Source organism: Engystomops pustulosus, chromosome 3, assembly GCF_040894005.1.
Source record: "Engystomops pustulosus chromosome 3, aEngPut4.maternal, whole genome shotgun sequence".
NCBI classification, from domain to species: Eukaryota; Metazoa; Chordata; class Amphibia; order Anura; family Leptodactylidae; genus Engystomops; species Engystomops pustulosus.
The window spans coordinates 29,619,551-29,691,639 of NC_092413.1; the positions used below are offsets into that span (position 1 = coordinate 29,619,551).

The following is a 72,089-nucleotide window of genomic DNA, read 5'->3' on the forward strand; positions in this document are numbered from 1 at the left end:
TTCCTGATCCGTGTGCCAGCTCCTGTGTTCCTGAAGTGAGTCCTAGTGTGCCTTCTTGTGCTGTTCTCCTGCTGTCACCCTGGGTACCGACTGTCTCCTGTATTGCTACCTTGGATGCCGCTGCGGGCTAGTCGCACCTGTGGAACGACCTGGTGGTACCCCACCGCAGCAAGACCATCCCGCTTTGCGGCGGGCTCTGGTGAAGACCAGGTGCCACTTAGACTCCGGTCCCAGGTGTCGGCTAGTACCATCTCCAGTGGTGGTCCAGAGGGTCCACAGACTCACAGCCCTGACAGTAAGATCCGGCCATGGACCCCGCCAAGGACCCACTTCAGATACTGGCTGAACTTTCCAGTGTTGTCGCCCGGCAGTCTCAGCAGATCGCTGCCCAAGGAGAACTTCTAGGCCAAGTTGCTTCCGCCCTTCAACGGCTGCTTAGCTCTCAGCATCAGGCTCCTGTGACTACTCCTGCGGCAGTCCCAGCGTCTACCCTTGCGACTTCTCCTGTCATTCCGGCTTGTCCACCGGCAACAGAGCCTAGGCTAAGACTATCTATGCCTGATAAATACGATAGAGATCCCATAGAAATCATTGGGATAAACTAGTCCTGTGGTTCAATGAATTGCATAGAACTTCCAGAATGGCTTAAAAGATGAACCAAGCATAAAAACTCCTTAATAGTAATAATAAATACCGTATATACTTGTGTATAAGCCGAGATTTTTAGCACAAAAAATAAACTTACATACTCACCTTCCGGCACTCCTGATGCTCGGCACAGCTCCACGATGTTCGGTGTGGCTCCTCTTCTGTCTTCTCCGCAATGCTATGGTCCCCGTGTGTCACGGGCACCCCAGCGATCCATGTCATGGATCCGTGTGCCCGCCTCCGCTCGCACAGTCTGCAGTTGAACCTATGCAGGTTGACAGAGTGCAGTTGAACCTATGCAGGTTGACATAGCCCGACTCACGCCTGGGGAATGTTCCAGACGTTTTCAAGAAAACCTCTGCCTGTACTGTGCCAGTCCTAAGCACCTCATCGCGACTTCTCCAGTCAGTCCCAATGTCCGGGAAATGCCAGTACCTAGGGCTTCTGGGAGAAGCGTCCTTAGGTGTGAATTCAGCTTCTCCACACCTGACTGTTCCAGTGCTCCTCAGTGTCGGTACCGGCGCTCCTGTGCAAGTCTCAGCATTCCTGGACTCTGGTTCCGCAGGGAACTTTGTGGATGGTGCTCTCGTCTCCTGGCATCACATTCCGGTAGTTCCCCTCAAGTGACCCCTCGTTATTTCCTCAGTAAGCGGACAGGTTCTTTCCAATCCGGTACGGTACTGCAAGGAACCTATCCGTCTTCAAGTTGGAGTCCTACACCAAGAAAACCTGCCCTTCTATTTCCTGTCTCGCTCCACATCAGCTCTTCTTCTGGGTCTTCCTTGGCTTCAAGTCCATGCTCCGGTCCTCAATTGGAAGACTGGTGAGATACTGCGTTCGAGCCATGAATGCCAATCTTGATGTATGGTGGCCCCACTTCCGGTCCTGACCTCTTCTGTGTCTTCCGAGACTCTGGAGGGTCTGCCAGCTTGTTACCGTGACTTTGCAGATGTTTTTTCTAAGAAACAAGTGGAGACTTTGCCACCACATCGTCCCTATGATTGCCCTATGACCTCTTCCCAGAGGTCGTGTCTATCCTCTTTCTGTACCCGAAATGTCCGACTACATCAAGGAGAATCTGCAGAGGGGTTTCATATGCAAGTCCTCCTCTCCGGCTGGCGCAGGTTGCTATTTTGTCGCCAAGAAGGACGGCTCCTTACGTCCCTGCATAGACTATCACGGGCTGAACAAGATCACAGTTAAAAACCGCTACCCCCTGCTGTTGATTACAGAACTTTTTGATTGCCTGCGCAGTTCCAGGGTGTTCTCCAAGCTGGATCTCCGTGTGGAAGACGGCGTTTAATATCCGTGACGGGCACTTTGAATATTTAGTAATACCCTTTGGACTGTGTAATGCCCCTGCTGTCTTTCAGGAAATTGTGAACGACATTTTTCGGAACCTTCTTTATATGTGTGTCGTGGACTACCTGGATGACATCTTAGTGTACTCTCCAGACCTTGATTCTCCCAAGGCACACGCACGACATGTTCTTGGTCGACTTCGTGCCAATGACCTCTACACCAAGTTGGAAAAATGCCAGTTTCACCTGCACAGCCTTCCATTCCTCGGCTACATAATTTCCGACAGATGGACTACGCGAAACTGTCTGCAGTTCTGCAGTGGCCCCCATCCAGAGGGTCTACGAGCCATTCTGATGTTCCTGGGTTTTGCAAACTATTACCGGCAGTTTATTCCGCATTTCTCCACTCTGGTGTCTCCCATCGTGGCACTCACCAAGAAGGGCGCCAATCCACGTGCCTGGTCTCCTGCTGCTGAAGTGTCCTTCTCCAAGTTAAAGTGCGCTTTTGCCTTGGCTCCCATGCTCACTAGGCCCGACACGAACAAAACTTTTCATTTTGAGGTTGATGCGACCTCCGTATTTCATACATTGGGGGTCATTTACTAAGGGCCCGATTCGCGTTTTCCCGACGTGTTACCTGAATATTTCCGATTTGCGCCGATTTTCCCTGAATTGCCCCGGTATTTTGGCGCACGCGATCGGATTTTGGCACATCGGCGCCTGCATGCATGCGACAGAAATCGGAGGCGTGGCCGAACAAAACCTGACGGATGCGGGAAACCCGCCGCATTTAAAAAAAAAATGTGTTGCGAAAATTGCACTTACCTTCACTAGGAATAGGATGGTGAATTTCAGGGCATTCCATCTGATTTCAGCGCAGCAGCGCCACCTGGTGGACGGCGGAGAAACTACCTTAGTGAATCCCGGCCGGACGCGAATCCACCGCACAGAACGCGCCGCTGCATCGCGAATGGGCCGGGTAAGTAAATCTGCCCCATTACTATTACCTCCACTGCTGCTCTTTGTATAGACCTCTGGTATGTATATGCCTGTATATGTATTTAGTATGTGTCCCCTGTCCTCTGTTATTCCTCTGGGTAATGTGCAACACTTGTTTGTCAGCAAATACCTTGACTGAGGACTTCTATACCTCTATACAGGTTACAGTGACTATTATGTATATTTAGTTATTTGACTATTGGTTGATTTTCTTTCTGTGTATGTTGAATTTTCAATGTATTTGTTTCATTTTATTTTTAATATATTTTAGTTATTGTTTCGCTGTATTTAAGTTCGGGAAAAATCTAATTTATTTAGTGGGAGTGTTCCCCCTGTTACTTGTTGGAGTGGGGAGTGGACAGACAGGGAAGCAATCAGAGCTCTGTGTACCTGCAGTGCCCAATGGCCATGTGTTTGTACAGGTAACGTTGTGTCTTACATATACCCATAAGTCGTATAGCAGTTGGGAGCTACAAGTGGGCAGCACCCTGGTATTGGCACTGGTTGGCCATGCACAAAAGATGGAAAACTCCTCTGATATTTTACTTGATGGGACACATTTACTTACCCGTCCTGCGCGCTATCCCCGATCCGGGCTGTCCGACGATCCTGCGTTGTGGCACCATTCACGTAGCTCGTGCGCCCAATTTCCTGCATGTGTCACTTCCCCGCTGAGGTCAGCCAGAGTTCACCTTCTTCTTCCCGGTGCATGTAAGTGCATGTCTTGCGACACAATTTGACTAGTTAAATCCTGCACGTAGTCCGACTCAGTTGGATCGTCCGGCGGCCCGCCCCCCGATTTGTGTTGCATGAAAGTCGGAGCGATTGCGAAACATTCTGATCATGTGCGCCAAAAACCCTTCTTAATGCATCGCCAATCTGAAATCGTCGTATATTCCGACGATAGTGCGGACCGCGGACCCTTAGTAAATGATCCCCCATGTATCACTCTGTCTCTGTTAGTTTGCAGTCGTACAACTGGACATAAAGGACATCTAGCATCAGGTCCTGGAACCGTCCTTATTATGTTCAAGAACTGCGCAAAAAGAGGTTTTCAAAAATATACAAACTACCCGGCGCTCAGTCTTACGTCACCTTATGTCAGTCAAACGGATGTTTTATCCGAGAAATATCAAAATGCATTTTTAAACAGACTGAAAATGTATGCCTTAAATCGGACCAAAAAAGCCATGTGTGGCATCACCCTTAGAGTATCATGACATCATGTAACCAGAGGGTTGGATTTATGGTGCCCCCTCAGGCACAGAGCTTATGCAGACTGCATGCGCATGCGCTATCTGACAATTGGGAGAACTGTGCTGTGAGACACTGAGTGAATTATTATATGATGCCCTGCTTTGACTTTTGCAGAGCCATTGCCCTTGGCTTGCATGGTGGGGAAGATGTACAGCTGATGGGGGCTCACGTGGTCCTCAAAACTCATGCGCTGTGCATCTTATACACAGTGCTGTGGGGCAATAGGCCTCTAATGCTTTTTTGAGATTTGCCCTGTCTCTGCGCATGGTTTTAGTCTCACAATAACTGATGTAATAAGTGAGACCTGAGAACTGTCCCTTCGAGTTCATGCGGACTGTCATTACATGGCCTGACGCCTCTCGCTGCCACAAACGCTTCCATTTAGGAAGGAACTAGCAGAAATATATTCGCTTCCTGAAAGGAAATGACACAGGACTGAGAAGACGAAAAAAAAGAGGATGGTTTCATTTCAACAGACTTCAGGAAAATAATGGTCAGCTAATTCCAAGCTTTGAGACAAGACAACTATCTTTCTTATCCCTAATTTACCATCAAAATCTAGCATGGATAAACCAGGGACACTTATTCATAGATCCCAGCAATGTGACAGGTAATCCTCTTATATTTGTTACTCATGGTCTCCTTACATCCACTATTAACTTTTAAAATTATGCTAAGGAGCCAGAAGGGCTCTAGAGGGCATTACCAGAGCCCCTCTATGTGACAGCTTCATAGGCTGTTACACTGTGCAGGAACACTTCCCTCCTCCCACTGTGTGCTAAACATCCATCTGTTGCTGTGAGATTAACAGAGGGGGATTGGTGAGGGAAAAGGGTGAGACAGTGTCACAGCCTGTGAAGCTAGAGCATGAAGGGTGAATTATACAGCCAGCCCCCATGTAGTATACAGCCAGCCCTCAAGTAGTATACAGCCAGCCCCCAAGTAGTATACAGCCATCTATAGTATACAGCCAGCCTGCCCCCATGTAGTATACAGCCAGCCCCCTGTAGTATACAGCCTGCCCCATGTAGTATACAGCCTGCCCCTAGTAGTATACAGCCTGCCCCCATGTAGTATACAGCCAGCCCCCAGTAGTATACAGCCCGCCTCCATGTAGTATACAGCCAGCCCCCAGTAGTATTCAGCCTGCCAGCCCCCATGTAGTATACAGCCAGCCCCCAGTAGTATACAGCCCGCCTCCATGTAGTATATAGCCAGCCCCCAGTAGTATTCAGCATGCCCCCCACATTTTGCCAAACAGCCCCCATGTAGCATACATCCAGCCACCTGTAGTATAGAGGCTGCCTCCATGTAGTATACAGACAGCCCCCTGTAGTATACAGCCTGCCCCCATGTAGTATACAGCCTGCCCCTAGTAGTATACAGCCTTCCCCCATGTAGTATACAGCCAGCCCCCAGTAGTATACAGCCCGCCTCCATGTAGTATACAGCCAGCCCCCAGTAGTATTCAGCCTGCCAGCCCCCATGTAGTATACAGCCAGCCCCCATGTAGTATACAGCCAGCCCCCAGTAGTATACAGCCTGCCCCCATGTAGTATACAGCAGCCCCCAGTAGTATACAGCCCGCCTCCATGTAGTATATAGCCAGCCCCCAGTAGTATTCAGCATGCCCCCCACATTTTGCCAAACAGAAAAAAAATAAACTTAATACTCACCCTCCGGTGTCCCCGATGTTCGTTGCGGCTCCCGATCCCCGTCACAGCTCCCGGCGGCTTCTTCTCTCTTCTCTAACTGGCAGAGTCGCGTCCATGCTATCTGCCGGCCGTTGCACGCTACGATGCGGCGCTGTCACTGCTGAAGACGTCATCAGCGGCAACACCGTCGCTTCATAGTGTGCGACGGCCGGCAGATCGCAAGGACGCGACTCTTCCATGTAATTGCCTCGTGTATAAACCAATGTGAGGTTTTTCAGACATTTTTTGTGCTGAAAAACTTGGCTTATACACAAGTATATACGGTAACTTTTTATCATAAAAACAATAACATTAATTTAGTGTAATGGGATCACCCCTTTACATTTATATCATTATATTGTAGTAATATACACTCACCGGCCACTTTATTAGGTACACCATGCTAGTAACGGGTTGGACCCCCTTTTGCCTTCAGAACTGTCTCAATTCTTCGTGGCATAGATACAACAAGGTGCTGGAAGCTCCTCAGAGATTTTGGTCCATATTGACCTGATGGCATCACACAGTTGCCGCAGATTTGTCGGCTGCACATCCATGATGCGAATCTCCCGTTCCACCACATCCCAAAGATGCTCTATTGGATTGAGATCTGGTGACTGTGGAGGCCATTTGAGTAGAGTGAACTCATTGTCATGTTCAAGAAACCAATCTGAGATTATTCCAGCTTTATGACATGGCGCATTATACTGCTGAAAGTAGCCATCAGATGTTACAGGGTACATTGTGCTCATAAAGGGATGGACATGGTCAGCAACAATACTCAGGTAGGCTGTGGCGTTGCAACGATGCTCAATTGGTACCAAGGGGCCCAAAGAGTGCCAAGAAAATATTCCCCACACCATGACACCACCACCTGCCTGAACCATTGATACAAGGCAGGATGGATCCGTGCTTTCAGGTTGTTGACGCCAAATTCTGACCCTACCATCCGAATGTCGCAGCAGAAATCGAGACTTATCAGACCAGGCAACGTTTTTCCAATCTTCTACTGTCCAATTTCGATGAGCTTGTGCAAATTGTAGCCTCAGTTTCCTGTTCTTAGCTGAAAGGAGTGGCACCCGGTGTGGTCTTCTGCTGCTGTAGCCCATCTGCCTCAAAGTTCGACGTACTGTGCGTTCAGAGATGCTCTTCTGCCTACCTTGGTTGTAACGGGTGGCGATTTGAGTCACTGTTGCCTTTCTATCAGCTCGAACCAGTCTGCCCATTCTCCTCTGACCTCTGGCATCAACAAGGCATTTCCGCCCACAGAACTGCCGCTCACTGGATGTTTTTTCTTTTTCGGACCATTCTCTGTAAACCCTAGAGATGGTTGTGCGTGAAAATCCCAGTAGATCAGCAGTTTCTCAAATACTCAGACCAGCCCTTCTGGCACCAACAACCATGCCACGTTCAAAGGCCTCAAATCACCTTTCTTCCCCATACTGATGCTCAGTTTGAACTGCAGGAGATTGTCTTAACCATGTCTACATGCCTAAATGCACTGAGTTGCCACCATGTGATTGGCTGATTAGAAATTAAGTGTTAACGAGCAGTTGGACAGGTGTACCTAATAAAGTGGCCGGTGAGTGTAGGTGACCCATGATAACTATTGGTGGGTGTATAAATTGCATGCCCTAAACCTTAGAATTTTTTTATTTCAGAAATAAATATTGCAGATGGTACAATAATAGTGATGGAACATTTTCCAAAATACTTTATTAAAGGGATGTCATAAGCATTTACACCACTAAACTAACAACCCAATCAAGAAGGGTATGTGTTAGGGATTGCCGGCAATGGTGCAGAAACAGGGCCAGATCCGGGGTCACAACAGGAAGTCAGAGCAGGAACAAGAAACGCAATGGGAAGCTTTCTCATAGGCAGAACAGCAGGCCCGCGGCTGCTCCTTGTAGCTGCGCGCCGAAGATTTCTGGAAGGAGGATCAGAGAGGCTTCTGGGTCGTGGAGGAGCCGCACCGTGTAGCCTTAGCTCCGGCTACTCCACGCCCCAGTAGCCTCTTTAGAAAATCTGCATATTAGGGAATTAAAGTTTTTTTTAAAAATTGGGTGGACTTGAGGATTAGACCTTAAAAGGGCTATCCTTGCGTCCAATAGATGCACCTACCACCCGATCTACCTTTATAGGTAGATCCGTGGTGGTAAGTTCCCTTTAATTTCAGACGTCCATATCTTGGACTATATAGTACCTACAACTTTGCTTTGGTATCATATTAAAGGTGAGAATGTGATATTTCAAATTGCAACAGAGATACAAGTAGTAGGTAGTAAAAGGATATTCGGGAATTAGGTCTTTAAAGAAACACTTCAGTCAAAGCTAATTCAATGAATAAAACATAGTGCAGGGCCTAAAGGGTGAGCAAGACTCATTTTTATTGTATTCCTAAAACCTCGAGTCATGCTCCTCCTTTCAGGCCCTGTACGAAGTATAATTCAATTAATCTGCTGTGATAGGAGTGTTCCTTTAAGGAAATATACCATTAAAATCCATCATGATTAACCAAGGACTTCGACATCCACGGCCTCCTGTCTTCTAAAATATATTTTTTTAAATTATGCTAATGATCCATTAGCATCATTTTATAAGTTTCTTTTATAAGTTTCTTTTTCCTCCGTGCTGTAGCTTCACAGACTGTTACACTGTACGTGAGCACTTCACCCTCTTACTGTGTGGGATTACATCAGGCAAAGGGAGGGGGGATGTGCTGAGTAGCAGGGAAGGAAAAACAAATTAACAGCCTGAGAAGTTAAAGCATCGAGGGGTCTGGTAACTCCTTCTGACTCATAAGCGTAATTTAAAAAGTTGATTTTAGAAGAAAGGAGGCCATGGATAACAAATATAAGAAGATTACCACAGTTATGGTGCCTGTATTTATAAGTAAGTGTCCCTGATTTATCATGATGGATTTTGATGGTTGACTTCCTTTAAAAGCATTGGGCCACATTTACTTATCTGGTCCCTGCGCGATCCCCGAGGTGCGTTGTCCGACAAGGATGAAGTCTGCTCGATTCACTAAGATCGTGCGCCCGATATCCTGCATGTGTCGCTTACCCGCTCAGGTCCACCGGAGTTCACCTCAATTTGAATTTTAAATCCTGCGCTTAGTCCGAATCAGTCGGGTTGTCCGATGCACCAAAATCCGATTGTGTGCGCCAAAAAGCCCTTCTAAATGCGGCGCACATCGGAAATCGTCGAATATTCCGACGATAGTGTGGTCCGTGGACCCTTAGTAAATGAGCCCCATTGTGTTCATTCAGGCATGAGGTTGTGCTTTTGCTGTTATATTTATTTTTTTCCAAAAAAATAGTCTTTAACCCCCTAATGACCGCCGTATCGGGATTCTACGGCGGTCATAAAGGGTACTTCTTCTGACGCGACGCCTTTCTACGGGAGCGCGTCAGAAGAAGATTTTGGGACACCAGGTAATGAAAGTGCCGATGTCGGGCTGTGATGTCACAGCCCAGACCCGGCACTAACACCCGGGATCGGAAAAGCATGACCGCGGCGTGTAAGCGTGTCCCCACCGTGGATCGGACCACCCCCCCTCCCCCCGGTGTGCTTACTGGGGGATCCGATCCCTCCAGCCGCTGCCCCCAGGTCAGGTGAGTGACCCAAGACTTCCGGCTCCTCTTCTCGACTGGTTCTGCCTTCGTGGCAGGACTCGGCTGTAAGTAACTGAGCATGCGCAGCATGCTCAGTTACTTACACTATACACTGCAATACAAGTGTATTGCAGTGTAAAGGCTTGAACAAGCGATCGGATGATTGCTTGTTCAAGCCAAAGGATGGAAAATGTAAAAAAAAAAAAAAAAAATTAAATCATTTTATAATAATAATTAAATAAATAAATAAAATAAAAGTCCCATAATCTCCCCAGTTACACATATAATGCAAATAAAGTATATAAAACACAAAATCAATATTGAACCTGCTCGGTGAAGGACGTAAAAAAAATATACAATATACAATTTTTCATCAAACACCATCACAAAAAATGTTCTAAAAAGTGGTCAAAAAAAGTTACGTTCCCTAATATGATACGACTGAAAAGAACAACTCTTTAAAAAAAAAAAAGCCCTCAACCAGATCTGACAACAGAAAAATACAGAAGTTATCGCCCTAAAAAGTTTTCAATAGTAAAAACAATGCGTTTTTCTCCAATATTGGTTTTGCTCAGGAAAATTGAGAAAAAGTTGAGAAAAACTATATAAATGAAGTATCACCACAATCGTAGTGAACCAGAGAATAAAGATAAAATATTATTTTTATGTTACGGTGAGCGGGGGGGGGGGGGGGGGGGATTCTAACAATCCAAAATAAAAATTGATGGTTTTGTTTGTGTCCCCCTTGAAATAGTTAATAAAATCTCATGAATAAGCTATAGACCCCCAAAATGAATTATCTATACATTGTATCTCATCCCCTAAATAATAAGCCTCATATGTTCTCATTAACAAAAAAAATTTAAATTTATAGCCTGTACATTGTGACAATCCAAATCTGCTGTGAATAGCACTGCTTCTACTCTATGCCCGGCCGTGCGCCCATACAGCAGTTACCACCACATATGGGGTATCAGTACACTCGGGAGGAATTGGGCATCAAACGTTGCAGAGCGTTTCATCATTTAATTTATTATGAAACTGTCAGTTTTGGCCTAAATTAATGTATTTTCCAAAAAAATTTAAAAGTTTCTAAATCGCAGGTCCATATTGTTTTATGGTGAAACACTTAAAGGGTTAATAGACTCTATAGAAGTTGCTTTACATACGTTGAGGGGTGAAGTTTCTGTAGTGGGGTAATTTATGGGGTTTTACTATTATTTAGGCCTTACAAAGTCACTTGGAAGCTGAAAATGTGAGTTTTGTCAATTCTCATGAAAATGAGAAAAATCGCACCTAAAGTTCTGCACCTCATAACATCCTAGAAAAAGGAGAGGACGCATAAAATATCATCTCAACATAAAGAGGACATTCCGTAAATGTTAATTATCAAGCTTTTTGGGTAGTTTTACTTCCTGTCTGGAAAGCAGAACATTTCAAACCTGGAAAATGAAGAATTTTTACAAACTTTTGCCAAATTTTCACTTTTTTTCAGAATTTTACAACTAACATGAAGTACAATGTGTCACGAGAAAACATTCTCAAAATCAACCGGATATGTTAAAGCGTTCCGAAGTTATAACCAATTATCGTGAGACATGTCAGATTTGAAAAATCGAGTCTGGTCATTGAGCTGAAAACTAGTGTCGGTGATAAGGGGTTAATATAGTTTTGGGTCCTGATTCATTGTCTGATGATGATTACCTCTGTTAAAATATTCCTATAAGTTACCTGTAATAAATGACTAAAATAAAAATACACTGTAAAGTCATGTTATATCTCCACTATAGCCACTAGAGGGCTCCAGTGAGCAGCTGACCTCCTACCATTATGCATGATCCAGATATTGTACTTTTGTATCTTTTGAACTGTTACATCTTAATATTAGATATTGCACACATTACACCAAAATGTTCACCAAGAAAAAGTCTCTCAAGCCAATTTCGTGGTGGCCTTTAAATAAATGTTCTTTAACTTTGTTTTCTTTTCGTTTTTTTCTGTTTCCATTTTATACCACCCTCATTCAAAAAAACTATACCTTTATTTTTCCGTGTACAGAGGTGTAGGAGGGCGTTTTTTCAGCAGGACATATTGTACTTACTGGTGGCAGAATTTATATTTTGTGCCATGTACTGGGAAGCTGGAAAAAGATTCCAAATTCTGTGATATCGCCCCAAAAAATGTTTGTCTTTACAACTTTCACTGTGTGCTCGACCCCTCCCCTGTATACCTGAGGCCAGAGCAATCACGTGGATGCAGAATTCATGTCATTTTGTTACATTTTAACACCTTTAAAAATGTAATAACATTGCAAAACAAAGTCTTTGCTTACATGTTTTATTTGTTTATAATACATTCACACTGCCGTATGGGGGACATATATACGGGCCGATATACGCCCCCCATAGACGACAATGGGCGCCCGGCACCCAACGGCCTATCTTTCTCCGTCCTATCTTTCTCCGTAGTACGGCGCCATGCGCCATATGTTCCTATGGAGAGGGGCGGGGGTGAGCGGCGCTCACCTCCTCCTCCTCTCCCCACGCGCCACCATTGCCCGCCGTGTTATATCCCTGGTCATGTGATGTCACACAGGTGCACGGCTCGTTGTATCCCTGGTCATGTGATGTCACACAGGTGTATGCTTATTATATGCCTGGTCATGTGATGTCACACAGGTGCACGGCTCGTTATATCCCTGGTTATGTGATGTTACACAGGTGCATGGCTCATTATATCCCTGGTCATGTGATGTCACACAGGTGCATGGCTTGTTATATCCCTGGTCATGTTTTGTCACACAAGTGCATGGCTCATTATATCCCTGGTTATGTGATGTCACACAGGTGCACGGCTCGTTATATCCCTGGTCAAGCGATGTTACACAGGTGCACGGCTCATTATATCCCTGGTTATGTGATGTCACACAGGTGCACGGTTCATTATATCCCTGGTCATGTGATGTCACACAGGTGCATGGCTCGTTATATCCCTGATTATGTGATGTCACACAGGTGCATGGCTTGTTATATCCCTGGTAATGTGATGTCACACAGGTGCATGGCTCATTATATCCCTGGTAGTGTGATGTCACACAGGAGCACGGCTCGTTATATAGCTCTAGTTATGTGATGTCACACAGGTGCACGGCTCGTTATATCCCTAGTCATGTGATGTCACACAGGTGCACGGCTCATTATGTCCCTGGTTATGTGATGTCACACAGGTGCACCGCTCATTATGTCCCTGGTCATGTGATGTCACACAGGTGCATGGCTCGTAATATAGCTCTTGTTATGTGATGTCACACAGGTGCACGGCTCGTTATATCCCTAGTCATGTGATGTCACACAGGTGCACGGCTCGTTATATTCCTAGTTGTGTGATGTCAAACAGGTGCACGGCTTATTATGTCCCTGGTTATGTGCTGTCACACAGGTGCACGGCTCTTTATATTCCTATGTGTCAGGGGTGTATGACCCTAATAAGTATCAGTTCCATGCTATAACGATGAGCCCAAAAATGGTTGGACAAAGTAAGATCACTTTCCTGGTAAACTTCTACAAAAGGCACGTGACTTCAGCGTTGCCCCCATGACTATATACAGCACTTATATACACAGGTCCCAGGTCCACAGCAATGGCCTCTGGTTACCCTAAACTCAATTTATCTTTCTTCCTCAAACATTTCTGCAAAATTCACTTTTTCATTCTCCAAGTTTCTGCTAGAAATTTGTTGCAACTCTTTTTTCATTCAAGCGTTCCGGTCTCAATGCGACCAGGATCCTTCTATGCCAGGCTAGACGCCATGGTGCTACCGTGCTGTGCAGCCTTGCTGGGATCCAACCTTGTTCTTAAGGGGTTGTCATACATTAATAAAAACTTTACTGGTGGGCTGGGGGCTGTGAAAAAATACTAGTAACCACTAGTAACTTCAGGCTGGGCTGGTAAGAGGAGTCCAAATGGTGGACCTCTGCTCTGGGGCTTAGTCTCCGGACTTTCCCAGGGTGTCTGGCATTTGCCTGAGGCACCTCTGCTTCCTGGTAATGTGTCTGATGGCAGAGCTGCAGGAGTTGCACACTGGACCTGCTTCTCAAATGCTTATCCTGCAGGACTGACCATGTGCTCCTGCCCACCAGGGTTTTTTTATACTCCCCTGGTCAGGTGGCAGCGCCCTCCAACCAGCTTCCAACTGGTTTTACAATAGTACAAAGGATACCATTGGTTAATAACATTTCACATGTTAACTCTTGCTCTACCAGATCAATCTCACCAGGTAGCCACTGCATAGTAGAAGGGCATTTTCGCAACACTGACCCATCCCATGCATTGGGCAGGGGTGTTGCACATACACACCTCATTTTGAGTGATAATCTGGGTCTTCGTTCCTCCACCCAAGTCATGTACCAGTGTTTTCTTTGTTATTTTTAAATAATACTCTAATAATGGAGCAAAAGCATTTTCTACTGTCTGGAGATTACCCCTGCACCCATACTGGCACTCATGGACTCATGATTTCATGCTGCTACCTACAAGGGAATCTGTCAGTGGTTATGACCATACAAAGCTGCAGACTTTTTTAGGCATTGGTCCTGTAGTTCTGTGTAACTATAACTTTATGTGTGTTGTTAGTAGCAGCAGCAAATCTGTGAAAATGCATTAATATTCCAGGATTGTAGCTGGATTCGGAGCACTGGTGAGTAATATCTCTTCGCTGTAATGTTACTTAGACGCTCCTCCGACTATAGCAGCAGCAGTTACTTGGGGGGGGGGGGAGCTGTGCTGTGTTCAGAGAAGAAATCCCACACTCCAGTGCACCACAGTGCTCTGAATATAAATGCTTTTTCACAGCCCTGCAGCTACTAACATGCACAAAGCTTACACAGATCTTCACGAAAAATACCTGACATTGTCTGCAGCTTTTGTATGATCAAAATTGCTAACAGCTTCCTTTTAGGTTACCAACCTGCAATGCACCAATTTATGTTGTGGCTTCTTCCCCTATTCCAATGGAGACCGAGTGTCTAAACTCGCAAAGAAAGTGGCAATATGTAGGATGTGGGAAGTAACTTATTTCTAACGTATGGCTCCCTGTTCCGCCACAGAAACAGTAAGGAAGATGCCACACATGGCGGTTTTATTACGTTTTTAAACATGCGCATTCAGTCCGTTTAAAAATGCATGCGTTTTTGAAAACGTATCAGTTTTTGACCATTTTTCCCAATTATCTTAACAGATAAACAGGTTGTAAGCAGCCAAATGCATGGTAAACAGTCAAAAACGGATGCGTTTTTAAACAAACTGAAAAAGTATGCTTAAAAACGGACCAAAAACGCCATGTGTGGCATCACCCTAAGGTCGGCTCCACACGTGGCGCTGTGAACACGTTTTTGGGTCGTTTTTAAGCAGTCCGTTAAAAAACACATGCGTTTTTTGAAAATGCATCAGTTTTTGACCGGTTTTAACGGGTCAAAAACTGGTTCAAAACGCCACGTGGGCGGCCGGCCTAATCCTGCTTAAAGAAGGAGGGGAAATTCAGATTATTTTAGGTTTAAGGAGTTCCAATGATTATCCAGCTCTGCCAACACCTGGTGAACTCTATGCAGGGGCGATGGCTCTGTCTGCCCCGCCCCCCCCCCCCCCCCGTGCCATAGGTTTGCCACCACTGCCTTGTATATTACCAGAGACACGATGATAAATCTCCATGCAGTGATTAACCAGGGTACACAGGGGTCAGGGGTCTTGTACACCCCATGAGTAACACCTATGCACACGACCAACAAGAGATTTTACACTCAGCCTTTTTAAAGTCACATCTGTGGCCGCATGTGAAAGGGAAGGATAAAGCTGGTGGAAGTGGCTGCTCATCGGATCCTAAACCCTTTGATATACAATCTCTTTAGCTCCAAGGCAAAGGTGTAAACCTGGTGGGAATCTACATGAACTATGATTATCCAAGAAAAAAAAATCGAAATAATAAAATCTTTTTCTACAATGTGTTCTGCCTGGTGTCCGTGACGCATGTGCAGTGTCGGACTGTGTGTCGGACTAAAGTAAGCAGCTCCTAGTGCTTGAACAAACGCCGCAGTGTTAGAGTGATAGCGTTACCAGAAACCTCCGGTAACGCTATCAAACACTGCGGCGGGATAGAATGTAACCGTCGGACCGCTCGCAAAGTGATGTATTCATGAGGGGGTGTGGTCCGAGACGCTGCCCTTTTCCCCCGGACCACCCTGCTCGCTCCATAGGCCTAGCCACGACCCAACCCCGCCCCCTCATGAATACGGTGGACAGCTTTGCGAGCTGTCTGACAATTACACTGTACCCCGCCGAGGTTTCCGGTAGCGCTATCATTCTAACACTGCGGCGTTTGTTTAACTCCTTAACGCTCTGCGCCGTAGCTCTACGGCGCAGAGGTATAAGGGAAGTATGAAGAGGGCTCACGGGCTGAGTCCTCTTCATACAGAGGTGGGGGTTTTTGCATTTTGCACAAAACCCCCACCGCTAATAACCGCGGTCGGTGCTTGCACCGATCGCGGCTATTAACCCTCTAAACGCCGCCCGCAAAGTCGCGGGCGGCGTTTAAAAGACGGCGGCGCGCGGGCGCCGCCATCTTTTTTTCGATCGCCACGCCCCCGAACGTCATCGGGGGGCGGCGATCGGTTACCATGGTAGCCTCGGGTCTTCTCTTGACACGAGGCTACATGGTTTATGCAGGTTCGTTACAATGAGCCAGTGGCTCATTGTAATGTAAGACCTGCAAAAACGCCATATATTGCAATACTGTAGTATTGCAGTATATGGTAGGAGCGATCTGATCATCTAGGGTTATTGTACCCTAGATGGTCTAAAAAATAGTGAAAAAAAAAAGAAAAAAAAAAGTTTAAAAAATAAAAAAAATTAATAAAATATTAAAAGTTCAAATCACCCCCCTTTCCCTAGAACGGATATAAAACATAACAAACAGTAAAAATCACAGACATATTAGGTATCGCCGCGTCCCAAAATGCCCGATCTATCAAAATATAAAAACGGTTACGGCCGGCGGTGACCTCCGAGGCGGGAAATGGCGCCCAAATGTCCGAAATGCGACTTTTACACCTTTTTACATAACATAAAAAATGAAATAAAAAATGATCAAAATGTCGCACAGACCTCAAAATGGTAGCAATGAAAACGTCGCCTCATTTCGCAAAAAAATGACCCCTCACACATTTCCGTGCGCCAAAGTATGAAAAAGTTATTAGCGTCAGAAGATGGCAAAAATTTTTTTTTCTTTTTTGTACACATTCGTTTAATTTTTGAAAATGTATTAAAACACAATAAAACCTATATAAATTTGGTATCACCGCGATCGCACCGAACCAAAGAATAAAGTAGGCATGTTATTTGGAGCGAAGAGTGAAAGTCGTAAAAACTGAGCCCACAAGAACGTGACGCACGTGCGGTTTTTTTTCAATTTTTCCACATTTGGAATTTTTTTTCAGCTTCGCAGTACACGGCATGTTAAAATAAATAACATTACGGGAAAGTAAAATTTGTTACGCACAAAATAAGCCCTCACACAGGTCTGTACACGGAAAAATGAAAAAGTTATGGATTTTTGAAGTTGGAGAGCGAGAAATGAGCCGGAAAACCCTCCGTCCTTAAGGGGTTAAGCACTAGGAGCTGCTTACTTACATTGCATATCACAGCAAAGACTTACTGGTAACACCCGTGATCGGTGCTAGCACATGGGCACCGCCATTTTACCGGGGATCGCCGCTCCTTGTGATGTCATCGGTTGCTTCATGTTAACCCTCTCATTACAATGTGCGATCAGGAGGAATGAGGAGGAAAATCCCCATATACTGCCATACTATGGTATATGAAGATCCTGTTCCCGATTTCCTGCAGGTGTGGCTTCCCCGCTCAGGTCCGTCGGAGTTCATCTTCTTCTTCCCGGTGCATGTAAGTGCTTGGCTTGCGACACAAATCTAAATGTTAAATCCTGCATGTAGTCCGACGAATCGTCCGCCCGCCCTTCGGTTTGTGTTGCTTGAAAGCCAACGCAATTACCACCCAAAACGATCATGTGCGACACGATCCCCGAAAAGTCGGGAAACCCGACGAAAATGCGTCCGCAGGACCCTGAGTAAATAAGCTCCATTAGGTATCGACACGTCAGAAAATGCTCGATCTATCAAAATATAATAAAGTTTTTTCGCTATGTTTAACCCCGTAATGGAAAATAGCGCCCAAAGTTGAAAATGGCACTTTTTTGCCATTTTAAAAAATATCAAAAATTCGATAAAAAGTGATCAAAAGGTTGTACAGTCCTAAAAATTATAGCATAAAAAACATCATCAAAAGTCGCAAAAAAAAGTTACTAGCGCCAGAATATGGCAAAATAAAAGAATTTTTTTGTACAGGAGGTTTTAATTTTTTTAAATGTATGAAAACGTAAAACCTAAACAAATTTGTGATCCCCGTGATCGCTCCGACCCAAAGAATAAAATAGACATGTTATTTGGGGTGTAGAGTTGAATCCGTAAAATCTAAGCCCACAAGTAAACGGCGCAAATGCGTTTTTTCACCAATTATACCATAATTTTACCCAAATATTAATGGATGGAAAAAGTGGCAATTCGGACATTTGTGCGCTATTTTCCGTTAGTCCGGCACTGAGCATGTGTATGTGTGTGTATATATATATATAAAATTAACAATGTGTGATGTATCTATACGTCACACGACAGCTGCAATTGTTCGGAGAGGGATCACGGTCTGGGCCCTCCCCATATAAGAGTGTTTGCTGCATATTGCATCAAGAACACCGACTGGTAACATCTGTGATCGGCGCAGGCGCTGCCATATTGGCTTCGACAGTTGCTCCCCGTGATGTCATCAGGGAGTGACGAGCTGTTGCTATAACTTTGTAAGACCCGAGGCTGTACAACATATGATCATTCGTTACAATGTGCCAGTGTAATGCATGATCAGTAAAATCCCCATATACTGACATACTGTAATATGGCAGTATATGGTAGGATCAAACGGACAACCTATGGTTAATATACCCTAGGGGGGTCTGAAAAATTGTTAATATTTTTTTTTAAGTTAAAAAAATAAATGATAAAAAAAATTCTAATCACCCCCTAGAACTGATATAAATATAATAAATAATCATAACATCATAAACATGTTAGGTATCGCTGCCTCCCAAAAATATCCAATCTATCAAAATATAATAATGGTTATTCCCGCCGTTTAAAGAAAAATCTACCATTTGCTTTTATGCATTGTGAACCAAACATACCTTAATGCTGTAGCTACACTGATACAGAAACATATTGTTTAACCCCTGAACTGAGTGGTTTTGTTTAAAAAACAATTATTAAATTATGATAATGAGGCTCTGTCGTTCCTGTGGCTGCTCTGGCGCTCCCCTCTTACCCTAATTATGCACTACTCCAGAGAACGCTGTATTCACTGGGGCTTATTTATTAAGGGTCCGCGGCCTCACTTTCATTGGTTTATCCGATGTTTTCTGGATTTGTGCCGCTGGGACAGGTATTTAACTGGGGATTGTGTCGATCGTTTTCATGCGGCAGAAATGGGGGGGTAGGATATCGGGCGCACGATCTTAGTGAATGCACTTTCGGGGGAACTCCGCAGACTCGTATAAGTAAATGTGCCCCACTGTGTTGTCTCTGACAGGCAGAAGTAATCAATCACTGCAGCATCCCACAGCTGCTGTATATGAGCACAAGTTGATTAGTCCTGTCTGGACAGTTCAGGAATCTTTGCGTTATTTGTTTATGAACGTCAACCAACATGCAAACCTTTTTTTCCAAGGTCCTGAATCTTATAACTGGTTTTTGAGTACCGTATTTTTCAGACTATAAGGCGCACAAAAAATCCTATGATCTTCTTAGAAATCAAAAGTGCGCCTTATAGTCCGATGCACCTTATTTATGAAACAGACGCTTTCACAAGAGCTCCGGGTCACGCCAGCAATATCCTGCCAACATCCTGCATACACTGTAGAGGGGCATAATACCCCACACCGGCTCTTGAAGTGCCCTGGCTCCGCGATGCCAACATCGTGCCCCTCCTTGCATCGGAGCAGGGCAGTAGCTTTGAGAGACCGGAGCCGCGGCCGCGACCCTGCATGGCCGGTATTACCATTGGGGGACTCGGCAGTGGCTGGAGGAGGCAAGTCGGAGGAGCGGACTCTACTTACGTGGGTCCCCACTACTGCTCACAGCAAATCTCCAACAGGAGCGGACTCTACTTACGTGGGTCCCCACTACTGCTCACAGCAAATCTCCAACGGGAACTGAAGACCACGCGGGGCGTGAACCACGTGGCTTCCTCATCTGGCGCCCGCACTGACCGCCTTCTAACCCAAGCAGCCACCAGGAAACTGCCTGCGCCTTATATTCCGGTGCGCCTTATATATGCACCTAGACGTCTTAGCAGGCCTTTATTCATAATGCGCCTTATAATCCGGTGCGCCTTATCGTCAGGTTAGTCAGTTATACGGTAAAACCACGTGATCGCACTGACCCAAAGAATATAAGAGACATGTCATTTGGGGCACACAGTGATATATATATAGTACATGTCACTATGAAGTACAATTTGTTATGCAGATAACAAGCCCATACACAGCTCTTTACATAGAAAAAGAAAAAAGTTATAGATTTTTGAAGGATTGGAGTGAAAAATAAAAACTCAAAAACAAAAAAGGGCCTGGTTGTTAAGGGGTTACATTTGGAATGTTGGAAAATCTGTGACCCAAAAAGTTAACCCATTGGGGGGGGGGGGAGTTAAAAAAGGGAAAGAGAAAAAAGTTGACGTAGTGGCATTTAAATACAGAGTTGTCGTATATCATGTGCAGCAGTATCTGGGGGGGGGGGGGGCCACAATATGAGGGGGGTTACAATGTGAGGGGGAAGGGGGCTATAATATGAGGGGGGCTACAATGTGAGGCAGGAGGGGGCCACAATATGAGGGGGACTACAATGTTAGGCGGAAGGGGGCACAATATGACGGGAGCTACAATGTGAGGGGGAAGGGGGATACAATATGAAGAGGGCCTACAATATAAGGGGGGCTACAATGTGAGTCAGGAGAGGGCCACAATATGAGGGGGGGCTACAGTGTTAAGCGGAAGGGGGGCCACAATATGAGGGGGATGGCGGCCACAATATGAGGGGCGCTACAATATGAGGGGGGCTACGGTGTGAAAAGGAGGGGGCTTTACAGAAAGATAGGGCATTATAAGAAGGGGGTGGGGAAAAATAAAAGGGCAAAGAGAAAAGGTGGTAGTAATAAGGGGACACAGAAAATGGGAAATTAATGGTTATGGAAAGGGGTGGATTATTAGTGGGGGCTAAAATAAAAGGGGGGCATTATATCTGAGAGGGAAAAGGAAAGAGGGATATTATTTTGGGTCAAATAAGGAGGCAAACTGGGGAGGGGGGCTTTTACAGTTCGGGTGAATGGCCACACGACAGGAGGCATCGTACATGATAGGGTGTCATAGGGCAGGAGGAATTTTACATGGGGGGGGGGGCTATTTAGGTGGGAATTATACTATGTGGTGGGATAAGGGCATTACAATGTGGACTGCTTTACACGGAAAAATACCTTTCATTGTTTTTTTCTCTACTACAGTGTCATTCCATATTTTCCATACAGAGGCAAATGGTAAAACTGAAGGATCAAAATATGCGTCAGAATTACCAGCTTATGAACTGTAACATAGGGAAAGTATATTGCAAACATCATTTAGTAGGAAATTCTCTCGACTGTTTAAGCCAGGTTTTCCATATTTAAAAAAAAACGCATCAGAAACTTGCACAAAACCTGCTTGTATGAATAAGGGCTTATGGAAACGCTATCCAGGAAATACAGGGCGTGGTCGCGGCATATTAGGGCGGGGCTTATCTATGAATTATGCCTGTCTGTGACTCTTCTTCCTTGCTCAGACAAGCGGCGGCTATTGCCGTAATTTGAGGGCAGTGTCATACTTCACACGCCCATAACAAAGATGGCGGCTGACGCTTCATCCTGCTCCAGGGCAGCGCCGTCCAATCACAGTCAGCGCTCCGCCAACTCTCTGCCCGCTGATTGGACAAATGGGCGGAGGCTGCGGTTTTGGACGCGTCAGGGGGTCACGTGCCCGCCACTAGTACCGGAGGGGAGAAGGAGAAGTAGTAGCAGGCTGTCGGGCGCGTAAGGGGGGGGACGCACTTCCGGTTTTGCCAGTCATTCAGAGGCTTGGCGGCTCCGGGCGCTAGGGAGGCTCCGACCATGGACAGCCAAGGCAGGAAGGTGGTGGTGTGCGACAACGGCACCGGGGTGAGTGCTCGAGGGACACCGGGGCGGGGGGTGTCACCAGGGCGTTGGTTGTCTCGCATTATAATCAGTAGCGCCCACATAGCAGGAGCGTAGATCAATGTATCCCTGCTGCATAGCGCTGACATATACCGCGGCGCTGCACCCAGGACTTCCTGTCCTGCTGGGATTCGAACCCATGGCCCATGTCATGTCTATAGGTGTCTATAGATCCAGAGCTCAAGGCATGTGTATAGCATCACACAGAGGCCTATATACTGTATACTCTGCCCCTCGTCTGCTGCCTTTCATTCATTTTTATTAGTGTTCATTTCAGCTATTTTTTTTTCCTCCAGCCCCCTGGCAGTGCGGGGGTTAATATCTTCCTGCCTGTCCCCGCCTGCTGGAGAGGGAGGGGATGTGCAGGCCCCAGCCTGATCAAAGGCAGCGAGCTGCATACCTTGACATGTGTCGAGCTGGCAGCCAGGAGATTTTATGACTGTTTTTTAAATTTTTTTTAATGTTTTTTTTTTTCATACCCTAAAACTTTGACTGGAGCGATCGCTACACCAAAACATCCGGGATCTGTGATGATTGACCCTCTTTCTTCTCGCAGGGATGTATTCTAACATGAATGCAATGCAAATGGGAAGAAAATCCCTTTAAGGGGTTTTCCGGGCACACCCCTTTAAGGTTGGGTTATATGTAAGGTTGTATCGATGCGCAACGCTGTATCAAAACGTAACGTGACGGATGCAGCAATATCTGTTCCTAGAATCGCTCCAAAGAGGATCGTTTACTGTTTTCTAATTTTCTCATCAAATTTAGTCAAAGTGATTGGATGGATCCGCTCCCGTTTTTTTTTATTTTTTTGTGTGGATATTGCCAAAAATAGAAATCTGATGCCTGATGGAGCCCTTTGCCAAATCCATATTCTTTATCTGATCCTAAAAGGTGGTGTTTACAGTTACAACTTAGTTTTACCCCAGCTTTCCTGGATTCATGAGAGGCGCATGCCTAGTTCTGTCTCTAGGTAACGATGGTTGAGTAACTGGATTTTAAGAATCTAAAATAAAAACCCTTTGCTCACTAGTAAATGTTACCTGAGAAATAATAATAGTGTTATTTATATAGCGCCATCATATTCCGCAGCGCTGTACAGATCATGGGGGACATATACAAATATACTACTACCGTATATTGGAGTTATAACATATTAGTTGAAACAATTGAAGTGAGGCCCTCGCTAAACCCACTTTGTGGACTTGTGGCATTTATTGGACCGGTTCTGGAATCCCTGAACAGAACGTGCATGTTGTGTTCAGTCCAGTGATACAGGGGCCGTTCCCGGGAAATCCCTTGAATGCGCACAGTGTGTTTCTCTGACGGTAATCGGTTTTAGACCTCTTCTGACCGACTTGCAATACCAGACCTCGCCTGTGCAGAAGAGTGGCGCTCTTTCTCAGTATCGATTCTATTGACCTCCAAACTTTGCCTAGAAGAGTAGCAAGGAGCTGATTTGAATTTTTTTTTCTTTTTGGGTGGCTCTCGGGCCGAGCAGGAGTGCGCTGAGGACTGGTGCGGGGCTTGGCTCTCGCTCTGTTGGGTACAATGACAGGAAGAGACGTGATGAATTTGTAGATAAGAAAACGCTCCGGGCTGTTGCTGAGAACTGAATAAGATTTTTAAAGTTTTCTAAAAGGTGGACTGCACTCCTTCCTAAATGTCCTCCCTGCAGAGTTCCCGTTTATCTCCTGTTAGGGCTTGTCTGTCGATAAGATTGTTGACTGTTTCCAATAACAATGGTCAGGATTGTGACTACTGCAAAACGGGATCCGTGGTATTTACCAAGTTACTCAACTTTTTACGATCCTGTAAACTGCTGGTGCAAAGGTGAATATTGTCAGAAAGGCTCCAGACCTTCCTCCCGGAGTGTGTATATAACCCGTATACATACACATCACTGCATAGTATATACAAGGGATCCAAAATTCTAAACTAGGGACAAGCGGATCCTAAGAAAAGAAAACTACACCACGCCCCCTAATGTGCTTTGTGTTATATACACGAGGCCTGCGCTTAACAGAGCGTAATGCGTCTACGAGAAATCTACATGGCGAGATCTTCATGTCTGCTTCAGTTTCCGGTTTACTTATTGAACCCAACTTCCTTTTTGGACACGGGGGCTCTTGATAGTAAGAGGAAGGACGGTGACAAGGAGGAACAAGTATTCAGCATGAAGGACGATGGTCCTGGTGTGGTGTACTAGTATGCCTCCAGCATGTAGCTATTGTATATGTTGCTTTATATTCTCATGTTAATGGGATGGTGTGACGTAATTGAAGCTTTTATGATGGAATGACTAGAATCGCTCCGGATGTTGTAGAGCTGATGGCCGGGTGCAGTCTCCCCACCGCTTGTCACCAGCCTCATGAGTGACGTCTACATATAACACAACAGAGATGTGATTGTTGGTTTACTGCAACTTTGACCTACCCCCCCCATCTTATATTTTCCTAGCCCCATAGCAGCCACAATCGTTACCCATCACATGTACACCTGCAGACGTTTCTACATACAGAACTCATAAACCCCCCTACTCTATTCTGTGTTCGCACACTTATCCGCTTTCTCAGGTGATATGGTATGACAATCCCTTTAAGCATCATCGGGCTGTTTCATAACCTGTTGCAGAGATTTCTGGGTAGGTAATTACCAGCTGCGGTGCCAGGTGTTATGACAGGGTGCGCCTCAGAGATGCACTTGTCATGAACAGTGGAGTACGCAGCATCTAAGGATCATAGTTATGAAGCAAGGAGCCACCGGTTCATATCTATGATGCTTGGAGTCGTACATGTAATCCGGCTTGTGTACTTTCCGTAAATATCAATCAGTTGTGGGCTCTGGGGGGGCCATTATCTGGACCACTCCTCTGTCGGCGGTCCAGCACAATGTAAACTGATGCAGGAGTTAGGTGGGGACCCTCTACCGTTACCCTTTACAAATTATATGAGTCTTTATTGCCAGGCATGTGCGTAGTATAGTAGTAGCACAAGATCCTTTCTTCAAAATAAAATCATGTTTACTCTGTGCCCTAACATAAAGTCGAGACGGGAGCTTGAACATGCGTCAAGCTTCCTTTACAGACCAGACCCTGCCACTTTTCAGCTACATCACTCCCCTCCATGTCTAAATTGGGGCATGTGAGTTTGGCGGCAGCCCTATGCCTTCCTGCTTAATAGGTGCATGCGCCGCTACGTGGCTGGCTAACCAATAATGGCTCCCGCGCTGCACACTGTAGTGGTGCATATGGGTTGCACATGTGAAGATTCCCTGGAATTAACAGGGCGCGCTCAGAACTCGTATGTGTGCTGCGCATGCACCACTACTAGCCCATTATACCAATTTGTCATGCTTTGTGCAGTACTGTGTAATCTGTGTGCGCTATATAAATAAAGAATAAAAGCTCATGTGCTGCTCATAGCTGTAGTGGCGCGTATGCATTGCACATGTGAAGCTGGCTGGGGACAGACAGGGCTGGCATGTAACCCACAGGTGTACTGCGCATGCGCCAGAATTGAGACGTGCAGGGCACAGGAAGAGGAGGTGAAGTCAACTAAAAGGACATCTACCACCAGGATGAAAGACTGTATGCAAATAAGCCTGAGGGGCTCCAGGCTCCGTTTAACACTTATGGAGCCTGGAGCCCCTCAGGCTTATTTGCATACAGTCCTTCATCCTGGTGGTAAATTCCAATTAAAAAGACTGACAGAGCCTGGCTGATGCGTCTGCTGACATCCACAGTTGATGTTGGTGTGACTACCCCTTTAAGGTTCACCGCCGTCTGCATAGTAAGCGATGTTTGCAGCCACTGATACTAGGCCCCTTTGTCTGTAAGTTTCATGAAAGTAGTTTTCAGTTTTTTTTTTCTCTTTTTAGCTGATGGAAACAGTTGACTCATCTTTCCTGTCCAGAACTTCAGCAGATTTGCAATTTCCCTCAGGATCCTGTGTACTTCTTGGTTTTAGTAGTTGATGGTCCCCTGCCAGCCCGGAGTAACCCATTCCATTTTAGTTTGGCAAAAGTCCATGTCCTAAATAAAGTCAGAAAACCACAAGTATGTGATGTGCACATCTGGCTGCTCGGCTTTGGGGCTGTTTTTCTGATAAAATATACAGAGCTCCGTTACTTCCGTGACTTTGTGAAGGTGCAGGGTTTGGGGTTTGCTTGCAGATCAGTTCATGGTTCCTGTCATTGGGGGTGGGGGTGGGGGGGAGTCAACTTCAGAGTCTCCAAAATTCACACATATACTCTTCTGCACTCAAGCAAAATAGGTGCAGTAGGAGAGAAGACTTTACCTTTCCTGATAATCTGTTCATAGAACTCCAAAATGTTCTGCTCCTCCTAGAAATACATGAATGATGTGACCACTGGGTGTTGTAGGGATGTGCCCTTATACAGGCTGAAGCCGCCTTCACACGTGACGTTTAAATTGCGTTTCGAAATGCAATTCAAACACAACGTAAAGGGGCTAGGTCCGACCACGGATGTCACCGCATGCTCCTTACTCATTCCTGATCGCTGATTCCTTCACCATTGCTCTTGAATGGTGTTTCAAAATGCAATTCAAACACCACGTGTGAAAAGAGCCAGACCCCAGCAGATATTTGGACCAGGCTATAAATATTGATACCCCAGAATACCTCCCTTTTCAGTCTTATTCAGTCTATACAGCACACAACTTGTGACGGCCGTATTTCCTGAATCCAGGACTCTAATATGATGCTAGGAGCCCCCGAATCCCTGTAATGAAAACATTATACATACTAATACATAATTTATGATTATGATACCAGGAGTCCTGGTATTGTTGCATGGTTCAATCCCAGAAATTACAGATTGTATTTTACAGAATTTACGCTGAGCCTCGTCCACACCTGCACCTTAAAGATGGATCCTTGACATTCACAGCTAAATAGCGTCTCGTAACTTGCGCCATCTTAAAGTAAATCGGCCAACAAAATCCATCATGATAAACCAGGGACACTTACTCATAGATCCAGGCACCGTGACTGTGGGAATCTTTTTATATCTGTTATCCATGGTCTCCTTCCTTCTAAAATTATCTTAATGAGCAAAAGGAACCCCTTGGGCGAGTTACCAGCGACCCTCTGCGCTCTGGCTTCCGAGGCTGTTAGATGGCTCCCCCAGCAATTCCCTCATCCATCTGCCTGATGTCATTTCACACGGTGGGAGTGCGCCTGCACAGTGTAACAGCCTAAAAAGCTACAGCACAAAGGATCTCTGGTAATGCCCACAGGAACCAATCAGACCAATTACCATAGTTTTAAAAGTTGATTTTTAGAAGGAAGGCCATGATCATTTTAATTTTCATATTAAGTTTATAATAAAGCTGGGTTAAGAAATGCAAAAAAGCTGATTCTTCCTGGTGCTGTACTGTGTAGTGCTGGGTCTGGACATTATCCTAGGCACAGAAACAACCACTTTGGGGTAAGCTGAAAATAATAATTCTTTATTTATGAAGCGCACACGTATCTTGTACGTAACCCGGGGACTGCCCGTATTTGGTATTGCCGCGTCCGGAACAATCTCTATGATAAAACTAAATCACTATCGGACCCGCACGGTGAATACCGTAAAAATATAAACCTGAAAAACTTTCCGAATTTTTTTTTTTTTTTAATGCCCTTGAATGCTCTATAATATTATTTTTAAAAAGTTGTGCACTCCAAGATAAGACCGCTACAAATAACTCCAGTTTTGGCAGCTGAAAAATAAAAACGTTACGCCTCTGAAAAGTTGGTGATGCTAAAATTTACAAGATTTTCTCCAAATTAGTAAAATTAGGAAAAAATTAAAACGCCATAAGGTATTTCCATAATCGTGCCGAGAATTTAAAATTATTTTTATATGGTGAATGGGCAAAAAAAATCTTATTAAAAATTGATTTTCATTTCCTCCACCAACATGGGTATAAGCAGAGTTTTTCAGCAACAAAAAATTTGTTGTATGAAGTCAAGGATGCGGAGAGTTTAAAACTGAAGTCAAGCTCTCCCTGTCTCAGAAAGCCCCCTTCACTGTAATTGATGGTCCTGCACCCAGAGACATCGCCGACCAGATCTCCTGAAATGCATCGCATGATGCAAGTCACGGGAGGTGTTCAGAGCCTAGGAAATCTTGACTTCACTGTTACTCTCCGCCTCCTTGACTTGATACAACCAATTTTCATTTCACTTCAAAGTTGATTTTCTGGCTGATAGAACTATGCTGGGTTATGAAAGAAATGGGATCTGTAAGGCAAAGCTGCCAGACAACATACTGATTGTAGTTGATTAGGCCAGGTTCTGATGACCGGTTCCCTTTAAACATGCAATCAGATATAGAAAGTTGTTCTGTGAAACATCCATACACAATCCTTATATTCTATTAAAGGGGAGATATTGGTGTTTGTGTTGTGCCCCCCCCCTTCAGGGTGTCAGCTAAAGGCAGAAGGAGCTGCAGGAAAGACTTGGCTTACAGTTTGCAGAGTTGCAGAAGTACATGCACCCTCTGCATTTGTAGTTGAACTTGTGGAAAGGGTGATGGGAGAATGCCGTACATATTTATGACATAGTTGGTAAAAGTTTATTCAGCTTTACTACTTTAAAAACTTTACTTGGAAAAATGACAGCTTATTATTATTTTTTTCACTTTTGTAGTAATTTATCGTCTAACTTTATTAATACAAATATAGTTAATAAAACTACTCTATAGCATCGCATGTCGGGGGGAAAATATAAAGTAAAAATAGTAAAAAAAAGTGCATGAGAGAACTGCAAAAACTAACCTGGACATTCAGGCACCAATGACCCTCAGTCACAAAGTCGTTCATAGGCTAAAATCTGATAACAGCTTCTCCAGTTGATGGTAGTTATGGCTTATCCTGAAAAACTTAGTCACCTAACCCTTGCCCCCCCCCCCCCTTTACACAATAATAACTGGAGATGTCCTGTTATTAAGAATGGAGGTGTATGATACAGGCTTGTAGTAGCTCAGTCTGTGTGCGTTCACCTGCGCCGCCTCCTCCTCCCCCGCCTCGGCCGCACACAGGCAGCTATGCATGGAATGAGCCAATATGCTCTTTGTACCTTTATCGGATTTCTCAGGAACAGGTAACCCTTCTCCAGAGATCGCTGTGCACTCACCACTATAAGGACGTGTTCACACTTGACCGATATGCTGCAGATTCTGATTTCACTTCTGCTGTGAAAATGTAAAGATTGACGGACTGCAGACGTGGATTTACTAATATGTTGTGTGCAGGGATTTTTTTTTTTTTTTTTTTTGTGCCTATGCTTAGGGCCTCATGCGCACAACGGACGTGTAGCATACGGTCCCATTCATTTAAATGGGCAGCACAGACATACGGTTCAGTGGCCGTATTGTATACCATGCCGTTTTTGAGACTTAAAAACATACATGGCATGTCCTATTTTCTCACCTGTTCCCGGACACCCCCCAACCTCCCCCTCCGGGCCTCCCCCAATAAGTCTATGGGAACGTATAAAATACAGGTTGTGCACCGTATGCTGCCGTATGTGATATCCAGGAAGCCCGGAACTAGTGGGAGGAGCACACTGCCAGTCAGCCAATAGTAAGCCCTCAATCATTTGCCGGTCCACTGGTTCCGGTACATATATGATGGCAATCAGGTGAAAAAGGGGCAAAATACAGAACAGGTGAAAACCTACGGTATGTGCATGAGGCCTTATTGCTGCAGTGAAATTCAGCAATTTTTGTTTTAAAGGGAACACATCGTTCTAGTCAGGCCTGACGCTATGACATCACATTGAGGAGCAGTCCGTGATCTGTAGACCTCCAGACGTTGCGTATATCTTCTACAGGATCTCTGCCTTTAAGAAGGGTTCAGTGTTTGGTCTTCCTGGTGACCACGAGCTGCACCTCCCCCACCGTCCTGTCTGATATCACTCTTAGTAATTTCCTTCTCTTACAAACCCTTTGTTCCTCTTTCTCAATTTTCTTTTCTTTTATGTGTGGGGGCGCTATGCACTTGATTTTTTTGGCAGTTTTGTAAAGCGCTTATCTACTATGCTAATGTATGTGAACCCCTTATTGATTGTGCGGTGCCGTGGGATTAATGGTTCTCTATAATAGTAATAGTCAAAATGCCATGGATGTAAATGGAATTAATGGAATACTCTTCAGCACACAGAGCACAGGACTAGGAGCGTGTCCTAATCAGAACTTTTTTTTGTTTTGTTTTGTTTTCATGGATCACTCGGACTATAGTTTTGATGATCATTGTACAATGGATGGAAATTGACCATGAAACATGGCAGAAAATGTCAGTGGGTATTTGCCACGTTTGAAAATATAAAAAGTTTTAAAAGAAATCCTGTTTCTTAACACACTTGTAATAGAAATAAACAGTTTTATAGAGGAAATGTACCATCAAAATCCATCATGATAAACCAGGGACACTTACTCCAGGCACTGTGACTGTGGTAATCTTATTGTATTTCTTATCAATGGCCTTCTTTCTTCTAAAATCAACTTTTATAATTATTCTAATGAGCATGAAGTGCTCGGCGGGGGGCATTACCAGAGCCCCTCCACACTGCAGTTGCACAGGCTGTTACACTGTGCATGAACACTTTGCACCCTGGCCCCACAATCACCACTGCGTGCGATTGCAGTCCACCCTCCCTCTGCTTGCTGTAAAGGGAGTGTTAACAGAGCCCCTCTGTGCCTGAGCTTCACAGGCTGTTACACAGTCTCCCCCTCTGCTCCCTCAGCATTTCCCTCCAACTTCTGCCTGATGTAATCTCACTGCAGCATGCAAAGTTTCAGCATACAGTGGGGGGGAAATGTTCCATGCACTCGAACAGCCCATTGAGCTACAGCATGAAGGAGCTCATTAGCATCATTTTAAGAGTTGATTTTTAAAAGGAAGGAGCCCATTGATAACAAATATATATAAAGATTAACACAATCAGCTTGCCCAGATCTGTGAGTAAGTTTCATGGTGGTTTATCATGATGGATTTTGATGGTAGATTTCCTTTAAATTTTTTTCTAAAAATGTAAAATTAAATGGTGAAAATTGGGTAATTTGCACTCATATTGTACATTTGAAACTGTTATATTTTTCTTTTGTGTGTGCGTGTATGTGTATATGTATGTATGTATGTATGTGTATATATATTATTTTGTAATGTTACCTATAGCCATGTAAGCAGGTTGGGCTTCTTATCTGTGACTATTAGTGTGACGTCCCAGCCCTGCTGATCAAACCCTGGAGAAAACTTTGAACCCTTGTGAGTTTTGATAAGACACCAGATTTCTCTCCATTCCCTTACGGAAAGTAAAAGAAATTTGCATTAGAGACCAAGTTGTTTGCTGCCTTTCCCTAAATGTAAGGGGGTAGGTCCATGAATCTGTTTCATGGGCAGAGTACAGCGCTGGGGCTCCATGTATCATAGCATGGAAAGATTCCCATCCTTTGCACTGTGGTCCCTCTGTAGACATCACCCTTCTATCCCCCTAAAATCAACTTTGTTATCCTACCTCGCATACAGCCAGATCCGGCAGCAAGATGGAGGGGGCGTGTCCTCCCATCCTCGCTCACTTGTACTCCTCCCCATGCCATCTCCTCACCATTCAGATCAATTGAAATCACAGCAAGCCTCCATGGGGAGGAGTAGTCCATGGAGACATTCTGTTATTTCACGTGATCGGATAGATACATGTAGATTTTTCAAATGTTAGTGGATAAGGGATCTTAGATGACATCATGCTGGTCATATAACATGAATTGTTGACTAGTGAGAAGGGGCATGGGGGCTGCTGGAATTGGCGAGCAGTACACACACCCTCTGACTTGCTGTAGAATCTGGCTGTAGGCCAGGTAAGATAACAAAGTTGATTTTATGGGTGTGTGAGGGAAACCATTTTTAGCTAAAAGAAGAATTCGCTTTGAGTTGATAGGGCTCTATGGGTTATTTAGGCTTGGGTCACACAACGATTTTGGTATACGTAAGGAGAGTCCTCGATGTGTACACTCAGCGTTTACATTTGTACTGGCATATGGAGACATTAGTTTTATCTCCTACCCAGTGTACATCGTATAATGTGCAGAAAGGAGGATTGAAAGATGTAGCAAGTTGTGTCCTCCCATCCTGCTGCTTCCGGCTAAGCAATGTGTATGATCAGTGGAGGCCATTGAGGTCTACAAGTGGCGGATGCAGCAGTACTGCTTCATTGTGGCCTCCACTGAGACTATACTCCATAAAAGGATAGTGACATCCCTGGTGAAACTCCCTGAATACTGAATAGAAGTTGAGCTGCACTTCTCCAGTGCTCCAGCCTCTAGATAGAAACCCCCAATCTCACATTAATAGGTCATTGATCTACCCTACCATTCATTGTACAAATCAACTTTTACAATTATGATAATGAGCCAGGAGCGCTCTCTGTGTGGGTTATTACAAGAGCACCTCAGATTTGCTATTACAGCCAGCAAAGGCGGAGGGTGAGACCGTGTAACAGCCTGTGAAGCCACTTCACAGAGGGGCTCTGGTAACCCCACCCAGAGTTCTTATGGCTTATTTGCATAACTGTAAAAGGTAGGAGGCCATGAATAACAAATATAAGATTACTACAGTCACACTGTGCCTTGGATTTTGGTGGCAGATTCCCTTTAACTCACTTACTCCGGTGTGATTGGTCTTAATCTGTGCAGTAAGCCCCAAACAACCCTCAAAGCATATTATTGTAGGATTGTTTTTATCTCCCCAACCCCCCAAACACTTCTATTTATTTTTTTTTTCTTTTTAATACATTATATGTAACCTAAAATGGAGGCTGAAAGAAATTCAGCTCCTCCTGCGAAAACCTAAAAAGTATAAACCAGAAGCAATGACTCGGGAGTCAAGGATGAAAAATGGAAAGGAACGGCTGCAAAGTGCAGACTAATGTAGGGCTGGTCTTCAAGGGGTTACTAGAAATGACGAAGCTGTGTGTCGCCCGGTTATTGTGTGGGGTGACTGGCAGAGCTGGGTATAGTGGGCGGCTGCGGTGCTATAGCTGTGCATGACTCAGTAGGAAGTGTAACCACACATCTCTATATATGGCCGCTATACTGCAGCCGGCTGATCCTGCTCTCTGTACACCCTGCAAGGGGAAGCTGTGTAGCTGCAAGGAATCCTCATCGTCCTACGTGCAATGCAGCCGGAAATATCTGATGGTGGTTGTACTCTCACCACACACCATGTTCTTAATGTCGATTTAAACTCTTAATTACAAAATTCCTATAATGTGGCCTATATTAAGGGAAGAATGCAAATGTTAAATGGAAAACAATGCCTCCTTTTGCTACCTTGAAAGGCAGCCCCCTTAACATCAAGTATGACCTACAAGAAGCCTAAAAACATGATGTGGGATTAAGCCAAACCAGTATAACTATTCCATAAGGAACAGACTCCCAACTGTAGACAGCGCTGTTTCGACCTGGTTGGGTCTCCTCAGTACAGTGTTCGAAACAGTGCTGTCTACAGTTGAGTCTGTTCCTTATGGAATAGATATACTGGTTTGGCTTAATCCCACATCATGTTTTTAGGCTTCTTGTAGGTCATACTTGATGTTAAGGGGGCTGCCTTTCAAGGTAGCAAAAGGAGGTATTGTTTTCCATTTAACACGTTGGAAAACTTATTTGCATTCTTCCCAGAATTCCCTAGTGGAGAATCTATGGCTTTAAGTCTCCACATCCCTTTAAGGTGGCCTTAATTGGCATTGTCTAAGCCTATATTAAGAGAAGATGCAGACTGTCGTGGCCATCATATTATGGCTATGCAATCAGCCTGTAAGTGGCTTAGTGGTTAGCATTACAGCCTTGCAGCGCTGGGGTCCTGGACCCAGGGTCAGCGTCTGCAAAGAGTTTGTATGTTCTCTCGCCGTGTTTGCGTGGGGTTCCTCGGAGTCCTCCGGTTTCCTCCCACACTCCAAAACATACTGGTAGGTTGATTAGATTGTGAGCCCCATGGGGACAGGGACCGATCTGGCAAGCAGAGTGCAACGCTAGGTAACCTGTGAGAGCTATATAAATAAAGGAATTAATAATAATAATATTTATTATTGGTAGGATTAAAGGGGCTGTGTACCTGTGTCTTTGCCTCCTTAGGCAAAGACACAGCCTTTCGCTGGTCTCACCGTGTTGCCCTCTGCATATATACCATACACAGCTTCCTCGATCACTACTTCAGCCCATCCTAATGGGATCTCCCACTGTATCTCTCATGCCACTCTTACTAACAGACATGGTTGGGGGGGGGGGGCAACATGAGCATGCTCTGCTGCTGCTGCAGCTCCTCCTATTCATCAGTGCTCACACATATAAACAAAAAATCATGGAGAGTCTGCACACAACCCAAAAGTGTCAGGACTGCTGCATCACTTGATGAACATTCATGGATAATTAAGGCAGTAAAGGCACATGGGGCAACTAATGTAAAAGAGTGATCAACCCCTTTTAATATGCCCATAGAAGTCTTGCTCTAATCTTACCTAGTATACGCTGTGCTGCAGATGGGGATCATTCATTGATTTCTTGCATTTGTGCTTGCACGGGAAACTGAAAGCTAAAATAATCTTCAGCATTTTTGTTTGTTCAAATTTTTTTTTTTTTTTTGCTGTTTTACTAATGTTAACCTTTTTTCCGTATTTTTATATTGCAGTTTGTGAAATGCGGCTACGCCGGCTCCAACTTCCCAGAGCACATTTTCCCGGCTCTGGTCGGACGACCTGTCATCCGTTCTACTGCCAAAGTGGGAAACATTGAGATCAAGGTAACTCTTCCGTAGTTATGAGGAGATCATGACACTGTGCTCTGAGCGTCACGTCATTGTACCCCTGGGATTAGTATATACAGAGCATAGTCTTTTTATAGGCTTTGTACTCGGTCTATAGGAGACCCTTCATCCTACCAGGATCTACCTGCTTCATTATGGATTGCTGCTCTCCATATAAAGTGTATAGGGGCGCACCGGTCTTACAGGTAGGTTACATGGCAGTCCTTAAAGAGAACCCATCAGCAGTTTTGACCATACACATTGGGCCTGAAGATCACCAAAAGAACAAATTGGCTTCCACTATGCAAGCAAGGAGCCTTCAGCTTCCAGCTCCTTTACCCAGAGGCTACAGGAACCATCCTAAAGATAGATCATCAGTACCTAAAAAGCCTTGGGGGTGACCAAGGAAACCCAGAAGCCCACCCCTCTGTCCCTTTTCCACCCTGCTCTGTGCTCGCCCAGGATCCAAATCTGCAGATATGAGTTTTTGATGCAGATTCAGTGATTTCAGTTTTCAACCTTCACTTCATCATTGTAATTCACTAATTCACAATGCAGCCTTCACTACATAAATAGTGTAATATACAACCAAATGCATGAAGAAAAACTACATAATACACTTGTCTAGGTAAACTCTTTGTTTTGTACAAGTAACTAAGCCGGCCTCTCCCTCTGTAGCTGAGGTCTTGGCATTGTGTTTGATATGAGACCTTGGGGTCGCGTGCTACACCACAGGCTAAAAATAGTGACCGTGTGTTCATTTCAAGATTGACAGCCAAAATCTCATGGGATCGGTTAGGTTGCTGTAGTGTCTCTATCTGTATTTGGCAGGAATGATATATGTAGATCCACGCTGAAAAAAAATCTGATGCCAGGTCATGGTGTGCCAATATCACCACTACTTTTAGTGTCCACTTATTCTAGACTTGATAGTTTAATGGGTGGTCCTACTTGGGCCTTTCTTCCTTCCCTGTTCTGACTATGCTTGCTGGAACAACTTTTCAATCAGATGGGGCTTCAGATGTGTCCTACTTCTGTGTGAAGATCTCCTCTCTGGAGCTGGGCATGGAGATCGGCAGGGAATTGAAAAGCAACAAAATCAGGGCAGCCCTGGGGGGGACAATAAATGGAACTGTAGTTATCTCTCACTTTTAACAAAAATGATTTAGTATGACTCCTAAACCCATAGCTATGGTGAGCCGTTTTCTTCCCACCTTCACCTCTGACTTCCTCTTCTCCTCGACTTTTCTTTTCTCCTCCCCCTTTTACTGAAAACCCCAAGTAGAATAAGAAGAAGATGGTAAGTGTGGCCCAGAGGGTGCAGGTTGATGTTTCTGCATACGCTGACCATAATCCTGCAGACGCTGTGATGGATCTGCATGTCCTTACAGCATGTCCCTTATACTATAGCATCACTGTCAGTCCTGGTTGGATTCATATCTAGGAATGCCCGATACTGGATGTACGAGTGGAGTGGAAAGACTTTGTTTGCACTAATCTGTTTTTAGCATGTGGAGTAATGACAATTTCTTTACTAATAGTTTCCCAGCAATGAAAAGCTGTGTGGTCCATACACTCTGAAGCCCTGCAGGACTCTTCAAGTCCAGTTGACATCCATTGAGAGTAGAGTATATCATTTGCCGGCTGCACAGATAAGGCTAGGTTCACACTGCGATTTATGCCAACATATGGCACAGAAATGTCATCTGGGGACCCCTCCTCTTCTCTGAATGCGATGGGCGAGGCCAGGAATTGGCTACTGACAATGTTTTGGGTGTTTTCCCAGTGATGTCACTGTCCTAATATGAACAGTGACATAACCGGGTCCCCCCCTCCTGTTGAGCGACGTATCTGCTCAGCAGCTTGGTCTCCCGGATGCAATCCGTTGCATCCGCTCCCCATAGGCTTCTATTGCCTCCGTCACTCAGCAGGAGGGAGCAGGATGGAAAAAAAAGTAGCTTGCTATGTCCTTCCATCCTGACTTTTTAAGCGGATGCATTGGTTACTAGTCAAAAGATAACTTGGCACTCCGTATAGGTCAAAAATTGAGGATAATTTATTTAATCCAGAATAAACAGTATAGCAATCCAACAAAAATTATTATTTTGCAACGTTACGGTCTTATAAAATCAGACCTTCGTCAGGCACGGATTGCAAGGTATAAGTAGAAATAGAGATGAGATGCGGTGCTATGACCGCTGGAGCGCAGGTGGAGAGGAGGAAAAGCGGGTGAGCGCTCATTTCTCCATGGGAAACTTTCCAGCAGTCCCTTTGACTACTTGGAACCCCAATGATTGCAAAATGGGGGAACCTTTAGTGCTCTTATTACCGGGCTGCTATACATGTAGTCCTGATGTTTGCTCCTTACATTTAGAGTTACAGGAAGAATCTCTAAACAATTGTAAGTAGCAAACATCAAGACTACATGTATAGCAACGCTACAGCAGAAATTCTTTCTACATTCCAGTCGTGAATCCTCATGTCGCTGCAGCGCCAGGTTAGACTAGTTCTGGAATGTTACTATTGTATATTGGAGGAAAACCTGGAGCCTAAATCCTGCCCTCGCCCCACCCCACTAAGCCACCTGACCTAGGTGGACCTGTTTCACAATGTAATGGTGGCACGCCTGTAAAGGCAACTCACCACGTGCTCTGCTGAGTACTATCCGTGCGCCGAGCGCTTGTAATATTCAAGGAAAACTTTGACTAATTGATGGGTGGAGAAGAACAGTTGATATGTACTGTAAATAAAAAACGAAAATTCTTGCTTGCAAATTGAATGCAATTGTGTGATTGCAAAAAACTTTTCTCTAGCAGTCTGCATGGTCAAATTTGGAAAAAGCCTGTACAGAATGGAAAATTGTCACAGAAGCAGTTTATATTTAAGCATTTTACAGAATTAAATGGAATATGCACCAGAAATTCATGTCTAAAGAAAGCACAAGGGCTCTTGAGTTATGTCCACACGTCGCTCCTAAATCTGTGTAGAAACCTAGCAAGAAGAAGTCGTAGAAACCATGTGGTCTGCTCAATTTACTAGTGATTAAGAACCACATTGTGGAAACAAAAAGGTGATAAGTAAATTATTGGTGAGGATTCTGTGGACTTCAAGCGGATTCCACACCACGTTCAGTCCCGATAAGAAAGCTAAAAAACCTGGTATAAATAAACAAAAATAAAAGCTCAACCAAAAACTGTGTAAAGCGGCATGAATTCAGGGACCCCCTCCGATAAAGAGAACACTGGTCCTGTTAACTGAGTGCCTGAGATACCTGAGCGCTGTGCTCCACAATTTTTAACACTCCCATAGTATTGAATGTTGCCGTAGGCCTGCCTCGCCATCAGTTAATGGATAAAAAGGAATTTGACGCCCCAATTAGGTTGATATTTCCTATACTGTGGATAGGGGATAACTATCAAAGTTGGTACAACTCTTTTAAAGGGAACCTGTGATTAAGAACAGGCACAATAAACCGCACACATACTGTCCCTTTATTGAAAAGTGCAGTGCAGGCGTCTCAACTTTAATCTGCCGCCTCATCAGTAAAATCTTTCGTCAAACTTTCTAGCTTTTTCAATGTTGGCCCCACCCACTCATGTGTGGCTCCACCCACCACTGACTGGCTCTGCTTGTTGCAGGGTGCGTGAAATGGTGATGAGGTCTGCATATTCCATACAGTGCTCACCGCTAAAGACAGTGAGAGGGACCGGATTCTGGTTAGAACAGGGAGAGGGCTTCCTGTCTTTTTAGTTTGAGCTTTAGAGACCTAGCTGTCAAAAGGAGGCGGGGTTCACTGGACGTCTGGAGAAAACCTGACTCTTCTCTTCAGATGTTGACTCCTGTCTACTCATTTACATATCAGAAAAAAAGCTGTAATTAAGGTACCGTGCCTCAGTGGCAGTTAATTGTAGGTGATATGGGGAGGACCAGGTGTCACTGGTGTTGGGGGCGTAAAATTCTGGTGATGGGGCCATTTTCTTTGATAAAAGATAAGCACGTGTGTGTGTGGTTGTTTTTTTTTTTTAAACTATCTGCGCCTTGTTTGTTGTATTGGTGGTTTTGACCACATCCTCTTTGTGTTTCTTTTTAGGACCTTATGGTTGGCGATGAAGCCAGCGAGTTGCGTTCAATGCTGGAAGTGAACTATCCCATGGAAAACGGCATCGTGCGGAACTGGGATGACATGAAGCACTTGTGGGACTACACATTTGGACCCGAGAAACTGAACATCGACACCAGAGACTGTAAAATCCTGTTAACCGAGCCCCCCATGAACCCAACCAAAAACAGAGAGAAGATTGTTGAGGTAAGTCGCTCTCCTCCTTTTGTATCTATTCACGTGAAATGTAAAAGTATATGCTTGACGTGTGTCTACCCATCCATTTACCTTTAAACATGGCTGACATCTTTCCAGTCAATTCTGCTATATCATTGGTTACTTCACGGGAACCTGTCAGGATGATTTGGGACACTAAATCACCTGCGGGTCCTTGTACTTGGATTAACGTTGGAGCATCACAACCAATTTGTATCCAAGAGATGCAATGCTGACGCCGTCCAAAACCTGTCTGCTATATTTTAGTGTATAATTACGTATATTTTAAGTGTATTTTGGGAACTTTTTCTTTTTGTTGTTTCCACTTTCATGTTGGGGTGTTTTTGTATGGTTTTTTTTGTTTTGAATATTCTTTCTATGTATTTCCTGCAGGTGATGTTTGAGACGTACCAGTTCTCGGGTGTTTACGTGGCTATCCAGGCTGTTCTTACACTGTATGCACAAGGTGGGTAGGCTGTCTGCTAACCTTGAGATAAAACCAATAACGTAACACACTGGCACACAACCTCCGGTTATTATGTGTTAGAAGATGTGGGATGGATACAACCAGCCCACATCCGGTGTGATGACATAAAGCTGAGGTTATACCGGATTATTGGATGGTTCTGCCTGTCATCTCGCTCCTGACAAGCCACAGATTATTGATACCATGACACAATGCTCGGGGTCTGTTCACACTGATAACAGAGGACACTAAATCCTCTTGAGGACCTGCTTTCTCAGTCGGTGACTCCTGTAGCGCGCACAGATTTAGCAGAACTCGCGGTGATCATGGCCGCCTTGTTAGCTCTGCACGGAGGATGAATGAATGGTTGGCATTTTCCCTTGTCACCAGTGTACCCGGGAGCGTGACAATGTATAATTAAGCTTCGTCCTACGCAGTTAACTAGTCCCTCTTCACGAGCGGAGAGCACAGATGAAACCTATCCAGTTACCATGACAACAGCTATTTTACTCCGTTACCCCCTCCGTGCTGGGAATTTTTTTTTTTAGTCACAAAGTGTACAGCACATCTCGCCCTCTGCGGAGCGGCGTCCCTGCTCATAGCCCTATCCATTGCTCACATCGCAACGCCACGATGTGAACCGCCTGCAGCAAACATGGCCGCCCTCATCCATATCCATTGATATTGCACTCTATTAACTCTTTGTGGATGCGGCTTCATTCATCTGCTTTGTCCACTCCCATATAAGTGAATTGAGAGATGACGGACAAGGGAGATGTGTGAATTCTCCTCACCCAGCTTTCTGCAGACTCTGAATGGCGTTTGTCTTTTCCATTATCACTAGTCCCGTGACTGACCCTCTGCGTGGACTCTCATACTTATCCCGGTTTCTCTTCCCTTTAGGTTTGTTGACCGGTGTGGTGGTGGATTCTGGTGATGGAGTCACTCACATCTGCCCGGTGTATGAAGGCTTCTCTCTGCCTCACCTCACCAGGAGACTAGATATTGCCGGCAGGGATATTACCCGCTATCTCATCAAGGTAACCTTTACATAATGGCTGATATTACATTACTGATGCCTATAACACTATACTAGGGGCCCCAGCATCCACCATATACATAATATACCTCCATAGTGTCGTTACCAGATTTCCTACCATCAAAATCGAGCGTGATGTCTGCCCGATACTTTAGTTTTTTCCACAGGTGTCAGACTTTTTTTTAATCTCCTAGATCCAGGCACGGTGTCGGTGGTAATCTTCTTATTTGTTATCCGTGGCCTCCTTCAACATTTACTATTATGCTAATGATCCTCTCCATGTTGTAACTTCAAGGATGTTACACTGTCTGCCCTCCCTCTGACTGCTCTAAGCTCATAAGGAGGGAGGGGGATGTGCTCCTGCACAGTGTAACAGCCTGTGAAGCTGCAGCTTGGATAGGCTCTGGTAACGCCCTCAGAGCCCTTATGACTATAACATAATTGTAAAAAATGATTTTAGAAGAAAGGAGGCCATGGATAACAAATATAAGAAGATTACCAGAGTCACAGTGTCTGGATCTATCAGTAATGTCCCTGGTTTATCGTGATGGATTTTGATGGTAGATTTCCTTCAAAGGGGTTTTTAAGCTACTGCAGCTTCCATGGCTCGGGTGTGGCAGGTTACTGACATGAGCAGTGCCCTCTCCATAATGTAAGGGTCAGTCAGTGACTAGATGTCACCACTGAGGCAGGCATTATAGACCTGGAAGTTCAGTTCCTGCGAGGGGGAAACCTCTCAATACTAAATTTTTTATTTTTTTTTAAATTCACTCGTTCACATTACTTCCTTTTAAAGCAGCAATGTGTTTGATTCAGAATTTACATATGCAAATATTCCATTGCTATAATTGCTAATAGCTCTGGCATGTAGCTGACCTCTGCTATATACAGAAGGAATAATCGGCACTGTAGCGCCATCTTGTGACTACACCACAGACCTGCATTATAATAAATGGAAGACTTGGGTCTCTTATGATGCACAATTATTTCCAGAGAATATTCTCTGATGAATACTTAAATATTGTTGATGTTCTTTACATTTTTTTTTTTTAATTTGTTTGTTTGCAACACGGTTTCATAGTACTTCTAAAAGTTTAAGCTTTTAGAGAAAAATAAGAGCTGGTGTACATGTGCATTCAGCATATCAGGCAGTAATAATAGGACTGGTATGATGGGAAGAAGATGGTAACATTGATAGTCTGAATAGTAAAATACTATCTAGAGGAGGGTATATTAGGGTGATAGGGGTCTGACCTTTGACACCAGGGAAGGCCGGGGTTGGGCACATGGTTCACCTGTTGCTCCATTGAGATGGATGCACAGGACCCTTTTACTAGTAACTGTTGTGGGTCCCAATGGTCACAACCCACCACCATTCTTCATGATCCTAATCTAAAGTGGACATGTGATGCCACTAAAGGGTGGGACAAGCCGTTTAGGGGCTGCTTGTACTGTATAGCCGGTAAGCCCAGTATGTAAGCTGTGTATTGTCTTGCAGCTGCTCCTCCTGCGTGGATATGCATTCAATCACTCTGCAGATTTTGAGACGGTCCGCATGATCAAGGAGAAGCTCTGCTACGTTGGATACAATATAGAACAAGAGCAGAAACTGGCCTTGGAGACCACAGTGCTGGTGGAGTCCTACACGGTGAGTTGTAGGGGTGTGATGCGTTGTATAACAGCTATTAAAGGGAATCTGTCAGCAATTCTGACCATATAAAGCTCTAGGCTTGGATATTTACCCTGGAGATCTGTGTTATCATACCTTTTGTGTGTGTTTTTGTTAGTATTTGCAGGATTGTGAAAAATGCATTTATATTCCAGTATTGTAGCTGGACTTGTGTAAAATCTCACAGAAAAAACATACTCCCTTTGCTCTAAGTTGCAGCACAGAGTGGGTCTTGTAACAATCCTAAGCCTAATTATAAAAGTTGATTTTAAGAAGGAAGGAGGGAATTACTACAGTCACAGTGCCGGGATCTATGAGTAAGTTCCCCCAATTTATCATGATGAATTTTGATGGTAGATTTTCTGTACGTTGATGGAAGTTACTCGCCCCTATTTAGTTGTGAATGTCATGAGTCCATCCTTATAGCTCAATTCCTGGAACTGAATGATGCGAAGATGCCAGGACTCCCGGCCTCATAATCCTATATTATGCATTCATACCTGTAATGTTTTCATTATAGAGATGCAGGGGCTCCTAGCATCATATTAGATTGGATCATATTAAGACCTTTGTCTAAACAGCTTAAGATCTGCTACACAAAATTCTCATGAAGGAACAGTGACTTAATTCTTTACAAACTCTGGTAAAAATATTTAATACATAAAATGGAATAAAAAATAGACAGAATCCTCAAAAGAAACTTCATAAATGTATAAAATAACATTTGGCGGGTAATATTTGGCATATTGCTCCTATCTCTATATGTTATTTAATGGATAGACCTCAACCTAGATAATATGAATAGGTTAATATTGTAATCTACAACCTCTGTAATATGTTGGGCAGCACGGTGACTTATTGGCTAGCATTACAGCCTTGCAGTGCTGGGACCTGGGCTCAAATCTCAGGGTCAACATCTGCAAAGAGTTTGTATGTTCTCTGTTTGCCTAGTGTTTCCTCCGGATCCTCCGGTTTCCTCCCACACTCCAAAACATACTGGTAGGTTGATTAGATTGTTAGCCCCATTGGGGACAGGGACTGATGTAACAAGCTCTGTGCAGCGCTGCGTAATCTGTGTGCGCTATATAAATATAGGTAGATCTCCCCACAACCTGGCATACAAATGGCATTCACTTCTTGCAAGGATCTGGCATGGACGCTAGTGCGTACACTTCAGGATCTGCTGTGCTGTGTATTATATGGCTGCCAAAACGCAATATTTCATAATAAATTCTCAAATCATTTTGTATGAATGAATACCAATAATTCTGTGTTGTCCGTGAAGACCACCCTAGGTAAGGAGGAACCCCCTGTATGGGAAGCTCTGGGAGGCTCGTGCTGTCTTTGTCTTGGTCTGAAGGGTCATGTTATATAATATTAGGTTGTCCTTAATATGTGTGACTGCAGAGGGCGCTGTAACCATCCCTGTAAATGGTGTTTCCTATTGTGCAGCTTCCAGACGGTCGGGTTATTAAAGTCGGTGGCGAGCGCTTTGAAGCGCCAGAAGCTCTTTTCCAGCCTCATCTTATCAACGTAGAAGGAGTTGGCGTCGCAGAGTTACTGTTCAACACCATCCAGGCAGCTGACATCGATACTCGGTGAGGTTTCAATGACGGGTTATGTATGGGGCATAGTGTGTGGCTCCCCCTGTGTAGGGCTGCACATTGCAGGTCACTATAGAATAATCTCATTAATGGGGGAGATTTATCATGGGCCTCTTGGAGCAGATCTGTTCTTGTTGCCCATGGCAAACCAATCAGAGCTCAGCTTTCATTTTCCCACAGATGTTTATAAAATGAAAGCTGAGCTCTTATTGGTTTACATGGGCAACTAGAACAGTTTTACCTCAGAAATGTGATGGTTAATCTCCCCCCATAGTGTCTTCTCTGGGTCTGTATCTCCTAACTAGTGACTTGTGTTTTCAGGCCAGAGTTTTATAAGCACATTGTGCTGTCTGGAGGCTCCACCATGTACCCGGGCCTGCCATCCCGCCTGGAGAGGGAACTGAAACAGCTCTACCTAGAAAGAGTCCTAAAGGGAGACGTGGAGAAATTATCGGTAAGTGATAAAGATTTCTACCTTTTTCCTGCAAGTGTATTGTGCGATCAGCTCCTCTATGCATTTGGGGCGCTTGTGATTTGTGGTATCTCCACCGATCCCCAAATTATCCCCCATCCCTCAGAGCAAGCGGTAGGTAGGTAACTATTTATATAAGTGACCCCCATTACATTGTATGATCAGTGCGGGTCTGACTTCTACAATCCGCACCCATCTTGGGATATACGGGTACTGCACCCCGTTTTTCATTGCACAATGACACCCTGGTCAGCAGACAGGAACGACTTCACCTCCATTTTAGAGAATAGGGGAAAAAGCCTTTTTTGTGTGGGTTTTTTTTTTATAATGGTCAGGAATGTCTGGCTGATGAGGTAAAAGACAGGAGGCTTCACTTCACATATCAGGAAAGTGGTGCAGATCTATTCATAGATGTATATTGGTAAATTACCTCATATCCTGCCCCCCCACTTACACACACATTACAAAAACATCAGGTAAAGTGGCCAACCGCATTAAAAGTTGGAACTTTTTTTTAAAGAATGTTTGGGGCCCTGATTCTGGAAATTACACCCGTTTTCCCCCCATCGTCTCTACTGGCATTTCAATCTTCTCAAATAGAAGTTGGTTAAATTAGTGGGCAATGAACGTGGCTGTAGATTACAGATTTTTCTAGCGGGTTGCTGAAGCCGGGTTTCTGTGATTTCCTGGGATGAGGTGGTCCTGGACATTCTCACTGGATGCTCCAACAGTGATTGGCCGTCATATGTATCCCATTATCCACACTACTGTTCTTCTGTTGTAATTACTCCATAGAAACGCTCAACATCTCATTAACTCGAGCTACAATAGAGAAATTGAAGGTATTTTTGGAATCGGCAGCTCAAAAATACCCAGAATTGGGTGAAAATGTATTTGTTACCCAGTTTTTTTTTTTTCTTGGAGAGATTGGTAATTTGGCACTTTGGAAGGCAACCAGCTGGATTGGTCACTACTATCTAATGTGTGGACAATGCAATAGCTTTAGCTCACAACTATTCTGCTCTAAAATATATATATATATGTGTGTGTATATGTGATGTGTGTAGTTTTTCTATTCGGACACTAGGGGGCATGTGTTACCATCGCTTAATTTTATGACTTCATATAAAAGTCACAGTAAGAGTTCAGGTTTCTTTGCATGACCTCAGCACATGTGTGTGTATACCAGAATATACAGTATATACCTAGTCGCAGGGTGTCGCCTACATCTTATCCAGTTATAAAAACAGGGCCAGGGAAATATGGGATGCAATTGGGGGGGGGGGAGGTGGGAATTATGGGATGCAATGGGAGCAGCCAGAGTTGTATTATATCAAGATACCTGGAGGCTTGCAGGAGCTGCAGCACTGGATCACCTGGGATAAAACTGATTTTTTTTTTTTTTTTTTTTCTGGTTGCTTAATGCAATTTGGGGACAATTTAAAAAGATAAAACCCCTTTATAACCACATTGCTAAAATCAGAACCTGTGATGATTAATCTTTTAATTTGGCTCGATTCTATTCCCCAGCGCTATACAGATCATAGGGGGGACACGTAGTGACAAAGTAAGACATTACAGAGCATAGAACAATAGCACTGAGGGTCCTTCTCACAAGAGCTTACACTCTATGATGGTCTCGGGAGTGCGCACTTCTAGACTGTGGGGGTAATGTGTTATAATACTGATTTCCGTTTTTTTTTTCCTTGCAGAAATTCAAGATTCGCATTGAGGATCCTCCTCGTCGTAAGCACATGGTATTCCTGGGGGGCGCAGTGTTAGCAGATATCATGAAAGACAAGGACAACTTCTGGATGACCCGGCAGGAGTACCAGGAGAAGGGCGTGCGTGTGCTGGAGAAGCTCGGCGTGACTGTCCGATAAAGCGGCGGCCTCTTCTCTCGCTTCTCTAAGCTTTTCCTTCTATTTCCTTTATTGCCAATCTTTGAACTCATTCAGCTACATGACTTGGAGGTCCGGGGGTGAGGGGGGCCCGGTCATTACTTTTTGTTATCCTGAGGTCAGGAGGAGGGGGAGGGGGGGGGACTGAGGGTTTGATTCCTGTTTTGTTAATGTGGCCAAGTTTAACTCTTTCACTTCTTTCCACCACAATGACCTTCCTGCTGCAGTGTCTGTGCCCGTGGGCTATACGGTAGGCTGCTGCTGCTGCTTCTCTTCTGCTCTGTATCTTCTGATCTCTGGGTGATTTTGGCTTTTATTACATACGGACGACTCGTAGCGCCGCTTCCTATCTCGCACTGCGCCCCTCACCGCCCTGCTCTCAGCAATACAATGATCTTTTTTTTACAGCAGGGACCCCCAGGGTTTCCCCACAATGACCTGCGCTGCCCCTTTTTTCGTTTTTATTTTCTAATTTTTAAGTTTGGAAATATTTATGGTACATTTCCATATATTGTAATACTGTAAACTGGACGCAGCACCTCCCCCCCTCCCCTCCCCCACGTGTAACCTGTGGCCTAAAATAAAAGCACTTGTCCAGGTGATGAAGTCGGCGGACGACGAGATTCTTAATAATCATTCCCAGGAAACAGAAACCGTTACAAATGTGTATGTGATCCTTTCCAAATACAGAGAACTGTATCTATAAAAGAACAAAAAAAAAAATCTATTGTCGGGGGGTTTTTTTCCGCCTTATTTTTGGTTGCCTCATGTGGTCAGTGCCAATTGTATTATGGAAAGTCGGGAGCGCTTAGTGTTGGGCACCTTCTGCAGATACATACAACATAAATGATACATACATCATCGTCTTTTAGGGCCTTTCTATGGTGTTGGTTTTTTCAAAAAGTATTCTATGGTTGCTTTCCAGTAGATGGGATTCAGATTTCGTCGTATGAGCCTTTTGTGTGTTAATTGAGATCCGTAAAGCCATTAAAGAGGAGTTTTTCACCTAACGCGTGCAGAGATAAACATGCATAATTTAGGGGCTTTTTGAATTTTCTTTCTAGCCCCAATGGTTCCCGAGATATCAGTCCCTGTATCTGACCATTGTAGTCCTCTCCACTGTCAGAGAGAGGTGCTGGGACAGAGGAGGATGGGATGTGTTATAATAATCTGTGTTTATCACAACACGCCCTCCTTCTCTGCTCTAGCACCTCCTCTCTGACAGTGGAGAGGACTTCAGTGGTCAGATACAGGGACTGATCTCTCGGGAACCGTTGAGTCTAGAAAGAAAATACAAAGTGTCCCAGAATCTTTTGATGCAGCCCCTACATTAAAATATTCTGATATCAACTTATGTTAGGGGGTGAAAGGTCATCCTCAAGAAGACAGAATTCTAGAATTGTCGTCTCTTCTGACGCATCTGTTATATGGTGGGGGTACCATGCCTGTGCTTATGCTGGTGTTTGTTACTGCCATGCAGCAGTTGACCACTGCAGCCAATCGTGAGCAGCAATCATGGTCGCATGGCAATGGGGATGGAAGGGGGTGGGGATACTGCAATGTCATTAATGTAGTTCAAGACCAGGGTAGCTTCTGATTGGTTGCTGCAATGATAGTATGCAAACACAAAAGAACCAGCTGGATTCTGGGAGTAAAGTAAATAAATTGTGTTTATCCTATGTGCTCGTTATCCCTATATGAAGTGGAATAACTTCAGGAAGACACAATATGATATTAAGTTAATGGGAATCTGCCAGCAGTTAAACCACACAAAGCTGCAGACAGTGTTGAATATTAGCCCTGGAGATCTGTGTAATGTGTGGTGTTAGAAGGAAGTTTGTGAAAATTGCATCTTTATTCCAGGACTGTAGCTGGATTTGGAACACTAGTGCAGTGTTGTGCGGTCTTTTCGCTGCTACAAAGCCCCTCCCTCTTTCTGTAGTAGCTTCTGTTCGAATCCTACAGCATATAATCATAGGGGAAGTGCTGTGCTCAGTGAAGAGCGTGCACACTTCAGAGTAGTCTAGTTACAATCCTGGAATAAAGTCTGTTCCTGCTGCTACAACACAGTTGTATGGCTACACAGAACTCCAGCTACCTGCTATAGTCAAAACTTCTGGCAGAATCCCCTATTAGTATATTTTCTCATACAGGTATTTAAAGGGGTTGTTGGTTACAATTATATACTAACCTCAGGGTAGGTCATATTTAAGAGGTGGGGTCAACACCTGCCCCTTGTACTGTTCAGATGTTTATTAGTGAGGTTATGAAACCGGTCAGCTCCATCTGTGCTATAGATCTATTGCAGGTGATCACCAGACATTAGAAGTGTGTGTGTGTGTGTGTGTGTGTGTGTGTGTGTGTGTGTGTGTGTGTGTGTACAGGGCTGTACATTAAAGGTCTCATTTAGAGATTGACACCTTGTTGTCTTCTGAAACTGCTCCACTCCTGACCATTGGTAAAGTGTGGTATTGCAACTAAGCTCTATTAGTTTCTATACAGCTGAACTGCAATATCTGCACTAACCACAGTCAGGAGTGGCGCTGTTTCTGAAGGAAAACCACCCCTTTAATGCAAAAAAAAAAAAAAAGTTGCAGGGTTCAGGCTTCAGCCGCCCACTGATCGCCTATTATGACCATTCCATAGGACGTTCTATGTAACTCTTGTAGAAGAATCTTGTGTAACGACAATGTGAAACCTAGTGCTACATAAGATGGTGACATGATCTACAGCGCCGGCCCACCAGTATACATGACCATAACTTAGTAGATATCTGCCGCACGGTCTAAAACTGATTTACTGCGGGTCCTTTCCATGCAGTTTAGTTCCAGGAATCTCCGCTGTAGTGAACCAGATGATATACAGAAAGAAATGATTACGATTCTATCAATCCTCATCTGGCCGATATCTGCTGGAAGGTTAAACATATTCTAAGTTTTTTTTTGTTAAACACATAATTTCTGTGTCATACAATTTAAAGAAATTTTGAAGTAATTTGGAATAAATTGGTCATTCTCTGAGCAACCTGTGATCATCTATATATTATTATTTTTTATTTTATTTTTTTTTTTTTTTTTTTTTTTTTTTTTTTTTTTGCATTTCAAAAACTGCTTGGAGCAATGAATAAATCGTGTTATGGAAAGAAACGGGAGAAAGTGTAGTGGTCTCTACTTGAGTTTTTCTAGTTGCAAATCTCAAATACCGATATTCCGGGTGTAAAAAAAAAAAAAAAAATGGTGCTGTGCAGCTTCCAGCAGACCTTTCCTTAGAGGGCATCTACCACCAGGATGAAGGACTGTATGCAAATGAACCTGGGGTGCTCCTGGCTTCATAGGCTTTAATGGAGTCTGGAGCCCCTCAGGCTCATTTGCATACAGTCCTGGTGGTAGATGTCCTTTAAAAGAAAAGTTACTATCAAAATCCATAATGATAAACCACGGACACTTGCTCATAGATCCAAGCACCGCGCCTTGTAAACCTTATTATATTTCTTATTGACCTCCTTACTTCTAAAATCAACTTTTACAATTGTTAATGAGCCAGAAGAGCTCTAGGGGAGGAGGGTTACCTGAGCTCCTCCATGATGCATCTTCACAGACTGCTACACTGTCCCTGCTACATCAGCACTTCCCACTTCTCTGCATGATGTAATCTCATAGCAGTGGGGGAAATTTCAGCATGCAGTGGTAAGGGGACAGTTCTTCTGCCCAGTGTAAAAGCCTGTGAAGCTGTAGCATAGAGGGGATCTGGTAACACCCCCAGAGTCATTTTGGTTCATTAGCATACTTTTAGAAAGTTGATGTTCGAAGGAAGAAGTCCGGTGAATAACAAATGTAAGTGCCTGGATCTATGAGTAAGTGCCCCTGGTTTTGATGGAAGAGCACTCTAGATAAAATAGTATTTCCTATAATGCTGGATTCCATTTAGCCGTCTGGGTTTTCTCTGTGTATATTGAACTAATATTCCTGGAATCAAGCTTCTTGTTCAGGTATCATCGCCTTCATCTTCTCCATGCTCTGCTATCAATCCCATATTGCCTCAGCACAGCATCACATGGACATCTAAAGAACATTTCGTACTAGCAGGGGACAGTGTAGGTTTTCTTTCTTCCACAAAGCTTCCCAATAGACTAAAACCCTATAGAAGTATATTATGAAGCCGGCTACACCCTTTAACACAAGTTGAAGCATTACATTAACATGGTGAGCTGCTGAGGATGCTACGATTATGCCGTATGCTAGGTCTGACCTGGTTTTTCTTCAGTGTACAGATGAACAAAGAGGGGCCAAGGAGAAGTTAGTAATTGCATCTTTTGGATGAATTTCTTATGGTAATGAGCCCAGGATTCGGCCTATATCGGGACCTCTAATAGACAGATTTGGAGCAGTCACCAGCCGTACCATTGTATGCATCACCTTGAGCCAAAAAGGCCAACTGAAAAACCCATGGCACCTGGAGGTAGGTACTACTCCCACTCAGAGGATTCTTAGAGGAGGAAGTTTTCTGATGGATAAAACTTGTCTTATTGGTGGTAATGGAAATGTGAACTGGCATCCCTTATGTCTACAGTTCTTTGCATCAGTTATTAGGAGCCAAAACCAGATGAGGTCTAAGACCCAGAACAGGTGCAAGTCTTTCCATTATAACTTACCTCTGTGTAGTTGGTGGTGGCTCACAATAAGTTGGGGGTGACCATCTTATCTCAATAAAGGCCCGATGACCCTCACAGTGATCGCGCTTCTCTCATCGCCCATAACTATGGAGGTTGCAGTATATTAAACTTTAATACAAATAAATATTTGTGATGCGTATGACTGTTCCTGGACATTATATAACTTTGATCTTTCTTCCTTCACCTTCTGTAGGTTCTATTGCTTCTAATTCTCACTTCTTCCAAAATACATGGGTGGAGACCAGATGCCAGTAGTGGATTATAATCTAGGCGGTTTGTGCAGTAGGCCAGGGCCACCAAAACAACCCACCAAATTTTATACTGAGAAGGACCTTTACACCTTGTACATCTGTTCCTGCTCTCAATACACATGTACACAAGCCATTTCAGGACCTTTTGAAGGTCTTGAAACCGCAGATTGAAAGCTGGAAGAGAGGACGCATCCTCTATTCCCCAATAGAGGACTTGTAGGAGCCTTATGGCATAATCTGCTAGATGGGAAAATGTCTACCATACAATGCTCCCCAGTTTGCAACATAGCATCATAAACAGCAGAGCAGCATGGAGGACATTACTCAGCAGTACTGTAAAGTTATACTGTTATTTAAGCGATGGGGTAGAACTCATGGCTAGTTCACATCTCTGATAGGTCTTCAGTTATTGGCTCAGAATAACTGCAGATCCAACAGCAATGTGAAATGGCCCTTAGTAGCAGCTTTCTTACTCGAGCAGCTACAACCCTCTCCCTACAAACTTCTGCTAATACTTTGACCAGAGGAGGAATTTTCTTTTCTTTTACACACACAAGAATCTATAGAGTATCTCTGTGTTGCTAACTATTGAACCACAAGAAATTTTGCTAATCTAAGGGGGGCATGCATCTTTATTTTGATCAAATATTTTCTCTTCTTTTTGCTGTTTTTTTTTTTTTTTTTTTTAATTTTGGGGGACTTTTTAGTTGTATTTTTGCAGCCATGCCATGGCCTTAAAGGGAACCCATCACCAGAAAGTGAGCTAATAAACCACTACCAGTAAGCTGGCAAGCGGTTGAACACCTTCCAAATCATGTTTCTTTCATGACCCAGTGTGGTGGTAGCATCAAGAGAATCAACTTTAAAGTGAGATGTAAATTGGTCAAAAAAAAGTCAAGGAGGCAGAGATTTTAACACTGAAGTCAAGCTCTCTCTTCCTCAGAAAGCTCATTGACTGCAGGAGGCGGTCTGAGCTCCTCACCTTGACTTCAGTATTAAAATCTCCGCCTCCTTGACTTTATACAACCAATTTACAGCTCACTTCACAGTTGATTTTCTGGATGATGCCACCGCACTGGGCCACGAAAGAAACAAAAACTATAAGGTGTTACGCAGCTTGTCAATATTCTGGTAGTGGTTTATTTGGCCATTTGCTGATGACAGGTTCCCTTTAAGAAGTTAGCAGGTGGGTGAGTCTGTTGCATTGTTCCTAAATGTATCTTTCCAAGACAGATGTTTTCTTTGTTCTGCAACTTTGTGTAAAGCAAATTAGAGACTTTTTAGGTACAAAATGAAATACAACTACCCGGTGCTTAGTTCCATACATGCACCTTTAAAGTCGCACTGACAAAATAGTCCAGATTCAACCAACTTTAAAAAGTGGCAAAATAAAAAAAATGGTAAATGTGCCCCTAAGTGTAGCAATTGAATTCTGAGACGATCCTAGTCTTCTTTGATATGTTACAATACATCTGTATTGCACTGTGTAACCTGTAAAAAAGCTTGAACAAGTGATCAGAAGATCACTTGTTCAAGCTTAGATGTCAATTACTGTAAAAAAAAAGTAAAAATAAATAAAGGTTTTTTACAATAAAAATAAATAATAAAACACATTTCCCTTTACACAAGTAATAAAGTATAAAAAAAACACTAAATCACGAAAACCCCCCACTTATTTGGTATCGCTGCGTCCGTAACAATCTGTACAATAAATCCTAATCATAATTGGACCCGCTCGGTGAACGTGGTAAAAAAAAAAAAAAAAAAACTTGCCAAAAATTAAAACTTTTTATCAAATTGCTTTACAAAAAATGTTCTAAAAAGTGATCCGAAAAAGTTACAAGCACCAAAATGATACCAATAAAAAGAGCAACTTGTCTCGCAAAAAATAAGCTTACAACCAGCTCCGTAAACCAAAAAATACTATAATAATGCCGCTATAAAAATGGCAATACTAAAACAAATTTTTCTATTCTAGTTTTCTTTCAATAAAATTGGACAAATAAAAATAAAACTATATAAATGAGGTATCACCGTAATCGTAGTGATCCGTAGAATAAAGATAATATATTATTGTTATGCTACAGTGAACACCCCCCCAAAAAAAATGCTAAAAATCCAAAACAAGAATTGATGATTTTATTTTCCTCCACACGAAAAAAGTTAATAAAATTGCTTCAATAAGCTAAAAACCCACTAAAATTAAGTTTTTTTTACAGTGCATCTCGTCTCGCAAAAAATAAGCCCTTATTTGTCTAAATTGCTTAAAAAATAAATAAAGATTGTATAGCCTATTCCCAACGAGCGTTGTTATAGAACGGTGCGGCGAGTAGTGACTTTCCAACACCGGTCAGGGTAAGACGGCGGCTGTTCCTGACAGCCATCCATCCTGCCCCATGGACCAGAAGGGTTACGTCCCCCCCACACACCCCCAGTTTATTATCGCTGCTATTGGCTCATCAATTCAGACCAGCCAATAGAAGCGAATTTACTTATGACGTCATTAATACCGGTCACTATGTCTGTAGACACGGTGATCAGGGCAGGGTGGCGGCTGTTCCTGACAGCCACCAATTTTGCCTTGCGGTCCAGAGGGGTTTTGCTGCCCCCCTCTGTCCATGTTTGCCGCTATTGGCTGGTCGATTTGGTCCAGCCAAAAGCAGCAATATTCGTCACAATGGGCATCGCTAAGGTGAATAAGAGCAACACTTGGTGATAATTTCCCTACTAAAAGGAAGAAAAGTGCTCAGATGATGCTGTACAACTCTTACGTGCTGTTCCAATGTGCATGTCCTGCCGTATCATTTCTCCGTTTTCAAGAGGAAGATATTAGGAAACTAATATTGGGACAAGAAGGACGGGGCCCCAGTACCTCTGGTTTAGATGTTCCTGTGTTTTGCCAGGACAGCATTTTCCCGGTGAATTCTGCTGCTTCTAATGGTAGGACTCAATAAAGAGTCTGTTCCAAAAGAGGAGTTAGGATGGACACTACATACTACTAAGAGACCTGCGACAACTCCAGAGTGACAAAAGTTTAGTTGGTCCCCTGGTATATTCTACCTCCTTATACACTAGACATTCACAATTCACGCCCAACCTATTGTGAATTAATTTCGGTAAAATGAATAATTGTAACAACTGTTATGTCCCGTTGCTCCCTATACCCCTCCATTATCTCATAAGGGGCGCCAGATAACGGGCGCCACATAGCGGGCACTGAACTTTCTAGAAATAATTGCAATTTCCATCTTGGACTCCATTGCACATCATATTTGGAAACCACCTATATGTTCAAATGCTCATTTCACCACGTGTATTACACTACACCACATATTACACCTTGCTATATTCCCCAAGGGGTGTACATTCAACAATTAGGGTCACTTTTGGGGTTTTCCTCCGCTTTGGTACCACTACGGCTCTCCAAATGTATCCTGACACATGTGAAGGATTTCTTACAAATTTAGCCTCTAAAAGACAAACATCCCTCTTTTCCTCTACTGTTCGCCCATAAAGTATTTTATATGCACATGTGGGGGACTTCTACACTCGGGAAAAATAGTTTTACACCTTTTTCGGGGTTATTTAATATATTATCCCTTGTGGCTTACATAAATTAGGGGTAAAGTGACATTTATAGGAAAATTTTCACCTTTTTAATGATTCGGGCCTAATTGGATCATTCACCTGTAGGGACAAATACATATATTACACATTGCAAAATTCTCTAAGGGGTGTGCATTCAAAGATTAGGGTCACTTTTCGGATTCTTCTCTGTTTTATACCACTAGGGTTCTCCAAATGCATGTCAAACATTTGTCAAATTTGGCTTCTAAAAGGCAAACATTCCCCTTTCCTTTTACTGTGCGCCCATACAACATTTTATATACACATGTGGGGTACTTCTACACTCGAGAGAAATAGGTTTACACATTTTGGGGGGTTATTACATTTTTTTTTATCCCTTGTGGCTATAAAAAATTAGGGGTACAATGACCTTTATAGGAAAATGTTCACCTTTTATCTATTTAAGTCCTAATTAAATCAAACACCTTTATGGACAAATACACATATTACACCTTGCTAAATTCTCTAAGGGGTGTGCTTTCCAAAATGGTGATACTTGTTGGGGTTCCCCTCTGTTTTGGTACCACTACGGCTCTCTAAATGCATGCTGACACATGTAAAGGATGTCTGTCAAATTTGTCTTCTAAAAGGCCAACACCCCTCTTTCCCTTCTGAGCTTCACTGCGTACCCATACAACATTTTATTTGCATGTGTGGGGCAATTTTATACTCGGGAGAAATGCTAGTACACATTTTTTGGGGTTGTTTCATCTTTAATGCCTTATGGGATACAAAAATTAGCCGTAAAAGTGACTTTTTTGGGAAAATGTTCACCTTTTTCCTTTTAGGGACCTAATTGAAGCAAACACCTGTAGGGGAAAATACACATATCACACCTTGCTGAATTCTCCAAAGGGTGCACTTTCCAAAATGGTGACACTTGTTGGGGTTCCCCTCTGTTTTGGTACCACTAGGGCTCTCCAAATGCATCCTGACACATGTAAAGGATGATTGTCAAATCTGGCTTCTAAAAGGCCAAAGCCCCTCTTTCCCTTCTGAGCCCTACTGTGTACCCATACAACACTTTATATGCAAAAGTGGTGCAGTTCTGTGCTTAGGAGAAATAGTTTTACACAACGCTCTTTCCATTCCAAGTGCCCCCCTGTGCCCGTACAGCAGGGTACAGTGACAAAATGGGTATTGGCATGCTCAGGAGGAATTGCCCTAAACATTGTAAAATGCATTTTCCTTTTTAACCCATTGTGAAGGTGCAAATTTTAGTGTTCAATGAATCTATAGTGAGATAAAATTACATTTCTCTAATTTCACTTTCATTTATCTTTCACCCTCATGAAACGCTCAAAGGGTTAACAAAATTCCCAAAGGTTGTTTTGAATATTTTGAGGGGTGTAGTTTCTAAAATGGTGTAATTTGTGGGGGTTTCCTGTCATGTAGGCCTTATAAAGTCACTTCTAACTAAATTGACCCTCCAAAAGTAGGTTTTGATGATTTTTGTGAAAATCTGAAAAATTGCACCTAAAGTTATAAGCCTCCTAACATCCTAAATAAAGGAAAAGAGGTTTGAAAAATGATGCCAAGCAGACATATGGAAAATGTTAGTTATCAAGTTATTTTAGTGATATGACCAACTTTCCAAAAAGTAGAAAATTTTGAATTTGGAAAACATTGTTTTTCTCAAAATTTTTGCCAAATTTCCATTTATTTAATAAATAAATACTAAACATATTGATTAAATTTCTCAACCAGCATGAAGTACAATGAGTCACGAAAAAACAATCTCAAAATCAACTGGATATGTTAAAGCGTTCCAAAGTTATAACCACTTAAATAGACACATGTCAGATTTTAAAAAATGGGCCGTGTCAGGAAGGTGAAAAGTGGCTTCAGCGTTAAGGGGTTAATTCCTATAAATAAATACCGGTCCCTGGTCACATGATGTTTCACAGGTGCACTGCTCGTTATAACACACAGCTCTGATTACTCTCTGTGATATAATGAGTCATGTACCTGTGTGACATCACATGACCAAGGACCAGGCTTTATCCACAGGAAGTAAACATAGAAGCTTCCTATAGAATGACAGGAAGCAGAGATCTATAAAACCGTGAGGAATTGATACAGAAAGTATATTGGGAAATTGTATAACTTTTCACGACACAAACAATACAAATTATTTGCTGAAAGTGGACAATCCCTTTAAAGAAGACCTCTAAGGGAATCCCAACTGTCCTCCCTGGCTTTGTCACAATCTGTACTTCTTCTATATGGGAATGATTGTTTGCAGTATAATCCATCCTCTGTATGTTTTTAGATTTCTCTTCCTTTCTGCTTTGCAATCCATCCAAGGATGTCAGAGCACATAACCATCTCCGCTAGCTGGGCGATCGTCCTCTCTATTAGTGACGGGCGGACCTATCAAAATTTGTGTTTGGCTGCGATTGGCCAAACTGAATTTAAAAAATCCTGGACCTGAACCCCCACCATTAACACTCAAAATCGGAGCTGGCATTTTGGTTTGCCACTCCTGATCATAGCATTGGGGAGCCATGATCCTCCACCAAATGGCAGCAGCCACAGCTATTTAAAAGCTGCTGCCAGGTGCTAGTGGTATTTAAAGAGTTAACAGTGGGAGAGTTGAGTTGGACCCAGATCTCATCCCTATCCACTAATGAAGTTTGGGGTCAGGTCCTAGGGACTCGAACCCACGAAGTTCAGTATTAACCAATACTTTGCAGTCCGGGTCTGCTCAACATTGCTCTCTATGGTCTCCATACCATAAGTATACAGTCAGGGAGGCTGAGGTGTAAGCTCCCTATCTATGACTATGTGAAAGGAACTTGTATAATCTTTATTAGTTACTGCTAGGAGTTTCTGTGTGATACAATGCAGGTCAAAATGCAAGAAGATGGGTGACGCTTAGATCTCTATATACTAAAGAATAGATGACAAATTACTGGAGGCAGAGTCTTAGCTTCCATCCCAATGTGGTATATAGGGATACAGAGAAACTGGGACAAGGGACACTCTCAGTTCTGTCTGGAGTGCCCCTTTAATGTGATGGATTTCTATAATTTATCATTATCTGCAATTGGTTGTGTTCCAGGGTTACCGCTGCCATGTGAAAGAAGCAAATGTTCTCCAAGGTTTTAATGGGAATCTTAGGAGAACATAATAAGTGCAGTGTCATAATTTGGACCTGATCCTTCCTGGCATCAGAGTTTGCTGCAGGAAGATCAATGCTCCATCTCTGAAAGTCAGAATTTATTGTTAAGCAAACTTTGCTTTATGACTTGTAAACTGGCCTGACCTGCGCCTCGATCATTTCCCTGAAGTTCTATGGATCCTGCCAGTTGTAGGATGTATCCACTCATCTGTTCAACCCTCACTTGTCCCATTCACAGATTCAGCAAACGTTCCGTCACCCCTTAACCCCTGTTCCTTCCCCTTTATGTGTCAACTGGGAATTGTTCCATTTCAAACACTTGTGGCTGTAACTCATCTCATTCATGGTGCCCACTCCAACGACTTCCTAAAACGACGGCGTGTTTGTTCTTCGTGTCATTGATTTGCCGGGTTTGTTTTTTTCGGCTTTATACGACATGCTTGACTATTTCGATCAGGCATTGCGTGAGCTTTATTTCTGTACATCTTCCATAATCTCTTCCATACGCCCACTCCATTCTGCTCCACTATCCTCTCCTCGAGGGAAGCTGCGTGATGCAACACTGAGCTAGATAACACGGCCTCCTATCAGGGTCCTGTCTGTATCGTCCATATCTAGGAGCTCTCTTCTATATCCCAGGTCCACAACCATTTGAAGGTCATGAGACAGTTCCAGATGTTTAACCCTGTGTAGGGGATCCATCGTCTTCAACCTGTGGTGATCAATTTTAACCTGTCAGCAATTTAAAGGGAATCTCCTGTGTAAGATCTCACAGCACAACTCAGCTTCTCCCCTTTGTTGTGAGTAAGAGCAGTCGCAGGTTTCTGGTTAGATATTACAGCGGGTCTACATAGCAGTTTGAATGCAGAGATCGAAGAACATAGCAGTGTGAGTTCAGCTACAATCCAGGAATGAAAATGCTTCTGTTCCTAACAACACAAAGGTATGATTACACTGATCTCCAGGGCCAATACCTAAGACCGCACTGCAACTTTTCTAGTAGACTTCCTTTAAATGAATGGGTGTCCATGAAATAGGTAGGTGAGCTGGGTTAGAAATAGGTAGGTGAGCTGGGTTAACCAAAAAAAGAGCTTTAAGATGGTTTTATTTATAAAATGGATGCAGATAGAATTGCAGCCCAGGACATACCTCCTGCCCCTAGTTGTCTCCATCTCTGGAAGTCTTATAGAAGGGAATGAAGGGAGACATATGTGTGGGTGCCACTCCACAGGCTGTGCATATGATGAGACCAGGACCCACCGGTGGATGTTCTGGTGTTCAGGTGGACCAGTCCAACAATGGAAATGGATCATTTCAGGTACAAAGTGAAGAGTGAGTATAAAAACATGAAACCAGACATGTACATATATAATGTATGCAAATATTATTGTTCTTCTTCCACCGCGCTGGCACATGACATTCACAGCTGTAGTCACCTCCTCTCCGGACGTCGTGTTAGCCTTGTGCCGCCTATTGAGGGTCTTAGGAAAGCCGTAGTCTTCACTAACATAGGAACCCACATACCCCAGTACACAGAGGCAAAACACATAGAAAATGATTTTCAGCTTGTGTTTGTTCCTTAAACGTGATTCCTTCCTGAGTTGCCAAGGTAACATGGGAAAGTTTAATGGAAAATATCTCTGTGAAATACTGAGAAGTTAGTTATTGCACGTGCCCTGAATTAACTGCATGGATGAGCAAGAAAGCGATTCTAGCAGATAATCACCAAAAAAAAATAGTCATATAGTCGCATTATATTCTGCAGCGCTCTTTACAGGATACATTCCTATTCCCTGCCTATAGGCTCTTCTCAACCTTAGAAGATCAGCGCAGGCTTCATGTGAGGCCTACTTCAAACCTGGTATTTAGATGGCTCATATCAAGATAGCTTTATACCTTGTCGGACTGAACACTTTGAGGGACCTGTATAATAAACTGCCTGTATAGAGGAACATTTAAAACAAAATTTTTATTAAGTAGTCAATAAAATTATGTGTGCTGGAGCTCATACTAATCAATAAACATGGAAGCCCAACAGACATCTAAGTGTCAAAAAAACAGGCTTGGATATATTGAGAGCCACTAATTCCATATAGTCAATGATCTGCCATTTCTTGTTAAATTTCATCGGTGGATATTATGATCACATCCACCTCCCAGATGTAATGTTAAAGGCAGAGTATTAGGAAGTTCCTATATTTTAGTAACAGATTGTGTTGACAATAGGAGGGCTCAAACATATATACCCACTAATATGGTACACGACCAATTTCTTAGTGTGTCAGGGGGTAATAAATATTAGGATTTTCTGTCGTCACCCCAAGGCATCACTTAACGTGTATTTACAAAAAGAAGATGTGTATTGGTGGGCATAAAGTTTCCAACCCCAATAGTAACTAACACATCTTAAAAATCTGTAGCAAGGTGCACTGAGATGGTGTACTGGTGGACATGTGATTTACCACCCTGATATGTGTGATACACCTTCCCAATGTCAACTATTTACATCTATTTACACCTTATTTACACCTGACGCGTTTCCCTGCAATTAGCAGTTCATCAGAGGTGGGATATAATCATACACGATATGGCACGTGTCGTGGATTTAGGAATACAGTGCTTTAGTATAGTACAGTTGATCACTGTCCGCATCCACTTTGTGCCTAACACTAATAGCAGTAGCGTTACATTTGTCAGATGGCAAAGTGCACTAAGTTAAAGTTGTTACTCATGATATTTTATTAGCATATGAGCTGTATCCTGCTGACTGGCAATCTCAGCTAACAGCTCTAAATTTCTGCTCTCATCATGCCATTTCCTCTCTCTAACTTAGTACAACTTTATTTCGCTCTCTGCCTAGTGGGACGCCGACGTTGGTATGGCCGCGCGTGCCGCGTGTACTCGCGTCTATTTATAGTATTCGCTCCACCCTCAGGGGGTTGGTTCAAATTTCGGGAGCCAATCAAGTATAGTATCAAGCTGCCAACCAGAGGGGCAAGAAGAGAACGTCATCCAAGTGGGTGCGTCCCTTCCAACCAATCGCAGCAGCTCTACGTGCATTAGCTCCGTCACTTGTTTATAATATAAACCATACCCCTAAAAACATCACTTTCTAGTGGTACAGTAGTCGTTTAAGGGGGATATTATTGCGAATGTAGCGGGCATATGTTAAACACATGTGTGAAGTTACCAGATAAATGGCAGCTATTCTTATGCATGTAGAGGTACATTATAACGGAGGGTGGATCCCAACCCAAGGACACAGAGCACAGCAGTACATCGTCTGGACCGCCAGTAAAAAGGAAGCACTAGTACCATTATGATAGTTGCTTAGCAGGTCAACCCAAGCACTATTTAAGACCACAATGATCAAGATATTCATAACGTACCACAGCTCCCCGGTATGTAAAGCAGAGGATTTAGATGAAACAAGTATAGATTATATGTTCATTGAGTCCATCATTTTGTATGGTTTTTAAGGTGAAAATCCACCTGGATTCTCGTTGTATCACCTTACGGGCAAAGTCACCTCCCCTTGGGGATGGTTCCACTACCTCTATGACCTGAAATTGTAGGACCCTGTGGTCACCATTGTGGTGCTCCCATACATGTCTCGATACAGCTGTATCCTCCTTGTTTTTAGTGTCGTTGACATGCTCCCTTATCCTCCTTCTGACTTCCCGTGTGGTTTGTCCCACATACTGGATGCCACAAATGCAGGTCATGAGATATACAACTCCTGCCGATTTGCAGTTGGCAAAGTTGCGCATCCAGTATGTTTGGCCAGTGGTGGTACTTTGAAAGGATTTCCCTGTTAGAATGTATTTGCAGGCTTTGCAGCCCCCACACCTAAACGTACCCTTGGGCTTCTCAGGAAGCCAAGTTCCCTTACCTGTAAGAGGCTTCAAATGACTATGGACAATCATATCTTTGATATTTCGTCCTCGTTTGTACGTAATTGATGGGTAATCATCAATCGCATCAGCGATATCATTATCCATTTTGAGAATGCCCCAATTCCTGCGCAGGATGTGATGTATTTCCCTGTGGCAGTTGTCAAAGGTGCCAATTATTCTCAATTTGGAGTCTCCATCAGTCCGTACTTTGGAATTCAGCAATGTGTTCCTCTGGCAATTGAGTGCATGCTGATGTGCCTCCTTCAGTACTTGAGTGGGATAACCCCTCTCAATAAATCTATTCCGGAGATCCTTGGCGGCTGACAAGTACTCCCCAGTTGAAGAACAATTTCTTCGTACCCTTAGGTACTGACCTTTAGGGATACCCTTTTTCAAAGGAAGAGGGTGCCAGCTATTCCACTGCAAAAGGTTGTTAGTTGCAGTTGATTTTCGGAATAGCTTGGATTTCAATTTTCCTGTAGGAGACAGTTCAATCGTTACATCCAAGAATGTTATCGATGCTGGGTTAATTTCCGATGTGAAGAACAAACCCAGTTGATTGACGTTCAGTATCTCCACAAATTCACAAAAGAGTTCTTTAGTGCCGCTCCAGACAATCAGGACATCATCGATGAACCTCAGCCACAACACTATGGCTGAGGTCCATCGCTCGTATTCCTCCTGGAACACAACCTCCCTCTCCCACCAGCCCAGGTAGAGATTAGCATATGTGGGAGCGCATGGGCTCCCCATTGCAACCCCCCTGAGCTGGTGGAAGATTCTGCCCTCAAAGAGAAAGAAATTCCTTGTCAGGATAAAGTCCAATAACTTGAGAATAAAGTTATTGTGGGCCGAGAATTGGACACCCCTCGTTTTAAGGAAATCGCCCACTGCCTGACAACCCTTGTCATGTGGGATGGAACTATACAGAGCCTCTACATCGAGGCTCGCCAGTAGAGTCCCTGTCGGAAGTTCAACCTCATCAATCTGCCTCAGAACATCCATGGTGTCCCTTACATAAGATGGGAGGGCCACTACGAATGGTCGCAATATCTCGTCAATATAGATGCTCACATTTTGAGTCAGACTGTTGACCCCCGACACAATGGGTCTCCCCTTTAGTGGGGTCACCCCCTTATGTATTTTGGGTAGGGAGTAGAAAGTGGCCATGCTGGAATTATCGGGATACATAAATTTCCATTCCTTCTCTGAGATCAATCTGGTATCTTTTGCCTCATCTAGGATCTGTTTCAGCTCCCGGCCAAATTGTTCACTCGGGTTAGTAGACAATTTCTTGTAACAATGTTGGTCTTTCAGTATCTTTAAACACATTGCCACATAATTATCCCTTTCCAGCACGACCACGTTCCCCCCCTTATCCGATGGCTTGATGATGATTGTGGGATCACTACTTAAGTTTCTTAATGCTTCCTGCTCACCCCTGGAGAGATTAAAATGTGTTGTGCCTCTTGTGTTTAGAGCACATAACTGGTCTGTCACAACCTTCAGGAAAACATCAATTGGAGGGACCTGGATTCACATTGTCATTTTTGATGCTAGAAGCCGGGGCCCAGAATACCTGAGTGTCTGGCTGTTGGAGCCTTAGGCACGCTATCGTCATGGTGCTTGGTATACCAGAATGGTGGTCTCGTCCAGAGCCCGGCGGGTCTCCAGCAGGTGGTGTGTGCAAGAAAATGAAGGGAGAGGCTGATGGAATAGGTTTCTCTCTGGGGCAACCCCAATGTGTCTATAGGGATCCCTGGGTGATGGAGGATGGAGAGAGAGCCTGTAATGGTGAAAAGCCTGATCCAGGGATCACACGGAGGAACAGCAATGGCCTTAAATGTCAGCAGAACTTCAGCTGAATGGACATAGCTGGTCGAAGTGTAGGTCCGCAGGAAGATGGTTGTTCTCAGCCTGGATAATAGCATCAGGCTGGGCTGGTAAAAAATTATGGTGGATATCTGTCCTCGAGGCCTAGTCTCTTGGGGACTGGCCAGAGTGTCAGGCAGCAGGCCTGAGACAATGAAAAAGGTAAGTTGAGACCGGCACTCCATACGGCTAAAAATTCTTAGTCTTTATTTAAATCCATTAAAAATGCAGATTACATGGCATTAACCATAAGACACCTCTGCTTCCTGGTAAGAAGGACTGACCATGTGCTCCCACCCACAATGGGTTTTATAAGCTCCCCCTTCATGAGGTGGCAAGCACTTGCCCAATCAGCACACTCCTTCCTTTACAGCAATTACAGAGCATATAATGGGATAGTATCATCAACACAGTTATCTCCTTGCCTATCAAGAAAAGGCTTAAAGCTCCAGTTACTAAGTTTAACATGTTAGAGCCCCTGGATGAGTTGCGCAGGCTCACCAGACAGCTCCTGACAAAGAGAGGGACACTTTTGTAACACCTACCTGCCATATACATTGGCAGGGTTGTTGCACATGCTTTCTGGGTGAGCCTTGGGGAGGCAGGAACTTCTAGTATCATAGATGATTAAGATACAGAGAGTCTGGGCTCGGAACAGTATTTACTGGTTATTTGGTATTTTTGTGCCACTACTTTGAAACTCAATGGTCTGATCTGATGGTGCTGTGATCTTTTGTAAACCAGAGTCCCACTCACGCCACCGGGCCTGACAGGAACATGCATGTAGATGGAGGATTTGGTGTAGCTTGTGGGTTAGGACTGGAGTAGCTGGCTTTGCTGCAACCTAAAACTTGTTTCACGGTATCTCTATGTCTTAGGGTAGGCCTCACCCCCTTCCCCTGTCATAGGTGAGCAGGGCAAAGCAGAGAAAAAGAAGAGAGTTTGTAAAATAACTCACAGTCCGGTTTATTATGAAGAAGTCCAACAGCCTAAGTAGGGTAACAAAATCCTTGAGACCAACGGGTTTATCAGTTTCCTGGCTGGCAACAAAATTCTTGAGACCAACAGGTCTATTAGTTTCCGGGCTGTTGTAGTAGTATATTTTCAGAATAGTGGTCAGTGTGGTTGGAATCAATGTCCTTTATGTAAAGGAGCCAGACTGGCTCTACTGCATGGGCAGCATGATTTGGTGCAATTTCTGGGTGTCAGGGATAAGGCTGCCCCTAGGCAATCCCCCCCCCCCCCCACAGATTAGCTCCAATTTTATACTATTATGCCGCATCACATATAAGTGTTTCCTAAATTCATTCTCCTTTATATAGTTCCCTGGAATTAATTATAGCAAGTACAGCAACCCCAATTTACTATATATATTGCACCCCCCTAATACTCTGATTATGGGTGTGTTCATATAACATAAACTGCAAAATTCCCATGCCCCTGAGTAGATAGGAAACTCTGCACATGCCCCCAGTATATAGGTAGCCCTTGCACATTCCCCTAGTTGATAGTCACAGCACATGCCCCCAGTTGCTGGGACTAGGGTAAGCAATTGGCTCAGTGATAGTCATTAATGGCACATTCTCAGATTGGGTTGACATTACCAGTGGAGTGCCACAGAGGTTAGTATTTTAGCCACTTGTGACCAGGACAAGGGGACATCCTCTATGCCTAGAGGAGAGTAGGTTTTACCATCTCCATATACAGGGGGCATCCTCTACACCCAGAGGAGAGGTAGTTCTACCATCACCATAGACAGGGGGGACATCCTCTACTACTTGAGGTGAGAAGGTTCTACCATCTCCATAGGCAAGGGGCATCCTCTACACCTAGAGGAGAGGCGTTTCTACCATCACCATAGACAGGGGACACCCTCTACACCTAGAGGAGAGGAGGTTCTACCATCTCCATAGGCAAGGGGCATCCTCCACACCTAGAGGAGAGGGGGTTCTACCATCACCATAGACAGGGGGCATCCTCTACACCTAGAGGAGAGGCATTTCTACCATCACCATAGACAGGGGGCATCCTCTACACCTAGAGGAGAGGAGGTTCTACCATCTCCATAGGCAAGGGGCATCCTCCACACCTAGAGGGGAGGAGGTTCTACCATCTCCATAGACAGGGGGCATCCTCTACTACTAGAGGTGAGGAGGTTCTACCATCTCCAGAGGCAAGGGGCATCCTCCACACCTAGAGGAGAAGAGGTTCTACCATCACCATAGACAGGGGACACCCTCTACACCTAGAGGAGAGGAGGTTCTACTATCACCATAGACAACGGACATCCTCTACACCTAGAGGAGAGGAGGTTCTACCATCACTATAGACAAGGGGCATCCTCTACACCTAGGGGAAAGGTAGTTCTACCATCTCCATATACAGGGGGCATCCTCTACACCTAGAGAAGAGGCGGTTCTACCATCACCATAGACAGGGGGCATCCTCTACACCTAGAGGAGAGGAGGTTCTACCATCACCATAGACAGGGGGCATCCTCTACACCTAGAGGAGAGGTGGCTCTACCATCACCATAGACAGGGGGCATCCTCTACACCTAGAGTCGAGGCGTTTCTACCATCACCATAGACAGGGGGCATCCTCTACACCTAGAGGAGAGGCAGCTCTACCATCACCATAGACAGGGGGCATCCTCTACACCTAGAGGAGAGGCAGCTCTACCATCACCATAGACAGGGGGCATCCTCTACACCTAGAGGAGAGGAGGTTCTACCATCTCCATAGGCAAGGGGCATCCTCCACACCTAGAGGAGAGGGGGTTCTACCATCACCATAGACAGGGGGCATCCTCTACACCTAGAGGAGAGGCATTTCTACCATCACCATAGACAGGGGGCATCCTCTACACCTAGAGGAGAGGAGGTTCTACCATCTCCATAGGCAAGGGGCATCCTCCACACCTAGAGGGGAGGAGGTTCTACCATCTCCATAGACAGGGGGCATCCTCTACTACTAGAGGTGAGGAGGTTCTACCATCTCCAGAGGCAAGGGGCATCCTCCACACCTAGAGGAGAAGAGGTTCTACCATCACCATAGACAGGGGACACCCTCTACACCTAGAGGAGAGGAGGTTCTACTATCACCATAGACAACGGACATCCTCTACACCTAGAGGAGAGGAGGTTCTACCATCACTATAGACAAGGGGCATCCTCTACACCTAGGGGAAAGGTAGTTCTACCATCTCCATATACAGGGGGCATCCTCTACACCTAGAGAAGAGGCGGTTCTACCATCACCATAGACAGGGGGCATCCTCTACACCTAGAGGAGAGGAGGTTCTACCATCACCATAGACAGGGGGCATCCTCTACACCTAGAGGAGAGGTGGCTCTACCATCACCATAGACAGGGGGCATCCTCTACACCTAGAGTCGAGGCGTTTCTACCATCACCATAGACAGGGGGCATCCTCTACACCTAGAGGAGAGGCAGCTCTACCATCACCATAGACAGGGGGCATCCTCTACACCTAGAGGAGAGGCAGCTCTACCATCACCATAGACAGGGGGCATCCTCTACAGCTAGAGGAGAGGCGATTCTACCATCACCATAGACAGGGGGCATCCTCTACAGCTAGAGGAGAGGCGATTCTACCATCACCTTAGACAAAGGTTCTTTACTGTAAGAGCTGTGAGACTAGGGAACGCTCTTCCACAGGAGGTTGTTATGGCGGACTCTGTGTACATGTTCAAGAGTTATCACGAGTTATGGAAAAAAAAAAAAACATTTGTTTAATTCTTAAAGTTTGGACTTTGAGTGTTTTTCCAGCTATATTGTGATACAGTGTGTGCAGGCAGAGCTCACAGATCTGTCTCTGGCCGCGCTACTTCTCAGGAATCCCGGGGAGAAAAAGAGCCGCATGGAAGTGCCAGAAGGTGAGTTAAGAGCTTGTTTCTATCATGTATTGGACGGGAGGCCATATATAATGGTGGCCCTCGTCAGGGATGATCCTCTGAACACCAAAGTCCTACAGCAGGACCTCCGACCTGTCTCCTGACAGAAACTTGAAAAGATTGACCCAAGATTGACAAGGTCTTAAACGTATAGCCTTGGTCTGTGGTTTCAATTCTGACGTAAACCGGCCAATGACAACCGTGCAATTCTGCAAATGTAACACGTTTTGCAAACTTTACGTCGAACCTAATTAATTTAAGATAGTACACACATATCTCAAAGGAAAAGTACTGATTTCCACCACTTGGTGATAATGTTGCATCACAAGTAGCGTACATCCATCAATCACATGATAGAATAACATATGGTATTAGGAGGCACATAAAGTTTTACTATTTGGTGTATTTATTTTACTATTTAGGTGTATTGATATTCCTGATTGAATGCTGGCCACAGGTGAGGTAAGTCCCATCTGTGTCCACTTGCATGAACACCAAGTTAATTTAGTAATGGTACAACTCTAGAACATTTCCAAAGAAATCTGGATTTTCTTCTCCGTAATCACCTGGTTTCCTTTTTAGGGTCTCAAACCTTTTAGCGTATGGTGACATATGCATTGTGGTGTTGAAGTTGCTGAAAGTATGGTTTGGATGTCACTAAGAAGTAAAAAATTACTGTTATCTCCTTACAATGTGTAGGATTGAAATGGGTAGAACTTCTGGATAATGCTTGTGGTTGGAGGCCCTAGACCTGAAGTTCTTTTTATGGATTCCTGTAAAGTTGTGGTCCTTCAATCTTTGAAATAGCCTTTGACCAGTGTTCATGGGTTTTTTAGGGTTTTCTGTTCGTAACTGACACACAGAAACGAAACATGACGGGTACATTACCCCCGAGCTGCGGAAGCAGTCAGTAAATATTAGAGCTATAGTTTATCATAACCGCGCTACAACCTTCTGTTTGCACAACGTATAGAGCTATATGGGAGTGCACCTTTCACGCTCAAAAGCTCAACCTGTGGCCTCAAGCCTCATTTCACTGTGACTAGGCAGAAATTTTTAACCCTTTTCCCCACAAGAATAGACTATGCGGAAGGAGGAGGAAACAATGGTGAAGGCATTCCACTACTACAGTACTAATGTCTACTACAGGGGTTATGGGATCTATTCTCAAATTTTACCTCACAGCAGGAAGTGATAGGGACAGGGATATAATGCCACTTTACCTCATGTTTTTGTCATGTGTGTGTAGGTTTGGGAGGGGGCTGGATATGAGGTAATTTACTAATATACATATACCGTATATACTCGAGTATAAGCTGACCCGAGTATAAGCCGAGACCCCTAATTTTACCACCGAAAACTGGGAAAACCTATTGACTCGAGTATAAGCCGAGGGTGTAATATACAGCCAGCCCCCATGTAGTATAAAGCGAACAAGCCCCCATGTAGTATACAGCCAACCAGCCCCCATGTAGTATACAGCCAACCAGCCCCCAAGTAGTATACAGCCAGCCCCACGTAGCATACAGCAGCCCCATGTAGCATACAGCCTGTCCCCAGTAGTATACAGCTTGCCCCCAGTAGTATACAGCCTGCCCCCAGTAGTATACAGCTTGCCCCCAGTAGTATACAGCTTGCCCCCAGTAGTATACAGCCTGCCCCCAGTAGTATACAGCCTGCCCCCAGTAGTGTACAGCCTGCCCCCAGTAGTGTACAGCCTGCCCCCAGTAGTGTACAGCTTGCCCCCAGTAGTATACAGCCTGCCCCCAGTAGTATACAGCCTGCCCCCAGTAGTATACAGCCTGCCCCCATCAGTATACAGTCTGCCCTCAGTAGTATACAGCAGCCTCTATTAGTATAAAGATAAAGAAATAAACGTAATACTCACCGAGTCGTCACGGCTCCCGGCGGCTTCTTCACTCTTCACTCTTCTCTGGCCGGGAGATTGCGCCGGCCGTCGCACACTGTGATGCAGCGCTGTCGCCGCTGGTGATGTCATCCGCGGCGACAGCGTCGCATCACAGTGTGCGACGGCCGGCAGATCGCATGGACGCGACTCTGATGGCTAGAGAAGTTAGGAGACAGAAGAGAAGACACGGGGAGCCGCCGGGAGCCGCCGGGAGCCGCGACAGGGATCGGGAGCCGCCGGAGCCGCGACGAACATCGGGGACACCGGAGGGTGAGTATTAATTTTTTTTTTTTATCATTGACTCGTGTATAAGCGAAGGCGAGGTTTTTCAGCACATTTTTTGTGCTGAAAAACTCGGCTTATACACGAGTATATACGGTATTAATAGTCCTGCTCCGCTTTCTTGATATGTAAGTTGAGGCCTACTTTTACCTCATCAGCCAGACATTCCTGACCATAAAATGGCCGCAGGTGTAGGGTCTATACCTGATCTATACCTTCCATGACCAATCAATTTAATGGACAGGAATGTCTAGAGGTAAATGGCAGGAGGCTTCACAGTCCAATTGGTTACTTAAAGGGATGGCACTTGTGACACAGGAGGAAGTGACGTCCCGTGATCTGAGGGACCAACTTAATCGCTGAAGATGATCTTAAATATTATTTAGTGGGAGACATAGAAACAACCACTCCTGATCTCACTGGACCAGTGGTTGGACTGGAAAATGTCCCCCACAGTGAAACCAATATTGTCAAGCAGTGTCCAATCCAACCAGCAGGGGTCCATATAACTCCTGCACAGGACTGGATGTAGTCACCAAGTATCATGGGGAGGCTAGGGCACTGACACTAAATAGAGAATATGTTGGTGGAAGTTTGGAAAAAAGGAAAGCACGAATGGAGATTCTGTAGATTGCAGCACACCAGGATATCAACACTGAGGTTGGAAAAGTTGTCGCTCCAGTCTTAAATAATGTTAAATTATGCTGTACCCCTAGTGTCTTCTGCATGCTTCTGAATGCTCCTAAAACTTAATAGGTAGTTATCCATCAGCTCAAACTCTTGCTCCCTATTCAGATTTATAACTTACACTTCTATAAGCCATATTAAAGGGGTTGCACCAAATTTGATATATATCCCCTGAGTGCTGGGACTTCCACCGATCACAAAAATAGATCCCCACCAATCTTGAGAATAATGTTCTCACTAATAGTAAATGGTAGTGCCAGAGACATATAGAACGCTGTGCTAGTAAATTTCTGATGCTCCCCTAGCATTGAATGGAGCAGGAGGATACATGATCGACCTATTGTCCGTCAATTATTGGGAACGGGGATCCCAGCAACCAAATCCCCACTGATCAAAGGCAGCCAATTCAATTACACTTCTGTGAAATCAATCTGTCCAGTTATGAATAAACACTAATTTCACCTACTTAAACTGTGCAAATGGAACAAACAACAGGTAGAAATTAGCAAGACAACCCCTGTGGTTCTGTAGGTGGTGACCACAGGACATTTCTCTGTTCTCATTCTTTACAGATGTTTTGGTCTCTTAAGCTCTTTGTAGTTAAGAGCAGTTACACGCTGAATGCATGTGACAGACATGACATAGCCTGGAGATGGCATGATGAATGTTCTGCTGCCAGTAATCCTCTGGCATGACCAGTTTGGCAGTGGGGTCAGTAATGGTGTGGGGCTGCATTTCTTTGATTTCCATGTGCTATCCTGAGATTCCTGTCTGCCATTAGGTATCGACATGAGATCTTCAGAGCCATTGTGATACCCCTTGCAGGTGCATTTGGTTACATATAATGCATAACAGTGTTAGGCCTTATGTTGCTATAATGAAGGCATTGATGCTATGTTCCCTACATGTTCCCCAGACATGAATACAACTGTGCACGTCTACGAAATCTCGTTTCGATCACCAACATCCCATTGCACCACAGACTGGCCATGAGTTGACTGATGCTTTAATCCAGGTCTGGGAGGAGATCCCTCAGGAGAACATCCGCTTCCTCATCAGGAGCATGCTGAGGCGTTGTAAGGAGGTCATACAGGCACGAGGAGGCCACACACAATACTGAGACTCATCAGGAGCATGCCGAGGTGTTGTAGGAAGGTCATACAGGCACGTGGAGGCTACACACAATACTGAGCCTCATCAGAAGCATGCCCAGGTGTTATAGGGAGGTCATACAGGCACGTGGAGGCTACACACAATACTGAGCCTCATCAGGAGCATGCCAAGGTGTTGTAAGGAGGTCATACAGACACGTGGAGGCTACACACAATACTGAGCCTCATCAGGAGCATGCCCAGGTGTTTTAGGGAGGTCATACAGGCACGTGGAGGCCACACACAGTACTGAGCCTCATTTCCCTGCCTTCAGGCAAATCCACTCCGTGGGATACTCATTTTGATTTTCATTGATCATTTTTATGTTGTATTCTTCCAATCCTTTATACTAGAACTCTGTAGACAGCCTTTCTTAATAATTCTTTACCCGATGAAAGTCTATGGGTGCAATTTATACCAACAATGAAAGTTGTTGTAGTTTTTTAAAAAAAGAAGACAATACATTTTTGTTTGCGAAGACGCCCCCTCAGGCCACCCTAGAAACAGGTGCCTGTCTTTGTGACT

The 72,089-nt window shown here is 44.2% G+C and overlaps 1 protein-coding gene across 1 annotated transcript; it reads left to right on the forward strand.

The window, feature by feature from the left end:
- Window positions 1-21,684: 21,684 nt before the first annotated feature.
- On the forward strand, window positions 21,685-49,196 carry ACTR2 (actin related protein 2). Its single transcript, XM_072140404.1, has 9 exons — window positions 21,685-21,869; window positions 34,597-34,707; window positions 38,801-39,016; window positions 39,419-39,491; window positions 40,395-40,531; window positions 42,029-42,178; window positions 43,652-43,797; window positions 44,125-44,257; window positions 45,988-49,196. The coding sequence occupies exons 1-9, from the start codon at window positions 21,822-21,824 to the stop codon at window positions 46,156-46,158; spliced, it is 1,185 nt and encodes a 394-aa protein (XP_071996505.1). The 5' UTR covers window positions 21,685-21,821; the 3' UTR covers window positions 46,159-49,196.
- The last annotated feature ends 22,893 nt before the right edge of the window (window positions 49,197-72,089 follow it).

What these genes read in the sequence shown, in the direction of transcription:
- ACTR2 (XM_072140404.1), top strand. Translation starts at nt 21,822, where the DNA reads ATGGACAGCCAAGGCAGGAAGGTGGTGGTGTGCGACAACGGCACCGGG. An exon ending in TCTTACACTGTATGCACAAG is followed by an intron (nt 39,492 to 40,394) that starts GTGGGTAGGCTG and finishes TCTTCCCTTTAG; the next exon opens with GTTTGTTGACCGGTGTGGTG. An exon ending in GCAGCTGACATCGATACTCG is followed by an intron (nt 43,798 to 44,124) that starts GTGAGGTTTCAA and finishes TTGTGTTTTCAG; the next exon opens with GCCAGAGTTTTATAAGCACA.